This window comes from Podarcis bocagei (genome assembly GCF_964188305.1).
Source record: "Podarcis bocagei genome assembly, chromosome: 8".
Lineage (NCBI taxonomy): Eukaryota > Metazoa > Chordata > Lepidosauria > Squamata > Lacertidae > Podarcis > Podarcis bocagei.
In genome coordinates, this window is record NC_138133.1 from 26,192,679 (window position 1) to 26,262,851 (window position 70,173).

The 70,173-nt window shown below is 41.9% G+C and overlaps 5 protein-coding genes and 1 long non-coding RNA gene across 15 annotated transcripts in view; 3 read left to right on the forward strand and 3 right to left on the reverse strand.

The window, feature by feature from the left end:
- Window positions 1-879, reverse strand: part of LOC308593814 (uncharacterized protein) — a 10,065-nt gene extending 9,186 nt beyond the window's left edge. For both annotated transcript variants that reach the window (XM_081206549.1, XM_081206548.1), the window contains exon 1: window positions 617-879. The gene's annotated coding sequence lies outside the window, so the exon portion shown is untranslated. The remainder of the gene's footprint in view (window positions 1-616) is intronic.
- Window positions 880-2,249: 1,370 nt separating this feature from the next.
- Window positions 2,250-31,008, forward strand: PRP4K (pre-mRNA processing factor kinase PRP4K). Of its 4 annotated transcripts, none has more exons than XM_081206199.1 (18): window positions 2,250-2,629; window positions 7,548-8,741; window positions 9,555-9,725; window positions 10,333-10,485; window positions 13,045-13,126; window positions 14,232-14,442; window positions 16,053-16,126; window positions 16,761-16,851; window positions 18,393-18,540; window positions 19,849-19,986; window positions 21,625-21,778; window positions 23,321-23,435; window positions 24,266-24,417; window positions 25,191-25,277; window positions 26,385-28,375; window positions 29,155-29,200; window positions 30,121-30,419; window positions 30,601-31,008. In XM_081206199.1, exons 1-15 carry the CDS (start codon window positions 2,265-2,267, stop codon window positions 26,586-26,588), a joined length of 3,339 nt encoding a protein of 1,112 aa, XP_081062325.1. In that variant the 5' UTR covers window positions 2,250-2,264; the 3' UTR covers window positions 26,589-28,375; window positions 29,155-29,200; window positions 30,121-30,419; window positions 30,601-31,008. The 4 variants fall into 4 exon arrangements, with proteins under 4 accessions (XP_081062325.1, XP_081062323.1, XP_081062324.1 ...); XM_081206197.1 differs by having other exon boundaries at window positions 26,385-27,201; window positions 27,739-28,375; window positions 30,121-31,008; XM_081206198.1 differs by having other exon boundaries at window positions 26,385-26,610; window positions 27,067-28,375; window positions 30,121-31,008.
- Window positions 31,009-34,256: 3,248 nt separating this feature from the next.
- Window positions 34,257-47,958, reverse strand: FAM217A (family with sequence similarity 217 member A). Of its 3 annotated transcripts, XM_081205686.1 has the most exons (8): window positions 47,659-47,958; window positions 47,103-47,370; window positions 43,292-43,388; window positions 40,419-40,500; window positions 40,311-40,336; window positions 37,833-37,901; window positions 37,635-37,714; window positions 34,257-35,807 (listed from the first exon to the last, which is right to left on the reverse strand). In XM_081205686.1, exons 1-8 carry the CDS (start codon window positions 47,726-47,728, stop codon window positions 34,628-34,630), a joined length of 1,872 nt encoding a protein of 623 aa, XP_081061812.1. In that variant the 5' UTR covers window positions 47,729-47,958; the 3' UTR covers window positions 34,257-34,627. The 3 variants fall into 3 exon arrangements, with proteins under 3 accessions (XP_081061812.1, XP_081061814.1, XP_081061813.1); XM_081205688.1 differs by lacking the exons at window positions 47,103-47,370; window positions 47,659-47,958 and adding an exon at window positions 45,861-47,074; XM_081205687.1 differs by lacking the exons at window positions 40,311-40,336; window positions 40,419-40,500 and having other exon boundaries at window positions 47,659-47,957.
- A 7,165-nt stretch (window positions 47,959-55,123) lies between these two features.
- Window positions 55,124-68,078, forward strand: LOC308593859 (testis expressed protein 56-like). Its single transcript, XM_081206627.1, has 3 exons — window positions 55,124-55,475; window positions 63,471-63,654; window positions 67,786-68,078. Exons 1-3 carry the CDS (start codon window positions 55,211-55,213, stop codon window positions 68,075-68,077), a joined length of 741 nt encoding a protein of 246 aa, XP_081062753.1. The 5' UTR covers window positions 55,124-55,210; the 3' UTR covers window position 68,078.
- Window positions 68,079-68,211: 133 nt separating this feature from the next.
- The window catches only part of LOC308593798 (enoyl-CoA delta isomerase 2-like), a gene marked incomplete at its 3' end in the record, with an annotated part of 35,739 nt that continues 33,777 nt past the window's right edge, over window positions 68,212-70,173 (reverse strand). For all 4 annotated transcript variants that reach the window (XM_081206502.1, XM_081206501.1, XM_081206500.1 and 1 more), the window contains exon 10: window positions 68,212-68,364. In XM_081206502.1, the coding sequence (XP_081062628.1) occupies window positions 68,212-68,364 (153 nt within the window). The remainder of the gene's footprint in view (window positions 68,365-70,173) is intronic.
- LOC308594081 overlaps window positions 68,357-70,173 on the forward strand; it is a 2,209-nt gene continuing 392 nt past the window's right edge. The window contains exons 1-2 of the long non-coding RNA XR_014011300.1: window positions 68,357-68,412; window positions 69,209-70,173. The exon at window positions 69,209-70,173 is cut by the window's right edge and continues 392 nt beyond it. This is a non-coding gene — a long non-coding RNA (uncharacterized lncRNA). The remainder of the gene's footprint in view (window positions 68,413-69,208) is intronic.

Genomic DNA, 70,173 nt, shown 5'->3' on the forward strand with positions numbered 1-70,173 from the left:
ACTAGATGGGCCTTTGGTCTGAGCAAAGCTCTTCCTGTATTAACTGCGTTTTCCTGCAATTTATTGCTTGAAAAATGAGTGTTTCCTGTAACGGAAGCGCTAACTTCGGGAAAGACATTAAGCTCTATATAGCACTGATCTTAAGTGAATGCTCACAAACAAACCCAGCAAAACCACAGCATCTTTAACTCCAAACATCAAGTTAACACAAACCTGCACAGAGAGGGATACAGGGATCTCGTACTATTTAGGCCAACCATTTTTTTGCAACGCTTCTTAAAAGCGGTTGGAAAATGCAGAGCACATCGAAGATGCTGCACTCATTTAACGTAATACGGGTCGAATCCCCTCTAGATTCAAGTGCACGGTACTGGGGGAGCAAATCATAGAGTGAAATAAAGCGAGGTAAATATGCACCGACTCCTCTTTACTAGGGGGCAGAAGCAACGATTTATAAACCGAAGAGGGAAGTATGCGCAAAGTACGAGGTTTAACGCGCGCGCAAAAGGGAATATACTGTATTACGGAGCGGCTGTGCTTTTGTCTTCCAGGAAGGAGCCCAGCAAATCCCCTCCTCCGGTTTTCATGCTCAGGGTCGGCCATCAAAGAAATCTACCTTTGTTACCCATGGGTAAAAGTTTTGCGCAGATCCATCAGCGAGAACTTCGGGTTCTTGCGCCCCTGCGAAATCATCCGCCGCCACCACGCGACGGAAAACCTTGCGCACGCAAGCTTATGCGAGGGGAGACAAGCAGGACCTCCCCCTCTGCTCCCCTCCGCAGGGGAGCTAAACCAGGATGGCTTCCCTTGGTCCCGATCTGCTTCCGCTCCTCCAAGCCCTTCCCTGCTTCTCTCACCAACTTCCCAAGCCAAGGCTGCCTTGCAGATACCCAAGACCCCTCCTACCAAAGCGCTAAGGGAGCATGTGCAAATGGCCTCGGAGCAGGACTGCGGGATGGTTTCCTTCATCCCTGTTACACTTGAAAGCTACTACACCTTTCCACTTTTCTTTTTTTGCAATAGTTTTTATTGTAAAAAGTTATCACATTACCAAATACATAACCACATGTAGGGATTTCTTTGTTCAACTGATGGAATATATACCGAAATGGCAAAACTGTCCGGAAAGCTCAGGAACCAAGAAGACAACAACTTCAAGAAAGAATGGGGGAGAAATTTACAATTTATTTAGGAGACCACTGTAAGCAGGTGAAAACATTAGCAGGATTTTAGTAACACTTGTAATGTAACGATTACAATAGATAACATGGAAAGATGTAAAATATGGATTAGGTAATAATAATATTCAGGTGTAAATGTTGACAATGGGACCCATGGTAGGAGGTCGAAGGATTCAAAGAAACGCCTTTCCATTTTTCGAGTCGGTGCTTTCATGGCTTGAGACCCGGGCACCCGAGAGATTTATTATCTCCACGCGCACCTAAAGATTTTATTCCGAGGGGTACCAAGTAGCAGCGCTTCCCCCTAGAGAATTGCCCAGGCACCTGCACCCTGATGCCGATTTGGCACCAGGCAATTTTTCCAGCTCTCTTAATCTGTTCTGGTTTAAACTCATTTTTATCAAGATTTTTCACACCGCTTTTAATGTTTTATTACATATCATAAATTCATTTTAATTCTTTGTTGCAGGGTGCCTTGAGAACACGCTTATAGGATGGCATATATATATTGGAAATAAGTGTGCATCTTGCAACGTTCAATGTTTCCTTGGTCCCGTGCGGGGTCTTCATCACATGAGATAACAGCATAGGATCGGGCCCTAATGACCGCATCCCCGCACTCTCTGTCCACTCAGAAGTAGTCGTCAACTCATCTGTACTCGGAGTAGATTTACTGAAGTTGATGGCTAACATTGAAATTCAGGGACCTATGCCACTCAGGCGCATTCATGTCAAAAAGAATCTACTCTGAGGATAAGTAAGCTAAATGCAACCGACTCTCAAGTAGCTGACTTAAGGAGAGCAGTCTTCGTTTGCACCACTGCCTTTTCTCCAGCATCCCTGGGAAGGCCTATATGCATCAACAAATCAAGGGTGTTCTACTCCGGCGCCCGGCGGCTGACTTTTTAGAGACGCTCCCTAAAAGCAGAACATTCCATTCTTCCTCTCCCATCCGCCCACGCTCAGACTCGAGAACCATAGAAACGGGAAAGAGTTACACCCCTCACTTTCTGTTCCCATTTGGACGCCGCCATATGCGGGGCTTTCCAGCGGAACTGGAACCCGCTTCGCCCTCCGATCTCTATGGTAACGACGCGCTTGGCCGCTTCGCGCATAAGCTACTGGCAAATGGGAACCGGAAGTATGGAGCTACATCTCCCGCGAGCAAAACTCCCTGCTCCTCACAAGCTGCTGGAAGTTACGTTTACCAACTTCCGGTCTCGGGACTACACCTCATTTCCGGTTTCTGCCGAAGCGACCAGCGAGGTGTGCGGGGTTTGTTTTTTTATTATTACTATTTCGGCTCGGCTTACGCTGCCGGCACGCATGCGCGACGTCTCAATCGCTTCAGCTTGCGGCGGCGGCGGCGGCGGCGGTGGAAGTCGAGGAGTTCGGAAGTTCAAAATGGCCGCGGCGACGATAGTGGAGTCGGGGCTGCGGGGGCGCGGGTAAGAAGATGAAGAAGAGCCATAAGATATAGATATCTAATATTAAATCACGCGGTTTAGTTCCGGTAGCTGTGAGGGAGAAAGTCGGGCGGGCGAGGGAAGGAGTGAGGGACAACGCGTTGTTGAGCCGTTATAACGGTCGCGAGGAGGCCCTGGCCGGGGCCTGGCCTCTGAGGCCGGAGCGGGACGAGCTTCTTCGGAGCCCGCCCTTCACCTCGAGCGGGGAAGCACGAAGCCGGCTTTTCCCTCGCCGCCACCCGGCCCTTTCCCAGCGCCTGCTCGGGCCCCGAAGGCCTACCTTTGGGTCTCGCTAGAGTTGCCGCCCCCACCCGGAAGGGAGTCCCAGCGCCGGGCCCTCAAGGCTCAGCCGCCGCGCGAGCTTTCCTTCCCTGGGGGAGGAACCCCCGAAAGGTTTGCTGGAAATTAAACGCCGTTAAGCCTCTCCTGCGGCGGGGGACAGGGCGGTTGGCAAGTAGCCTCTCGCATTACGCTTTCTTTGTTTAAAAAGAAAGAACGTGCGCAAAGGCGAGAGCAGCACCAATTTTTTTTTTAAGGTAGTTTTCGGGATTTTTTTCTTTTCTCCGCACAAGTTAACTTGCGAGATTATGGGAGGGGGAGAGAGAGATTCCTGCTCATGCAGGAATTGAGAGTTAACTCTGTTCCATTTTGGACTTATCGACGTGGCTGGGGAAATGTCTGACGAGCCTGGGCAAAGTTGCTAGCCCTAGTGGGATTGTTGTTGTTGGATTGATTGATTGATTGATTGAATTTGTATACCGCCCTCCATCCAAAGATATCAGGGTGGTTGCTCATAGACATGCTGCGCTGTTTTTCCTTTGCCATCAGTGCTGCTAAGTATTTCACTAACAGATTTCTTTGGTATTTTAATTTCCACATCACTGACTTTGTTTCTCCGGTGTGCTTCATCTCAAATAGAGGTCTACCCATTTCTTCCGATGCAATCTGAGTGATACGATTGCTTATAAATAAAGTTGTGGCATAGTCTAAATGCCATATGGGTCTATCACACATGCACACTTGGCTTTTTTGTGTCTTAGTAACTCCTTACAGGCAAATAAGTGCTAGTGTTTAACTTATAAACCACATGACGTTTACATTGTATTTGTTAAAGCTGCTCCCACTCCAGTGACATTTCTGGATTAACAGCTGTTACAATGCTTGTAGTCTAAAGCTATGGTCAGGAGCCAAGCCAGTTAAAATCAAAAGACTGGCATAAAAATGAATTATTTAAATTATTTTAAAGACGTATTTGTATTTCTGTAATAAAGAACCTTGCATCCCATATTTCATGAGGATGGAATTGCCAGAGTTATGAAAGATTACAATGTATTGTCCTGTTTATGTAAGTTTAGGGACATAACAGTATAGATAGTCACATACCAAAGTACAAACTAAAGTATGAACTTTGGTGGGATATCGGCTTGATCATGCATTTTTTACATAGGTGTGCATGTAGAAATCAGCCTTTACCAAAGCTCTGCCACCTAACTTTTATGTAGTCTAGCATTTCTCAGATGTCTTTGGGGGAAATCTGATGGGCATTTTGTGCTCATCAATTTCAGAGTAAATGTAATCAAACTTGCAGGGACTAATTGATTAGTGAACATGAATAGGATCAGTATGCAAGAAATTTGGGCAATAAGCTCATGTTGTGAGCTGTTGAAAGCACAATTTCTGGCTGTTCACCAGAATACACCTTTTTTTTTTTTTTACAGCTATGGTATCCATGGGTTATTAGATTAGTAACTTCCTTTTTATGAGGCAATCCCTAAACAAATCATACACAATAAACTTGTAAAACTCAATTTCCAATCGAGGGTGACTTGCTGGTTAGTTATTAGCTGTAAACATTTTGTGGTTGGATGACCCATGTAGAATTTGAAATACTGTAGTTCCACTTATTAAGCTAACATGGCAATCCAGATCTGTGCATTTAGATGGGATGGTGTCTGCTGACTTCCAGCAGGAAAGTCAGGGTGTGCCCACCCAAACAGTGGACTGGTGGAGAGTACTGTCAGTGGCACCCAGCAGCCCACTTCCTACCTCCAGCAAATGGGACCGGCACAGGATCTGCTGGATCCAGTGTGGACACTGATGCCATCGCATGATAGCAACAGGCTCAATCTGGGCCTCTTTGCTGTGTCAGCTTGGCAGCTAATGCAGTAAAGGGGCATGTTACCCTCTCCCCACTGTTTCTGCTTCAGCCAGAACAAGCACTGGGGCTCCTAATCAGTGCAATTTTTGCTAGTTTTCACTACAACTTTCATGCGTCAGAGGTTGCTTCACGCTGCAGATAATTTGGTAAAAAGCAACACCAGTTACAGGATGAAACACAAATTCTTTGAGAAGGTTTTAATAAAACTTGTTTTTCTTGCTAGAACTTGTTTTCTTTTTCTTCATTGTTTTTGCAATTGATAAAGCATATGGACAAGGTCAGATTGCCCATTTATGTCAGCAGTCCATGGGAGGGGGACTCTTTAGTCACTGTCTACAACTTCAGTTAGGTTGAGGGCATAAATATACCGTATTGAAAGGTACAGTAGTGAAGATGGTGATGTATTAAACTACCTTTATGCCACAGTACTGTGCTGGCTTTCCTCCCAGTTGTCTAAAAATCACTGAAGTAATAGAAGTCGCTAGACTGTTTTCCAAAGTGATCGACACACAGTTATTTCCTACATCTTAAAATAAGAAAAATAACAAGGGGAAGACAATACTCTAATTTTCATTTTGTTTAAATACACTTATTGGCCATAAGGCACATAATAATTGCACAATCCATAAGTTCACACAGATATTTTCATCTTTTGTTCCTCGTGAATGGTAGGTAGGCAACAGATTCCTGGATCTATGCTTGGTATCATGCTCAGGGATATTACATTCATGACAGTGTGTTTTACTCACAGTTCTGGCTTTATATTTTGGAGACAATGGATTATATCCAACTAGTCATACTCAGAGTAGACCCACTGAAGTCAGCGGACTTAAGATACTCAAATTAGTTATGACTGGCGTTGGCGATAACCCCACATATATCTCATTTTGTGTTGTGTTCTAAGCAGAGTCAATATGCTAATTTGATCTGTAAAATTCTGAAGCAATTTAGTCTGATACCTAGTTCAAAGGCCTTTTTGGATCAATGGCCACATTTCAAATTTTGAGAGAGTGCTGTGGGTGCAGGTCACAAAATGGTTGCCATAGAGGGCATAGCATAATGCAACATGGCTGCTGGGAGGGCATGGCACAACACAAAATTGGAGAACAGTTATTGCAGCTCCCCCACCCCAAGAACTTCACTCCTACCATGGGAAATCAGCTATGTCCTGCTGGTCTTGATTGTGGAGATACAGCTGTTAAAAGGCACAATAATCCTGCTTTCACCCATTCCAACTCTAAATCAAAGCCTAGGTTGTCATCCTGTACCCGCTTATCTGGGAGTAAGCCCCATTAGAAACAAAGAGACGTAGTTTTGAATAGACTTTTAGCATTGTACAGTCAGTTAACATTACAGGGGAATCTTAGTGCCTAGTCTTTATCCTCTGAACACAAGAAGACATGTCTCCCCCTATTTTGCAAATTTTTAACATTTGCCTTTGGAAGGGAGGGAGAATTCTGTAACATACACCCATGCTTATACAGTAGTATTTGCAGGAAATAACTCCCAGATCTAATACAAACCTACCACAGGCAAGATGCATCCTGGTTGTGAGGCAGAAAGGAAGGGTGAATGACATCTTCCAGGGACAAGAAAAAAATAAAGCTGGAAAATGCATGGAAGGGGAGGGGAAAGCAGGTGCTCTTTAGGACCCCAGGGATTCCTGTAGCCTGGTGTCCAAACAACTACTTAGCAATCATAGGCATACCTCTAATTTTACTTACTGGCTAAAAACACTTAACAGGTAGGAGCAGCTAGGCTAGCTCATTTCACAGAAATTGCCTATAAGGGTACCTGTGCATTTTTCTTCCTAACTTTCTTCCTGGGAGGGCTAGAGAGGGCTTGCTTTTTAAAAAATGAAATTGAGTCTGGGGCCCATGCCTGGTGTGCCAATGAAGGCCGTCATGGGCACTGGGTTGGCGAACCATGGTATAATATTTATACATTGGTATTTGAGCACCTTATATATGAACAGTATGTCTGAATTTTAGTGATGCTTGTTATTTAATTATATTTAGTTCTTATATTCTTAATTTCATCTAAATTCTAATTTTAATCCTTCGTTGTTCAATTGAACATGTTTTGTGCTTGGTCCCTTATGCTCTATTTGTTTGAATAAAAATATTATCTTGATTGGTTCATCATAAGTTAGCTTAACAGGAACCATAGAAGAATAGCTATAATAAATGTTTTCAAGTTATTTAAAAAAATGTCCTTTCTTTAGCAAGGATGATGAACATGGTTGTTTAAACTAATTGTGCCCCAAAGTAAATCTGAAAATAAATGGGGCAATAATGGATCAATGTATAAAAATATACTTTGACTGACATCTTAAGTGTTGTTGATCTAATTCACAAGTAGAAGTAAAAAAAGAACCTGCCAGGGAGTGATTTTGCCATCTTATTTTTCTGCACTAGTGTATTTGCGCTGTGTTGTGATTGGATAATTACAATTTACTTGTAGGGGGGATCCTGGGTGGTTACAGGTACAGACATGCTTCTGATATATTTTGCTTGAATGCAGGTTAAGACTTCTCTAAACAGTTATGGGGCCTAGCTGCCCCCCTAAATTCTCCCCCTCCAAAGACTTTCCTAAGGATTGGGAGACTGTCCTATGTGGGGTAAGCTGTGTCACAGGACTGAGGGGAAAAGGAAAGATCTCAGAAAATTTGGTCAGATCTCTGGCTGCAAACCATAATATTTCATTTGATCTCTGATTTATTCTATTTAAATATATTTACAGAATTGATGATGCTGATATTTCTGAGAGAAGTGCAAATGAAGAAAATGGGGATATTTCAGAAGGAGAGCAACCACAAATTAAACACAGCCGGCATAAAAAAAAGAAGCACAAACACCGAGGTAAACATAAGAAACATAAACATTCTTCAGAAGAAGATAAGGACAAAAAACATAAACATAGGCACAAACATAAGAAACATAAACGAAAGGAGATTACTGATGCCTCTGATAGAGAAGATGGTCCAGCAAAAAGAACTAAAATTGATTTCTTAGCTCCTTTAGAAGACTTAGAGAAACAAAGAGCATTGCTTAAAGCTGAACTTGAAAATGAGCTAATGGAAGGAAAAGTTCAGTCTGGGATGGGATTAATATTGCAAGGTTATGAGTCAGGTTCTGAAGAGGAGGGAGAAATCAATGACAAGGTGAGAAATGGGACTAGATCTGCAACTAAGTCATCAAACGTTAAAGGGAAACCAGAAATTGTAGACAATAAAACAAGTTCAAAGAAACGGAGTAAGAGCAGATCAAAAGAACGGACTCGGCACAGATCTGATAAAAAGAAAAGCAAGTCAGGAGTTGATGGAATAAAAGAGAAAGCAACAAGAAGTAAATCAAAAGAGAGGAGAAAATCAAAAAGCCCATCTAAAAAAATAAAGTCTCAAGACCAAGTAGGAAAGTCAAAGTCTCCAACTCTTAGAAGGCGCTCTCAGGAGAAAAATAGGAAGTCAAAGTCTCCAGAAGATAAGACTAAAGCAGAAGATAAGATGAAGTCTAGAGATCATAAAAAATCTCCAGCTGTTAATGAAAGTAAAAACAGAGATCGTGGCAAAAAATCAAAATCTCCAGTAGAACAAAGAAGCAAATCCAAAGATAGACGATCAAGGTCTAAAGATCGAAAATCCAGGAGATTGGAGGCTGAAAAAGAGAAGAAGCCCACCAAATCTCCTTCTAAAGATGCATCATCAGGGAAAGAAAACAGGTCTCCTGGTAGAAGACCTGGCCGCAGCCCTAAAGGAAGAAGTTTGTCTCCGAAACCACGAGATAAGCCAAGACGCAGCAGATCACCTCTCCTTAATGATCGCAGATCTAAGCAGAGTAAATCGCCCTCTCGAAATCTGTCTCCTAGGAGAGCAAAGAGTAGATCTGTAGAAAGAAAAAGAAGAGAATCGGAAAGGAGGCGTTTTTCTTCTCCAAGGTAATTTTAATGAAGAAAATTAAGAATCAAGTGGTTTTAATTTTTTTAAATGTGCCCACCTGTCCATCCCCTAACACAATAGAGGTGCTGAACTGGTGAAACCGAGATGCCAATTTGCAAAGGAAGAAATGGGAGAACACTATAAGTGAGCTCCCGATTCTTCCTTTCCAGCTGTGGCAAATAAACTTGAATGACCTGGTGCCATATGATGTCACATAACTGACAAGTAGGTGGTTCTGCCCACCAGTCAAAGTGGTCCATGGAGGGTGGGCCAATTCTGGGTCTACTCAGTCAGCTGGATCCAGTTTCGCCTGGTATGTGTTATAGAAATTTGTGGAAGACCTTTGATTTATTTAACAAAATATCAAAAATAATAGCATAGTAACTTTTGAGGTTTTAAGTGTTTAATAATAAAACAGTACGCTGAGCTAGACTTGTCAGTCGCCACTGATAATGTTTCTTGGGAAGTGGAAACATCAAAGCAGAGAACACTTTGTAACTTGGAAGCTACAAATAACTAGCATAGGTATGTTTTGAAAGGCAGACTGTTGCAGACAATAAAAGCATCACATGAGGATTTGGTGTGAATATGAAACTTGATTTGCTAACATTTCAGCAGTTTTGCTATAGTATGTCTATATATGCTTTAATTATAGGGGACATTTTATGTCATTCTTGCTTATATATATATCTATTCAGTTCAGTCTATGAAATGCTATAAAGACAACTTTACAGTAAGTTTAAAAATGGTTTTTTAAAGGGAATCAGCCCTATTTTTGTATATATTTTTACAATATTTCTTCTAACCTCAAGAACACGAACTAGGGATGATATCCTCTCTAGACGTGAGCGATCAAAAGATGTCAGCCCACCTAGGTGGTCCCCATCCAGAAGAAGATCCAGGTCTCCTATTCGACGAAGATCTCGCTCAGTTCTTCGACGTAGCCGGTCCCCAAGAAGGAGGAGTAGATCTCCTCGGAGAAGGTATATATTCTACTATACTGTAAAAATAAGTAGAAATTAATCTTGTACATTAACCAAGAATGGTTCTTTTTTTAAAAAAACGCCCTACCACCACCATTATGGGTTGTAATCAACAAAGTTGTTCCGTTTGCACAAGGACTTCTGCCTTCTCAATGGTACTTCCTCTGTTTGGGAGAGGTAAGGGAACCCCCAGAACATATTTGAGTGGGGGCTCAAGGGAAGAGGAAGTCTGATTGCAAAGGCAGAAGTCCTTGCACTAATGGGGCAACTCTGTAGGACACAGCCCTATACATTTTGCCAATTCCCTAACACTCCTATGCTTCATCTAGGAGCATGCTACTCAAGTTGTGGCCACCCTGCTCCCTCTGCTGACCAGAGAGGAAACCAGTGCTGGCCTAACTTTGAATTCCAAACCAACATGCATGGTTTATTAATATCTAAACATGAGAGGAAGTGAAGAAAAAACCTTGCCTCATCCGAAGTAATTTTTGTTGTTGTTGCTTTTGAATGGAACAGATTTGAACCTTAAAATGCTTCAAGCAAGTATATAAATATAAGAGATACTTTGTCACATTGATTCTTTTTTCTTTTAATTCCACATTTTCAGGGATAGGGGTCGACGGAGTCGATCTCGTCTTAGGAGGAGATCTAGGTCACGGGGTGGCCATAGGCGGAGGAGTAGGAGCAAAATAGAAGACAAATTTAAAGGAAGCCTTTCTGAAGGGATGAAGGTTGAGCAAGAATCCTCATCAGATGAAAAGTAAGAACTGAATTTTCATGTTTCGTATTGTGATCTTCTACCAAATTTGTCTGTGTGTAGATAGATGAAATGTCTTCTTTTTCTTAAATCAGAAGTATTTTCAACATGGAGGGCAATCTTGAATATTAATAGTGAGTTCAATGCTGTAGCTAGCTGATCCTCTACCTAATGTACCACATTCTTCTTGTTATTTTAACTTATTGGCTAAATGCTGACCCATAGCTGGTGAACGTGTTACTACTCTTCTGTCATTCTGTTCAGTTTGATAGGGCTCCAGTGTCAGATGTTAGGATACCTTGGGAATGATTGCCAGTTGATTAATATTTGATCTCATATTGACTGAGGCTCTGCTACAGGAACCTTTAGTTATAAGCAATCAGTTTTGTAGGTTATATCCAACAGTGCTACCCAGTTGATAATAAGGCCCATTTTCAGCAACTTCTCTCCCCATAGTTCCTTACAGTCTCCCTAAATCTGCACTAGAGCATTTTAGAGTGTTGCTGGGGGGGTTGCAGTGGTGATGGGAAATGAGCCAAAAAAATGGTTTCCCTCCCTGTTCTGCTGATGGAGGCCTTGCCAAGTCACACTGTTGGATAGGATCCAATACAAATATGTATTCCTAGTCTCAACCATATAGTTTGTATTTGTTTTTGGCCAGACGATACTTGGGCACAGTGAAGTAAAAATGCACATACTTAATCTCCACGAAAATGAAGACTTAAAAAGAAGTATATGTGAATATATGCCTGTCATTATACTTACTTGCCGTCCATAATTATAATAAAGGCAAATACCGTATTTTTCGCACCATAAGACGCACCGGCCCATAAGACGCACCTAGATTTTTGGGGGGGAAATAAAGGGAAAAAATTTTATTTCCCCCCCAGGTGCGCTGCGCTACACCAGGAGCTTGGGGCGTGCGGAGCTCAGCGCGCCCCAAGCTTCTGCGTGCCGGCAAGGTCTCCGCTAGCGTGGGAGAGCTGGGCGCCTCTCCCAGGGCTAGCGGACCCCTGCGCTAATCCAGAAGCTTGGGGCAGGCTGAGGTCAGCGCACCCCAAGCTTCTGCGTGCCGGCAAGCAGTCCGCTAGCCCTGGGAGAGCCGCGGGGCTCTCCCAGGGCTAGCGGATCGCTGCGCTATACCAGGAGCTTGGGGCGTGCTGAGCTCAGCGCGCCCCAAGCTTCTGCGTGCGCGCAAGCAGTCCGCTAGTCTTGGGAGAGCCGCGGGGCTCTCCCAGGGCTAGCGGATCGCTGCGCTATACCAGGAGCTTGGGGCGTGCTGAGCTCAGCGCGCCCCAAGCTTCTAGGTGCGCGCAAGCAGTCCGCTGCCGCCCCAAGCCTCGCGCACCCGGCAGGAGGTCCCACCGGGTGCGCGAGGCTTGGGGCGGCAGCGGACTGCTTGCCCGCACCTAGAAGCAGCGCGCCCCAAGCTTCTAGGTGCGCGCAAGCAGTCCGCTGCCGCCCCAAGCCTCGCGCACCCGGCAGGAGGTCCCTGCGGGTGCGCGAGGCTTGGGGCGGCAGCGGACTGCTTGCCCGCACCTAGAAGCTTGGGGCGTGCTGAGCTCAGCGCGCCCCAAGCTTCTAGGTGCGCGCAAGCAGTCTGCTAGCCTTGGGAGAGCCGCGGGGCTCTCCCAGGGCTAGCGGATCGCTGCGCTACACCAGGAGCTTGGGGCGTGCTGAGCTCAGCGCGCCCCAAGCTTCTAGGTGCGCGCAAGCAGTCCGCTGCCGCCCCAAGCCTCGCGCACCCGGTGGGACCTCCTGCCAGGTGTGCGAGTCTTGCAGACACTCGCCCGAAGCAGGGGGAGCCCTCCCGAGGGCTCCCCGTGCTTCGGGCGACAGGCTGCCGCCCCAAGCCTCGCGCACCCGGTGGGACCTCCTGCCGGGTGCGCGAGGCTTGCAGACACTCCCCGCACGCGCTCTTCCGGCTGGGGAGGTAACACGGGGCTGTAGAGGTTCCTGCCATAGCCGCGTGTCACCTCTCCAGTCGGGAGAGGGTCGCGGGGCTATGGCGTCTTCGCTCCATAGGACGCACACACATTTCCCCTTCATTTTTGAAGGGGGAAAAGTGCGTCCTATAGAGCGAAAAATACGGTAGATTGGTTAATCTGTGGCTCATATATGAAAAGGGACTGGTACAATGTTTATGCAATAATCTCAATAGTCAAAATTTCCCCAAATGTATTTACTTACATTTATTCTAGGACTGTTAATACCAATCAATAGCACCAAATGCAGTCAAGTACACGACAAGGAGAACATAAATACAACAAAGAGCAATGTTGGTCAAGTTAAAAATACAACCATTAACCATAATAACTCCTCCATAGTGTATTAAATTAGTTTGAATGAATTACAACAACTAGTATCTAATACTTATAAAGCTTATAAATAATGGTCAATTATAATAAAACTTTGGGTTTTTTCCTGTCAGTCTGTAATGTAAAGTTGTTTAAATTAACATTTTAGGATCCAAGTCATTGAGTATTGCTTTCAGGGTATTTGAGTATAAATTCTTGCATCAATAAGTGGACTGAAGGATATGTCAATCATCATTTTTAATAGCCTTGAAGACTTTGATGTTGAAGAAGAAGATGAGGAAGCTTTGATAGAGCAGAGAAGGTTACAGAGGCAAGCAATTGTTCAGGTATGTGATAGTGCTGTACTACCACCCCTGCAAACCAGACTGTAATTTTGTGAAAGCTGATCGTCCATACTGTTTCCATAGAGTGTGGTCAGGCATTCAAGTAGCCATAGTTACAAGGACTATCCATTCAGCTTTCTGTTATAATTAGCTGCCACAAATTCCCTCATGTCTAGGTACTGCAAAGGGGAAAGAGTGCATTGAACAAAGAGGGCACACAATAAATGCCAAGTCATCACATTCTGCAGCATGCTAAGAGGCATGCTCTAACTGGTGTATGTGGTAGCACCCTAGTAACCTTGGGCAAACACCCACAGACATATCTATTATGTTTCCTTTGGCTTAGAAATGAAGATTTGGATCCAGTGTTGCCTTAATAGGTCTGTCTGCCCAAGAAAGCCTTTCCTGCTCTCTTCAAAGACCTTTAGGAAAAAATCTGATATCAAATAATAATAGAACTCTGGAGTTGGAAGGGACCACGGGGGTCATCTAGTCCAACCCCATGCAATGCAGGAATCTTTTGCCAAACATGAGACTTGAACTCATTACCCTGAGATTAAGAGTCTGATGCTCTACCAACTGCGCTATCCATAATGCAGTAGAGGTCTGCAATAAAATGAGTATGTGGGAAAGGCCTCTCAAGTGAACAACTGCTTCCACGGTGCTGGAATAAAGCAAAAATATTTCTTTGGTTTGAAAAGGTAAAGGGACCCCTGATCATTAGGTCCAGTCGTGGCCGACTGGGATTGCGGCGCTCATCTTGCTTTACTGGCCATGAGAGCCGGCGTACACCTTCCGGGTCATGTGGCCAGCATGACTAAGCCGCTTCTGGCGAACCAGAGCAGCGCACGGAAACGCCATTTACCCTCCCACCGGAGCGGTACCTATTTATCTATTTGCACTTTGACGTGCTTTCGCACTGCTAGGTTGGCAGGAGCAGGGACTGAGCAACAGGAGCTCACCCCGTTGCGGGGATTTGAACTGCTGACCTTCTGATCGACAAGTCCTAGGCTCTGTGGTTTAACCCACAGCGCCACCTGCATTTATATCCCCACAAAATGTACATCATTTTTTAGTGGCTTAAGTAATGGAAGATTTCTTTTTACAGAAATACAAGTACCTAACTGAAGATAGCAACATGTCTATGCCATCTGAACCAAGCAGTCCTCAGAGCAGCAGTCGCAGCCGCTCAAACTCACCTGATGACATTCTAGAGCGGGTAGCTGCTGATGTTAAAGAGTATGAACGGGAAAATGTGGACACTTTTGAAGCCTCAGTGAAGGCTAAGCACAACCTCATGGCTGTTGAGCAAAATAATGGTAAGAATCAAATTCCTGTGAAATGTGTTCTGAAAGATGATCTGCAACAACTAAAATCAAAAGTGAGATACATTTGACATGGCAGCCATGATTAAGAGCCTGTCTCCTTAATTTTAGAATATGAAATATTGTACAAGTTTTCTCACTTGCATAAAGCTAAGTTAAATTATGCCTGGGGTCGCTTCAGGACTTGGTATGCTGAGTCACCAGAAAACAAGGGCATGCCTCTCACTTTATCAGGCTGACTGAACACACAGTCAAAATTCAAAAAGCATTTTTGTGCAGTTTTCAGCACAATGTAATATGGCTTTCTTACACATACCCAGATCCCAATAAAATATAAGTGGTTGGACCCAGACTTAGACATGCTTAGAGTAAAAGTTGCGGGCGACTCGGGTTGCGGCGCTCATCTTGCTCTTTAGGCCGAGGGAGCTGGTGTTTGTCCACAGACAGCTTCTGGGTCATGTGGCCAGCATGACCAAGCCGCTTCTGGCGAACCAGAGCAGCGCACGGAAACGCCGTTTACCATCCCGCCAGAGTGGTACCTATTTATCTACTTGCACTTTGACGTGCTTTCAAACTGCTAGGTGGGCAGGAACAACGGGAGCTCACCCCGTCGCAGGGATTCGAACCACTGACCTTCTGATCAGCAAGCCCAAGAGGCTCAGTGGCTTAGACCACAGCGCCACCCATCAAAATTGATAGGACTTTAGTTAGAAGTCATGAAACTGGATCGAACGCAGGGGTTTTGAGATTGCACAATTGTGGGTGGGATTACTGTGTCTAGATTACTGACTGGAACAGGGGGAAAGAACCCTATCTTGTCAATGTTGGTGGCTTGGCAACTAGATACTTTAAGGGACCACCTTCTTCTGCACCCCCCCCCCCGGTGTATTATGATCTGCTTTAGGTCCTTCTCTAGGTCCTGCTGTCATCAGAGATGAGGCAGGTGGTGATCAGAGACAGGACTTCCTTGTGGTGACACCCTAACTTTGGAAATCTGAAGGTTTATCTGCTACTAAGTTTAAGCTATCTTTGTATTACCCAGGTGAAAACCTTATTCCAGATCTTTAGATGCATAGAGTTTTACTCTGCTTTTTGCTTGCACTTTAAGTTGTGTATTTGGGATTGTTTTAATTTAAGGCGGTTGATGATGAACCAAATGAGGTGGGTAGTATCTCTCTTCACGTGACAGGCAGGAGAGCAAAGAACTCTGGGAGGCAGGCACAGTCCCCTCAATTTTATAGACAGCTCCCTGTTTACACAGGGGTTACTTTCCGAGGCACCGCACACATTGGTGAAATCATGTATAATTGAAACCTATTGAAAAAGCCTGTAAATCCCCTCCCCCACCCCTCTTCTGCCATTTTAGTGACATTTCAGTGACATCTTTACAATGTTTCCAGGTCACTTCTGGGTTCTGCACGTATATACAGCCGCACACACATTGAACACACATAAACGAAGGGCTGCCTGTATTTTAATTGTGTTGCACGTTGCTCTTCAGTCCAGAAGATTCTGAAAGCAGGATATTAATGGAATGATCTGTAGAAATGTTAAAGCTATCTTGTATTCTTTCTCATTGATTCATGAATGTGAATTATTTTAAGGTTCGTCTCAGAAGAAAATTACAGCTCCTGACATGTTCACAGAATCAGATGATATGTTTGCTGCATATTTTGATGTAGGTAATTTTTGTATAAATGCTTTTTATAAGTGCTGCTCTGTTTTGGTAAAGAACATATATAAAAACTTCTAAAAGACCACTAGATTAATTCCCAGTTGTTTTATCCAATGATGTCTGTGAGTGAGCAGAATGGACTTCCATCTCCACAACAGAAGTTCATCTTCCTTTCCTCCCTGCTGCAGCCCACTATGTACCTAGAGGTTAATACCCCCAAAGCAGATTTAAGAGGAGGGAGAGGAAGGGAACTCCCATTGTGTGAATAAAGGACTCCTCATTCAGTGTTTGGTTTTGCCCTGAATCATTTAAACCATTAACTCTAGAAAGTGATTATTTGACCATTTTCATTGTTGCAGTTGCATTAGGGATAATACCAGAATTACTCAGCAGAATTCAAATAGCCCAAATAGTAAGATAAACACTCATCAACTTTAATGAGAGATGCCTAGCATTGATGTTTTGTATGTTCTTTGAGGTACAAAGTGTCTTTGCCCTTTGATATTGGGCCTTCTAAAGACTTTTCGTGAGCTGCCTATGTAATTGGGCAACCAGTAAATAGATAAATTAAAACAGTTCTTGTAGTTTCATAGGCGAATATGAAGGAAAAAGCTAAATGAGATTTACTTTATTTCAGAGTGCACGCCTTAGGGCTGCTGGCATTGGAAAAGACTTCAAAGAAAACCCCAATCTCAGGGATAACTGGACAGATGCAGAGGGGTATTATCGTAAGTATGATTGGTACATCTCATATATATTATCAACTGAGCACAACTGCAGATTAAAGGAATCCTGTTTAAAGCCAGCAGAATGGCATTTTAATGTTGCAGGGCTATCTCCCACATTTAGAACATCAAAGAAAATGTGTGAGTGAATATATATATATATATATATATATACACACACACACACACACACCACAACTCTAGCTTACATTTTCCCAGTTTTTCTCTGGAAGCAACCATCAACATTCACCATTCAATGGAAACCAGAATAATGGCTTGGAAAATAAGTTCCAGCTTTATTTGGACTCAGAATGCAAACACTTCACTGAATCTCCTTCAAGAATATTGCATACACAACTACAAAATATCCACAGGAAAATGGGTTCTCTTTTAGTTTTCTCATGTGGGAAAACAAGTTAATATTGTTCAAAATCCCTGAAAATAAATGTCTTGGTACTTGATTTGGGTGAGGCATAGAGAACTTGAGAAGTTGAAACTAATTGGCCAGAAAGCTGACTTTGCTCTGGTGCCAATAGGCACCCTAGCTTGGTTTTCACCAGTCACCCTGTTTGCATTGCTTGGGGGGGGGGGGGAGGACACATTTGTGTAAAAAGTGTGAACCTTCCAGCTCTTCCCTGCTGTGACAAGGAATTGCTGGCAGTGGTTCACACAGAAGATGGAGACCATTCACACGCTTACTTTTACATATTTAAAATGCTGTTTGGGTATTTTGCACAAATGTCCTTTAAAGACGATTGAACTGAAAACCCACAAACCTCAGCATCCTGTTCTCACATTGACTGGCCAGATGGCTAATGGGAAAACCCACAAGCAGAATTTTAGTGCAACAGCGTTCTCCCCACTTGTGATTTCCTGCAGCTGGTATGCAGTAGCACATTGCCCTTAGACAACTGAATTCGAACAGGCATGTTATAATTTGCAAATTTGCCTGTACATAGTATCTTCCATTGTTCTCCTTTAAAGAATTACCTTGCTAAATCCTCATGTTCTTTAAACTCTCATAGTACTTCAGGGATTCTGTGTTGACTGCTCATTGAAAATATCAAAATGGGGTGCATGGTTCTTTGGATCATAAATTGTAACGTGGGTATTTTGGGAGGAAATACTTTGTATCCTTCCTCTTTTCCCAAACATGGCATCATTAAACTGAGTGGAAAGAAGTCAGGGAGTAGCATTATGTATTCATAGAAAACCTATTTAGGTGTTACTCTGGTTCTAACTGACTTGAGATCAGGAGTGAGTCTAGGGCTCCACCATCCCTTCACTGTAGAAGGTAAGAAGCAAGCTAGTTGTCAACATGTTTTGTCTTATCCAGTTGGGAGGATTTCTCATTCAAACACAATATTTGCATTTCTATCCAGAACAAAGACAGAGGAATTATGTTAAAGCAGGCAGTGACCCTTAATAGAAATTGCTATTATGACTACACCCTATATGCATTTCTGTACAGGTATATCCTCCTTGATAGATTGACAGATTGGCACTGAAAATGCATTTAACAACATCTTTTTTCTTTTCCTTAGGTGTTAACATAGGTGAAGTTCTAGATAAACGCTACAATGTATATGGGTACACTGGCCAAGGAGTTTTCAGTAATGTGGTGAGGGCCAGAGATATGGCAAGAGCAAACCAAGAAGTGGCTGTCAAAATCATTAGGAACAATGAGCTTATGTAAGTAAAAAAATAATTACATCTCAAGATAAAATGAACTAAAACAGTAGTGGCCCTACAAGTTTTGCAGAGATGCATGAACAGCGATTGAAGATTTGCACAATATTCAGGAAGACTGTTATGTAGCATGTTTTGTAAATATATAGAATCCTGTTATTTGTAAACTACTAATTTGTAGCTGCTGGTTTCAGTAGTTGAGCGACTAACTGTAAAGAGTTGGTGTTCATCTGCTGGAAGACAGTTTATTGATCTAGTGAAGCCTTCTGTCCACAGAACAGAAATGGAGGTGAGACTTGACAGTCTCCCTCCACTCCTTTCTCCAGCCCCCATGCCACCTCCTTTGTTCTTTGAAAACTACTCCAACCCTCTGGAGCAGATTTGAAGAGACATTTAAGCTGTCCCAGTGAATTAACCATAACATTTTGATGTCTGTAAAATTCAAGTGCTATGTATTTCCCCACCATATCTGTACGTTTGTATGATACTTGAAGAAGCCTCATGGGGACTTCCTAATTCTGAAAGAGTTGGGTAGATGAACAAACAGACCCTAGGAAGGCAGAAATGATGCCAGACTCTGATGCATACCAGGGCAATTGTGCTTCCAATTTTCTGTTACGTACTCACTTTCTGGGCTATCAACAAGTTCCACCCTATCCCTTTTTAGGTCTGTGTTCTTCAACATTGGGTCCCCAGATGTTGGACTACAACTCCCATCATCCTTGGCCATTGCATAAGGTGGCTTGGGGGGTGGGTGTTGTAGTCCAACAACATCTGGGGACCTAGATTGAAGAACAATATTCTAGGGCAGGCACAGGCAACCTCGGCCCTCCAAATGTTTTTTGGCCTACAACTCCCATAATCCCTAGCTAACAGGACCACTGGTCAGGAATGATGGGAACTGTAGTCCCAAAACATCTGAAGGGCCGAGTTTGCTTCTGCCTGTTCTAGGGATTATAATAGCCCATATTACCTCCTCCTTCCCCAAAGTTCCCATAACAGGATGTTCTCTATCTTCTTGCCTAATCTTTGCAAGCTTCAGTCTTGCATGTATTCAGTCACAGTTGCAAACCAGAAGTTTCTCATATCAGATAAGGTCCTTCTGCTCTCATCCTTATGGCTGCCTTGTCTGCCTAGTCTCCAGAGAGCATTATATGTCTTCTGGTAGTGGCAACCCCTAAGTTCAGATTACATTGATCCTTGTAATATTGTTACTGTTGCTTCTTTATATATTTCTTTATATCATTTAAACCTCTGCATTTTAAATGGTGTCTGTGTGATGTATATTATAATAAATGGATTTAATTTCAGGCAAAAAACTGGTTTAAAAGAATTGGAATTCTTGAAAAAACTCAATGATGCAGATCCTGATGACAAGTTCCATTGCCTGCGATTGTTCCGGCATTTTTATCACAAGCAGCACCTTTGTTTAGTATTTGAACCACTCAGGTAAGGTTTAAAATAATTCTGTTTAGACTGTTTATCTTATTGCCCTGTTCATCTTCTTAAACTAAACCTTATATGAAAATTTCAGAAGTAGTTCTTCCTCAGCATATAACAGGATATTCTGGAATAGGATATTTGAAAAAGAAATATGCAGAATGACCTGACACGTCAAGTTGCAATTCGTCCCATCAGAGACGGTGACTATTAAAGCAGAATAGTGTCGAGGAGGAGGTTCCAAAACTATAGAATTATCCTGGCATTAAAATTAGAAAGCCACAGAACAATATTTATGTCACCCCAGCTTCTTCTGGGGAGGAAAAAACTTAAACACGTAGCAGAGTTCCCAAAAATAGACCAGAGGCAATTGTACTTTATCCAGCAGAGCTTGACTTGCTATTGAAGGCAAATGAGCATAATGGTCACAAATCCAATTCATTCAGGATTGGCACAGTCCATAAAAATCCAGCTGCAGCGCTTACAAGAAAATTTACAAGTATTTATAATAAGACTAAATCTTAACACTATAGCATACAGAAACAGAACAAAGAGACAGAAAGAGAAAGTGAGTAACCCAGGCTCCTCCTGGCCTGACTGTAATAGTCAGCATGAGAACCAGTTTAAACTTACTGTATTCAGCTTCCCAGAAGGTATAACCCAAACAACAGAAACCTTTCACACAGAGAACCTTCTTGAAATAAGAAGCAGAACAGGAAAGATCTCTACACATCAGATCAATACTTCCTGTACTAAGAAATGCAAACTGACAATTCAGTCATTAAAACATAAGCTAAAAAATTGTTTATACACACATGGGTTATTTTTAATTCCATGTGTACATGGAATTGGGAGATTTAAAAGTAGGGGTAGTGTTTTCTGATAGAAGACGTTAACAATCTTTTAATTCTGTAGCCAAAACAGAAGCATTCTTTTCATGTAGGGTGGGTCATTTCTGTCCTGGAAATCAAGGGTCTGTCCTGTTACTTCATGTGTGTGTTAGAAAATCAATCTCTGAAGGTACTAAGAAATAGCTCTATTCAGTTATAAATACAAATAAGTTTTCTCAGAGTTATTTGTAACTAAATCATTGCATGCCTGGAACAACTTCAACGAGTGCAATGGAGCATCCCCCCTCTCCCCTTCCCTTCCTCACAACCCCCAAATCAGCTCTGAAGAGTTGGGGATCCCTCCAGAGCAGATCTGGGGGTGTGCAAGGGAGAGGAAGGAGAAGTGAGAAGTTCCACTGCACACGTTTCAGTTGTTCCATGTGCACAATGATTTATATAGATGCAACTCGCCATCTGCCACCTGATGTTCAGCTAATAGATTTTCAGACAAATGCTGTTGCTAAGTACAGTACACCCTTTTCGGTGGTCCATTGCAAGTAATTTATGGGCTGAAATGGTGGGGTATAAAAAAGATTTATATTGTTATCTGTGATACATTTATATGATACAGTGTTATAAAAATAGTTTTACAAATAATAAATAAAGTTAATGTTGTTTAAACAATTTTATTACAGATTGACTTCTATAAACTTCCTGTACATTGAATTACTATGTATTTCTATTTTTAATGTGTTTGACATTATGTTTCTTCCACCTACTACTATCCCCATCTGTTGTGTGTCTCTTTTCAATTTAGTATGAACTTACGAGAGGTGCTGAAGAAGTATGGAAAAGATGTTGGCCTCCATATAAAGGCAGTGCGATCATATAGTCAGCAGCTGTTCCTAGCATTAAAACTTCTTAAAAGATGCAACATCTTGCATGCTGATATCAAACCAGACAATATTTTAGTAAGTAATATTTTGTTACAACCCTGCAGATAGTTTTGGGAAAAGAAAATACAATACCCTGTTTACACTGTGTCAATTTCTATGAGATTTAATTCATATTCTCTCTCTCTCTCTCTCTCTCTCATGGATTTTATGCTGAAAAATATCAGTGACTGGTTGATTTCTCCCCAACTGCCTGATCATGGCTACCTCCTCTGGTGTCCCACAAGTCTTCCCCCAAAGGGAAGAAGCAATTTCTATGAATCAGATCCAACCCAATTTAGTATAGTAATATAACAAATAAGAGCAAATTTAATCAAGCTTGCATTCCAAACTAAAGATGTGTCGTAGCTTAGGACTGGTATTTATGGCGAACCACCCCTGTGGAGTGACCCTCCCTAGGTCAACTGTAACATATAGAGCTCTCTCACCGTATGGATTGCTCCTATTATACAGAGAGATTCCTTGCTGGTGCCGCAACCACTCTCTCAAACAGCCGTCACATTACTTGTAGAGTGGCTGGGGAAACCCGGCCAAATGGGCGGGATATAAATAATAATATTATTGTTATTATTATTGTAGGAGCAGTCTACTTGTCATTTTAAGTTTCAGTAGTTTACTGGCAACGTTTGAATTCTAATATTCGGTCATTACTAATTGTAATACGCTAGCTAGCATTTTAATGTATAATTTGGAATTATTCTCATAACCTACTTGTGCACCTACATGATAAATTAGCATTCCACAGAAAATGCATCACTGGCATAACTGCCTTTGTATCAGTAGGCACACTTAACTCCAACCCCCTGACAGTTCCAGCAGGTTTTGGGTTTTTTTGCATAAAAAGGAACAGTTTAGTCATGTATACAGTTACAAGGATGCATGGAATAAGGACAGTAACCCACTCTGTGCAAACATTGTACCAAACAGTTTTTGAAAATATTTGGGTATGGGCTGCTGGGAAGTTAGCTATATAGAATCTTTATTGGAATGGGTTGCTGTTGACAACCACAAAACATAGATTGGATGCTGGGCAAAATAATTCAAGTGCAAACTTTGTCTGTGAGGTGAAATACAAATTCATTTCACATGTTTCTTCTTCATGACGATCAGGTGAAAAAATTCCAATTTTTCTCAACAGATGCCAGTATTAACTGCCGAGTAAATTCCTTTTAAAATATGGCATCTCTAGAAGTTACACATTCTTTCAGACAGTTTTTTTTTTACATATATGTTTTTTAAAAGATGCCAAGAACAAAATAAAGCTTCTGGATCAGACTGTGGGGCTGTTTAGTCATGGCATCCTATTGCTTACAGCGGCCCCATCAGATGCTTCCAGGAAGCCCATAGCAGAGCATGAAGTCACAGCACTTTCCATTGGTTCCCAACACACAGCGTTCAGATTCACCTTGCTTTTGAACTCTATCCTGCTTTTAAACAAAATCAGTATTAATATGTGCTAAATACATATGCTGAACTTCTTTAAGGTTGGCGGTTAGTTTGCACAATCAGTGTCATTTGCTACTTTCTTCATTAAGTACAATTCTTGTTGCTTTTTTTAAGGTGAACGAATCTAAAACTATTCTAAAACTTTGTGATTTCGGGTCGGCTTCACATGTTGCGGATAATGACATCACACCGTATCTTGTCAGCCGATTTTATCGTGCTCCTGAAATTAGTAAGTTAATCTACTCTTGAGATATTCTTGCTTACATTCGAATTCTGCAGTTAATGTTGATTTTAACTTGCACATTTATGAAGAAGGACTGCAAAAATTGAATTTTATACATGGCAAAATTTCTTGATGCGGTCTTACATTTTTATAGTTATCAATCAACCAACTAGCATGGGTGTGGCAGGCTAGTGTGAAAAGGAGAACAAACTCCATCTAAAGTTTGCTTGGCTTTTGGTTTATCAAGTTCTCCCTTACTGGGTCCCCTCCTCCCTCCTTCACCAATGTCTTTTGCCACTCCTCCTTTTTCAAGGTTCCCTAGTTGCTGCTTCTCCATTTTCCTTTCACTTGGTTGATATTATCTCCCCATCTCCTTGCCTAAGCCACTTCGTTCTTTGTTCCTTCCACACTCTTGCCTCTGACATTCTCTTCCCTCTGCATAACAGATGATCAGATTGGGAACGGAAGCTTCTGTAGTATATTGTACTGTATTATCTACTTCTACACCATAAAATATCTGTTCTACAAACTTTTTCACCCAATCTCTTTTCACCTCCCATCTGACACTCTTGATCTGAAAGAAATTAAGGCTGGTGTGGAGCATCACTGATGGATGGATGAATTTTGAAGTTTAGAAAAGGATATGATGGCAATGATGTTTTAATAGTATACCCATTTTTACGAGCCGAGTGGCACGGGAGAAATATCATAGATACTGCAACTCATTTATTCTGTTCTTTTTGTGGCTGGCTGATCCTAGAAAAGTGAGTGACCTTTACTTGAGTGTGCCATTTTGTACGATTAATGGTTTTAATTTTACAACTGTTCTCCTTCAGTTATAGGCAAAATCTATGACTACGGTATAGATATGTGGTCTGTAGGCTGTACATTATATGAACTTTACACAGGAAAAATATTGTTTCCTGGGAAAACCAACAATCATATGTTGAAACTTGCTATGGACCTCAAAGGAAAGATGCCAAACAAGGTAAAGAAATAAATTGCTTGTAAAGATGAATAACACTGTAGAATTTTCCCTGATCTTGTAGGAATCTTGTAACATCCAAACTTGTTCACCCTGTCCCTAAACTATGGTTTACAGCCTGCGGATATTCTTTCTGAAAGGGGCCAATATGCTATTAAAACTTAATTCTAGTGGAACTTCCCAGTAACTAGAGTCTGTGGGTTTAAACTCACCATTGCATGAGAGGACTCCTGCTTGCAGAACAGCTTTTCACCTTTCTTTCCTCCCCGCTGCAGCTCCCTTTATGCTACCCTCTAGAGAAGACTTTGAGGATATGCAGAGGGCTGCAGGTGGGAAGAGAGGAAGATGTAGTCTTCTTGTGTGAGCACAAATGCATTCCACTCACACGCTGATAGCATGGGATACAACAGTCTATCGTTGATGCAAATGAAAAAGACATCTCATTTTTTATTGTAGATTTTTCTCTCTTTCTGCAGTGATCTGAAGAAATAGAACGTAATGACCCTTGATGTTTTCTGGAAGTAACGTGAGGCTTTTGATGTAGGCTTGTCTTAGTTTTCTGGAGTTAAATGTGTAGAGGCCTAATTTAAGATGCTACCTTTTTATCAGTTGAAGATTTCATATGCCCTAAACTTCTGAGATCTGCGTAAAATAAAGTGCACTTTATTTTTCAGTTTGCCTACATAGTTGAAATAAGCCTTTCTCTTTGAGATTATTGCTTTCCTGATTTATACTTGTGGACTTTTTAATACTTTCCATTTGCTATCTATTTTCAGATGATCCGAAAAGGAGTCTTCAAAGATCAACACTTCGATCAAAATCTCAACTTTATGTACATAGAGGTAGATAAAGTAACAGAAAGGGTAAGTCTGAACTACACTAAGTAAAATGTGATGTTCTGTTTGGAAATTTCTCATGCCTTTTTTAAAGGTTTAAATTAGAATTTGGTGAATATGGTTCTTATATAAATTTTGCAACTTTTTGTATGAAGGGCTTGTTTTAAAACTCATTGACATACACCAAGCTTGGGAGAGATCAGTAACCATATACAGCATATTCTTCAAACTGGCAGCAAACGTATTAGCATAGAGAATCCCACATGAACAAATACATGAAGATTTTATACAATAGCAGCTGAATTGGTTCAGTGGAATACCCAAACTATTCACTAATTGCAGATTTGCAGTGAAGGTTGAAATACTTTCATCCTTCTTTAGTTTTGAGAAAACAGTCCACGCAGTACAGAATACACAGAAAGCTCCTATTTGGAGGGTACATTCTCTTTATTTCCCCAAGGTGAACCCCAATTTTCTAGTCTAAAAGATCTACCTTGTTAAGGTAAGATAGGGGACAACTGTCATGATTGCAGTGTACATTAATGTTAAATTGTGAACTGTTGAGTCTGTGCACTGAGTAGCTCTGCTTTCAGCCTCAGTTCTGCAGCGTTGATTTGGCACGAGAGGGGCTTAAGTTAGTGGTGGTTGAGGAAGGTGGGGAGTAGGGAAAGAGAAGCTCAAGTAAGTGCAGCAAATGATGGATGCTCACCCATTTACAGTGCTGTTCACAGGCATAGCTAAGAGGTGTGGCTCTCCTCACCTTGGCTGTGATCACACGGAATAGTGATTGGGTGCTGTGAAGGACTTCAGAGAAGAGATTTTCACAGCACAGCAATAATCAGCTTTTAGCTGGTTGGGAGGGCGGCTAAACTAGGGCACATGCAAAGATGTTTACTTAGAATCCGATTAAAGTTACTAGTCTTTTCTCCATTTCCATGAAAATGCTAGCACTTTTCACCTAGCATGATCCAGCCTTCTGCAGTCCATGAAATAAGAAACTCCATTTAGCTGTTGAATGTAATATGCCCCATTTAAAATAACAAAGTACCGCCATAAATTGGAATGTCCATATACTATTTCTATGGCTTTATTGCTGCCTCAGATATTAAGTGCTGGATGCCCTTATCTTTGTAGGAAAAAGTAACTGTCATGAGCACCATTAATCCAACAAAGGACCTGCTGGCAGATTTAATTGGGTGCCAACGCCTCCCTGAAGATCAGCGCAAAAAGGTTCACCAGCTGAAAGACTTGTTGGACCAGATCCTCATGTTAGACCCAGCTAAACGGATTAGTATCAACCAGGCTCTACAGCATGCCTTCATCCAGGAGAAAATTTAAATCCAGCGAAGATGTTCAAAGGGTTTGACTAGTTAATATACAAAGACTGATGCAATTTCACAGCAATTTATAAATGTACATATAGCATATAAATAATTACCCTGCAAAGTTGAGGAAGAATGATATATTTGAATTAACACCAAGGCGGATATTTCTTTTAGAAATGTTAGAGTAACTCTGTTTGTCTCTCACGTGAAGATTTTTTCACTGTAGAACTGTTTTATTGCCAAGACTGCACAGAAATACAATGCTAGCGTATATGGCTGCAGTTCCCAAACACGTATATATATAATATATATATATATATAAAAACACACACACATATGCTCCCTCTCTCTCACCCTAACTAAATGCAACAAAGCATCTCTTAAAATATCAGTAAGACTGGGTGGTTGATTTTGGTTTTTAGCAGATTTGGCTTCATTTTGGTCTCTGAAAAATGGCCAGCATAAATGCTGTTTATATTGCATTTTCCTAGGTGTGTGCGTGCAGGCCACAGCAGCATGCCCTTGGTGTAGTCAGTGCCGAAGGGGGTCTATTCCTTCTGGAGCCTGCCCGCAGGGATGGTCTCCTCTTTTAAAGCAGGTTGCGTACAACTTTCAGTACACTGAAGGTAAGCTAAACCATCAACATCACTGACGTTTAAGATGTTAATTGTACTGGAGCAACTGGCAAATGAGGGTCAATAGCTTTGTAGCGGAATTCCCTGCATGTTTTTATATAAATGATCTTGTTTTTTTGTTTTCTGGCATTACAACTGTGGCATAATTCCAACTTCTGTTTGATCATCACATTCAGAGAAAAAAAAATTGGGGAGTGTGCACTTGATGGAGAGAGCGCCTTCAGTGTACTGTTTATTACTTTCACTTTTAAAAAATCAACTTGCTATATATATAGACTTTATACATTTTGTTAAATGCAGTTAGTTCACTATGGCACAGAGCCAATACTTAGAGAAGTTTTCATTTCCTAACGACAAATGCGGAGCTCCAATTCCAAAAGTCCTTATTTCATGGCCAGATAGAGAACACCATAATAAAGATTTTTTAGCTACTTGTATGTCATTTGAAAGTGTACTGCTTTATGCTAAAGGTGTTTTTCATTTGTTCATTGTTTTCATTATTTGTGATCATGTTGTCTTTCAATACAGGCATAAACCTTCCACTCTTGAACAAAGCAGCTGCTTTTTAAAAGCGGTAATTGCTTCTTTACCTTTTATTTCTTTTGTAAATGAAGCTTTCTTTAAGAAATGTGACTTTAAAGTGTTGTCTCTTGCATAAAACAGTTGACATTCACTTATTGTAAAGTGAAGATTGTTCTGCTGCATGTAAAGTGGACCATGCAGATTTCTGTATGTTTTCAGTATGCATCATTAGATAATAAAGTCTTTTGTGAACAAGGCATTGGTAGCCATTTTTAAAAGATTTTGTCTCCAGTGTTGCCGACTCAGGTAATCGCATCAGAGGAATCTTTCGTTTTTGATAGTCCGTTAATTAAAGCAGTTAATAAAAGATGTGGCCCATTGAAAGAGAGATTAGATTCTTAATTATCCACATTTCAGTTTAGATACTACCCCCTGCACCCTACAGATACTATCTACTTTCATTGTAAATTTATTCCTGTAGGTTGTTGGATTCGAATCAGGTTTTAACTAATGTTTGTGCTGTTTTTCTTACTTTTCCTTTTTGATGGTGCTGAGAGAGACAAGGAAAGCAAGTCACAGGCCACTCAACGCCTACTCCAGGGGGTCTGGTTTGCTGAGACACCAACTTCACCTTCCTAACAAGGTTATTTCTGACAGCATGTGTAGATAAACATTTAGCAACAACTTAAACAATAGCTCCTTGTTCAACATGAAGGTACCAAACTCAGTGGATTAACGTTTACCAATCCGATTCTTGCATTAAAAAACCGATCCACGTATTATCTTATTTGTATGTATTTCATGTATGTTGCACAGGTGTACAAAAACACCCCAAATCATGAAATTCTGTAAATAGGATTTTTGAAAATCCATTTAGGCAGATAATTGCATCCAGTTGTGCGCATTTAGTACAATCAGTCACGCTGCTTGCCTAAGGGGTGATCTATCCCCCCCTACCCATTTTAAAATAGCACACTGCAAAGGAGGCAAGTGATGTTAACCTGCCTGTCTTGACCCTCTACCCTTTTTCTTCTCCGGTTAAAGTTACTTTAAAAATAGCAAATCTGTTTCTCTGTCAGCTTACTTAAAATACTTCTTGTTTGTGCAGGAGACAGAATGCAGCTTTCACTCTCACTGAAATGAAGAAGTAGATTACTTGATAGTTATTTGCACGGAGCAGTGTGGCGCACACTGCTTTGGAGACACCGCCAGGCTATCTTGCACGCCAGGTGGCATTCTGACCCAGATTGTCGTAAAATTCTATTGCCTCCACCATTGTTCCTTGCCCCCCGTTTACAAGTAATGAAAAGAGTTGGTCATGTCAACTCCTGTAGCAGCTACCACCAACCTTATGGCAACAGGATTTGTAAACAGTTCCTAAGAAAAACAAAGTTGCTTGTTTACTTGTTCTTTGTGTTATAGGTGCCGCTCAAATGAAGATGATGGAAACCAGAAGACATGAACAAAGGTTTCTGTTCTATAAAAGATATGAAAAACATTCATTTAGTTATGTCTAGTTTTTTTTCTCCCTGTTCACAGCACTGAGATATATATAGACTTCATTTACACTTTTGCCATTCTGGCAGTTCTTAGCATAGTACCGTTGTGGTGTTTTTATGTAAAACGTGTCTGTTTCATCTTTTGGGTGATGTGATTTTGTTGTGATAAACTTGAGGTAGGCATGGTTAAATAAACATAATAATACTGTAGGCAAGAGTCAAGCACATTTGATGGTAAATTTTATTTATTACATTTTTATTCCACCCTTCCTGCCAAAGGAGCCCTAGTGATAAGCTCACGGACATACTATTTAAATTTTTGCAAGCAGGTATCAGCATACTGCAACATTCATTTATCCCAGGGCATGCATTATATATTCTTTGGCTGCAAAATATCAATCTTACTTTGGATGTCTCAAAGTGTTAAGAAGAGTCAGACCTTTTGCAGAGGATGGCTGTGTGGGTGTATACCTGAAGAGCCAGCAGAGATTCTGGAGGTGTAGACCAGTTTTTTTATAACTCAGTTCACATTGTAGTGGGAGATCATAGGACTTAGCTTTGCTTCTCTCAGCAATTCAATTTAGACTTTTAAGTGGAGTGGCTTTCTGACGGATACTAGACCAAACTTAAAAAACAAACAGACTGAAAAATGAGGATATACTTAAGCCACAGGTCAGTCAAGTAAGAATTAAATATACTGCTTTTTACAGTATATTTACTGTATCCGTTGCATCAGTTTGGAAATGTATTTTAAGAATATCTTCTAGTTCTATTTATCCTTGTGCTGCAGTGTAGGTTGCTATGACACACAAGGTTATTTTGAAATGACTTTGATATATCTGATACTGATTTCTGCCTTTGCTAATCATGTGTTTCCCTTCCTGTGTAGGGTAAGTGGCAGAAAATTTCTGAGAAAAATTTGCATGGAATGAAGTTTGCTCAGGAGGCAGATCAGACTATGAAAATACAGAAGGCTGATATCTTTGTGAGATTGACAAACAGTAATGAACTTGTGCATCAGAAAGTGAAGCAGTGGTTTAAGATAACACTTTTTACCATTCATTTTTGACGTTTGATGAATAACGAGCTTATTAAAGTTTTTGTGTGTTTGCTTATGCCGAGTTCTATGGAATATTAAATAACAATGCAATGACGCATTCCTAAGATGTGCTTCTAACCATGTAGTCAGTATGATCTACCTATTGTATTAGTCTGGTGGTTCAAAGAATGAACACCAGATGATTGATTTGCCCAAAACCGCACTACATTCACCATACAACTGGAGTGAGTTGTTAACACAAGCAAGGAGTAAGCTTTGTCACTAGCCACAACACTGAGTTAACAGGAAGACTCTGCAAGTTTATCTAAGACAGGTGGGGAACCTGTGGTCTTCCAGATTTGGACTCTCAACTCCCATAAGCGCCAACCAGCATGTTGAGTGGTCAGGATGATGGGAGTTATAGTGCCAGCAACATCTGAAGGGCCACAGGTTCCCCAAGCCCAATCTAAGAAAGCTCCATGATGCCTGGGCATTGTCAGATTTTTAGATGCATTCATTTTAGTTCAGATTGTGGATAAGCACACCTTGATCTCTGTGATAATGTGTTTTATCACAAACTAACATTGATGAACATGGTTAACCTAGAAGTTATTCTTTCACTTCTGCTTTTCTTTATTGTAACTGTCAATATTTTGCTGCCATTAAGTAATTCCTTCTTGTGAATGCATTTGACACATTAATTTGAAATTACTAATAAAATGAAAACTATATAAGCTACAGCTCTGAGGGTTGTTTTCTTTACAATCAGTGTTAAAATTTACGGGCTTTTATCCAGTATTGTGTAAGAACACACAGATGCATATTTTCCTTCCCATTTCCCCTCTATATCCCCCAAAGGCTTTCCTGGAGGTCAGGGGTGGGGTGGGGGCTCAAAACCAGGAAGAGGAATCTTGTGCCAGTATGCTATTTTATTTCCTCCCCCCTTTCTATTGCACCTTCATTCAACAGTCCACAATGTTCAGTAGATGCTACCTGACATTATGGCAAGCTTTGTGGCGGGTACAGGAAAATAGATAGATAGATAGATAGATAGATAGATAGATAGATAGATAGATAGATAGATAGATAGATAGATAGGCAGGCAGATAGATAGGCAGATAGATAGGCAGATAGATAGGCAGATAGATAGGCAGGCGGGGGGGGGTGGAAGAGAAATATGCATTGGGTGATCATGCCTCATGGTCGCACAATAGATACAACCCAGTCAGTTTACATAAAAGGAGAGCACACGTTACTGTTTAGAAGTGTTTAGAGAAAATGCTGTCTTGAGAACACAACAGTATTGCAAGTTTATCTAAATATACAAAAAAATGTAAACCTCTTCACAGACTGAATAGAAAATGGTTCAGAACTCCCACATTTTCTCCCTAGACCTACTTGTGTATGTGCCAATTGATGATAACACTTAATGCATCTGATAATGGTCTCTCTAGTCCTCGGAAGCCTGTATCACAATAAATCTGTTAAGTTTTTAAAGTGCTAAAAGTCTCTCTTGTATTTGAGTGAACATCACACTTCAATTGAAACATACTATGTAGAGTATGAAATAATAACTGCTTTCAAGTTTTTTTCAAACTCGTGTAGTCAGTATTATCTTATTTTTAGAGCAACAGCAGCATATGATTGCTTTTGTTTTCTGCTTGCTTGTGATTGACTCTCCTAAAAGATGAATGAAATAAACATGCTTTGTATTCAGTATTTATATTTCTCTAACGTGATTATGCTTTGCTAAATAAATATCATCCACTACTTGAAGCATACTATGCTGTTTCTTCTCATTTTTAAGCTAAAGTAAGGGTTCCCTTTCTTTAATCTTACTCATCTGGTTTGAATTCATTTACTTGGAAAAGAGTGGATTTGCATGTTCCATTTTAACATGCTTCCCCATGCCCAAATACAAAACCAGAGAATGTCTCGGTTTTAAATGCAACTGCAAGTAATCAGACTGAAAGTTAAATATTTCATTATTTTATACTTGATAAAAATGTGGTTGAATAACTTGCAATTCAAATATAGCATCACTTTCTTTTACACCAGGAGTGGTGGAGCCTGTGGCTTTTTATATTTTGGACTTCAGCTGCCTGAAGTCCAAAATCAGCTCCTGCCAGCACACTCAATGGTCAGGAACAATGGGAAGTTGTAATCCAACAACCGTGGGAGAGCTACAGGTTTCCCTGGCTGTAGGTTGCAGTATGTATACTTTTACTAATGAAAGTATTAGCAACCTTTCAGGTTGCATGGGGGTAGTTGGTAGAGGACAGGAGACTGGTTTTAGTCTAGCCTCTCTGAATCTGGCTTGCTTGGTCCAGGAAATTATTTTTGTACGAAAGAGCTTTCAGTCACTATAAGCCCAAGCTGCAGCCTGAAGTGGTACAACTGAGGGACAAGTTTACATCTCACTGGCCACTGAAGAAATGAACCTATGCCTTTTTCATCATAGTGGGACATGGGAGCCTAAAATGAGATCCCACCGCCACTCCTTATATCAAGGACATTGGGAGTCTGTGCTCAGCAGAAAGTTCCATGTAAGTAGGAGCACATCATATACTCCACTCATTTCAATTACGGTAATGAAACATGCCCCAGGAAATCTTCAGGTAGATTAGATTTTAACAGCTTTCATTTTGAAGCTTTTTTTTAAAGCACTGTTCTGTAATTCAAAGCAAGTGATAAAAGGTGCCAAGGGTCTTTTTGTGGCCTTCAGTACTGAGCAACTTTGATTTCTCCAAAATGTACTTTCAGTAATGCAAATTGACCATAGATGTTTGTTGCTTAACACTGGTATAGCTCTGCACTTAAGAGTCTTATATCAAGACTATAAGCCTCATCCATCCTGTATTCTAAACTGAGCCCTTGGTACTGAGACCCTTGTTGGTAGACAGCATAGGCTATTGCATGAAAGGATATCCACAGCCAAATATTTGAGCAATCACCTGGTGGTGGTCAATGGAAGTGCCTGCCATGTGTGGTTTGCAGCAGAAATCAACCCTCAAGAGCAGCTTTTGAGGGAAGGGGGGCTGTAGTGGGGGTGGGGGAGAAATCTAGGAAACACCATTGCATGAGCAGAGTTCCACTTTTACCTTCTTTTGAACTCTAAATCTATTTTCCACCCAAAAAGTCACAACCTAGTCAACAATAATTCCATACTGTGTTTCGGCCTATATTTCTGTCACCACAACCACCTTTTGAAAGTCGGAATTTAAAAAGCAGTTTAAACAATTTATAACGCAGTGGATTTACCTAGAATAATCTATACGCGGAGCATGCCTACCACAGTAGAGAAGCATCTCTGGCAGAGGAACTGCCGTGTCCAAAGCCTGTTGACTTAACACCAGTCAAGGCAAAAGCTTCCCCTATCCTAAACAGTGCTCCTCTCCCCACCCCCTTCAATTTCCCTCTCACTGGAATAATTTTCCTCCTAGTTTGGAAGTATTTCAAGGTAACTTGGGAGCCTGCAGATCCAAGGCCTCCCTCAATCTGCACCAGCACACCCCTTTTGTTCTCCCTTGTGTTGTAGACACATTGACAGCAGAGGGGGGTTCTGTGGTCAAAATCAATGGGTCTCCAGTGATAGATCTCCCACTCTGGATCTCCCTCTGCAGGCAAAGGGGAAGAGCTGCTCTGATCTATCATCAACTAGGAGCCTACAGGACTACCTGTTAAATGGCTAAATTATACTGTTGCAAAAAAATAATCTGCAGTGGTTTCCTTTCCATTCTGGCAAATTTCCAAATACGAATTTATTACAAGTACACACAAAAAATCCAGACCAGATATCTAGGTCTTTTAATCTAGTATGATATTATGTCTCCAACCAGTAAACCAGATGGCGTTAAGATGACTTCAGATGGCTATAACCAAATTATGTTGATTTCCCCTTAGTATCTGATCAGAAGTATAATTGCCTCTGAGCATGGAGGTTATGGTTTTAGCTTATCAATATAAAACTAGAGTAATCCTCTGAAGCCAATTATCAATGCATGTTTAATTCCTCATTTATCTTTTACACTTTAGAATCACACCAATAGCACAAAGACTGCACTTTATTTGCCTATTCAATTTAAACTTTTTTATATATAAAAACCATCTTAACATTAATTTTTTTAAAAGATAAAGAATACTATGATTACAATTATTACTATATGATAGAAAGGTAGGAATCCTTTTTTGCTATCGGTTTTTTTTAAAATCTTACATGAAAATGTTCTCCCGGAAAAAATAAAATCTGATATTTTCATATAACACAGATTAAAAACTGGATACAGCTTTCCAAATCACCACTACTCATTCCTTTTGCTCGAATACTAATGAATGCCTGATGACTTAGTTCAAGAGATCATTGCTGGTCAGCAGGCGAGCATTTTTCTTTTGAAATAACAGGTATGGATTTTAGTTTACTCGTTAACGCTCCATTTTTTCTACAAGGTTTTCGTTTTGTCCTTGGCTGCTTCCATTTTGAACTTTCGCTGTCAGGTAAGGAGTAAGCTACAGCTGCACTGGGTAAAAGCAACTTTGCTGAAGTTGTTTTGACAGCGGATCGAATTTTTGGTGAGCTTGCAGAGCAGGACAGAGCTCTCCGTGCGGGTACATTTCTTGAGTCTAAGATTACTGGAGCTTTGGCGCACTTGTTGCACCTGCTGCACGATGCTCGGCAGGGCTTTGTGGACGGACGTGCAGGGGACGATGCTCCAGAATTCCACTTACTATGACAGCGCTGGCAAGTGCATTTTGGCATGTCCACTTCTTGCATGCAGCAGCCAAAATGGTGAAGATCTCCATCAAAACCTGCCTGAGGACATGAACTATCGGATTGCTTCAGTTGCTTAAACTGGTGTGCATCTTTTGAAAAACTGGTGCGGTTGTTAACCGCCATAGTGGGAGAAACAGTCTCTCTTGTCCTTTCTTTTAATATCGTCAAGTGTTGTAACTTCTCCATTTCCACCAGACGAGAAATTAGCTTGCAAAGTGATTCTTCGAGAGGTGGATTAAAGGATGATTTCCATTCATCAAATTTTGATGCGGACATTTTTTGTAAATCCCAGGTATTGTAAGGCGGGGGAAGAAAATCAGGGTATGAAAATGTATCACTCTCAAATGAAGAGGAAACGTCTTCCTTGACTTCTATAGGATCCGGTTTTAGGTTAACATTCACGTTTCTTAAATATTTCAGCAACTCTTTATTTCTTTTCTCATTTTCAGATATCTCTTTTTCTATTGAAGGCTTGTCCTCTACACTGCCATTTCCTCTTTTCAAACTCGATCTGATTACAGAAAGCATGTCATCACTACTACCATCTGTAGCAGGATAAGCAGCAGAAGCAATGGCTTCGTTTTTTAAAAAATCCCCATCTCCATTTCTGTTGCAGTTCTCCAAAGCTGCTTTCTGGGTTTCAAGATAAGAAACTGTGTGGCATCTCTTTATAAAAGACTGTACCAGAGGATTATTAGTGGGGATGAAGTTTATAGGAACATCACTGGAGCTAGACGGCATTTCCCCCAAACGTCTATGGAAGTCTCTGAGGGGGAAAAGAGAGAATATGGAATGGTATCACATTACCCCTCTAGTGGACAATTTATAGAGCCAATAGCATCACTCATCCTGGATAGAGAAATAAATATATTTGAAGCCAAAGTGGCTTGATATGAACCCTGAAGCAGGCCTTTAATGTTTTCAGCAAATTAACACTCAAAAGCAGACAGACCAAAAGAAGGCTCTAGACCAGGGGTCTGCAACCCGCGGCTCCGGAGCCGCATGTGGCTCTTTTACACCTTTGCTGTGGCTCCGGGGCGGATACTAGCAAGTGGAGGAGGCGCATTGTGCGCCCCGACACTCCCCACTGTGGTGGGCGCTGTACTGGCTGTGACGTCGCACGGGGGCGGTGCGTGCGTTAGTCACGCACCGTCCCGACGTCACCTTCCCGCCCGCCCGCCCGCTACATTGTAAGGGGCATGTACGCTGGTCACTGCATTGAAAGGGGGCATGTACGCTGGTCACTGTTTTGAAGGGGAGTGAAGAACACACACACACACACAAAGGTAACTTGTTAATTTAACGTTTATTTCTATGAGGAGGAGTAATTCTGAGGGGTCAAATGAAGAAATAATAAAAAAGTGACAAAAAAGTTATTTTTATAATGACGAGTTTTGCGGCTCCCAGTTTTTTCCCCCCTTCGGAAACGGGTCCAAGTGGCTCTTTTTGTCTTAAAGGTTGCAGACCCCTGCTCTAGACAAACAATAAGGTACTTCAAGCAGCCCATAACTGTTCTATGGAGTTCATTGCAAATGGAAGCCGTAGAAGCTACTAGCATAGGATACTTTAAAAAGAGATGAGATAAATCCACAGATGATTACCACAGGGGAAATGAAGCCAAATTTTAACTTTTAAGCACCATTTGGGAACAAATTAGGTTTTAGTGCTCCCATTGTTTTTCCCCCAAATAATTTTTATTGGTTTTCATGTAAATACAAGCATAACCTATAACCAAAGTAGCTTGTCCAGTGGAACATTAATATTTCATATGTGGTACGCAGTACACAAGCAATATGCTCCCATTGTCTTTTTCAAAAGACGGTGGTGGAGGTGTTCAATTTGGATCAGGACTCTGTGAGGTAGAGGGAGTGTCCAACCCTCTGCCTCCATTCTGCAGGAAGGCCCCCCATAATAAGCATATGGTATTGCAGCTGATACCTATTTTCAAACTTACTGAACGTGTGGTCTTTTTCTATGCTAAAGGAAGAGGGAAGTTTTGGAACTCACAATGGCATTTTAAAGGTCTGACAGCCTGTATTTCCATGCTCCGCTTTGCTGCATGTTTGGTGATTTTAAATCTCTTCTTGGTGTTCTCTCACCCCAGAGTTCTTGCCCCAAAACTAGATTCTGGCATCCAGGTAATTCTCCTTTTATACCTATTTTTTCCTTGAACCAACAAATACTTTACTATCCTACAGATAGTAACTCAAGTCCTTTATATATGGGAAACACAGCCAGATGGGCAGGGTATTATTATTATTATTATTATTATTATTATTATTATTATTATGCAAATCAGAGACATTGGTTCTGCTTTTTATGCAATTATTTAAGGTTTTTTAAAGAAACAAGTCACACATTCCAGGAAAGGAAAGCAGGAAAAACATTTTCTTCATGCACAGAACAGCAGCATCAAGACACCATACAACAGGAGACAAATCAAAGTAACGAAGAATTGCAACACAGGAGTGCTGGCGCACAGACACCCTAAAGCTGTTGACAATTCCTTCTGATAAATGAAGAAGTGGCTATCTGCTTACGTTGGCCTGTTCTGTTCAGTTTTGTTTAAAAAGCTAAGAATACGTTTCTGTACCTGCTCACTGCCTTGTTGCCTTGATTATGTATATAGCTCCAGGAATGATATGGTGCTTGTCTGCAGCTATTTGGGCTGAGCTGAAATAAGCAGAACATTTAAAAACAAAATGCTGTTGGTATGCAATTCAGAACAAACACTGGAAATTCAAAAGTAAGTAAACTGGATTGTTAAAAATTTTTGGCAAACGAATACTACCTGGCATGTCCTAGTATTTTTGGACAAGCTAAGAGCTGCCAGCTGTTCCATTGCAGCATTATAATGGTCCTGTAAAAGAGCAGATCCACTTCAATATTTGTAAGGCAGAACATCATTTCTAAAGAATCATGCTTCGTGTTTTAATCCTAAAACCAAACTCAGACCCGGGACACGGGTGGCGCTGTGGGTTAAACCACAGAACCTAGGACTTGCCGATCAGAAGGTCGGCGGTTCGAATCCCCACAACAGGGTGAGCTCCCGTTGCTCTTTCCCTGTTCCTGCCAACCTAGCAGTTCGAAAGCACGTCAAAGTGCAAGTAGATAAATAGGTACCGTTCCGGCGGGAAGGTAAACGGTGTTTCCGTGCGCTGCTCTGCTTTGCCAGAAGTGGCTTAGTCATGCTGGCCACATGACCCGGAAGCTGTATGCCTACTCCCTTGGCCAATACAGCGAGATGAGCGCTGCAACCCCAGAGTCGGTCAAGACTGGACCTAATGGTCAGGGATCCCTTTACCTTTACCTAACCTCAGACCCACCTGTTGGACTGTAGAAATCCTAAAGAGGTTTACTGAAGGATTTGTGTGTGATTCTAGAACTGAATAAGACAAGCTGGCTTGGTAGACTTGAGGCACATACAGCCAGAAAGGATCCATGTATGAGCAGCAAAGAGGAAGCACAGGTTTCAAGCTATGTTGCTACTGTATATTGCAATGTCCATCTAGTCTTTTACCACTATTTATGCTACAAATTCAGTTAATCTGAAATATTTTCAACCACCTGAGGCCTTGGATAGACCCTGAAAGAGTCTGAGCCAAATGATCACTTCTAAAATGGAAGCAAAATAAAGCTTAATAGGGAGTGCAAAGATGACAGCATTTAGTTGTCCAGGTGTCTCAAAGAAGCAGAGCTAATAACTATCAACACTTGCACCAACAGGGGTTTGTTTTGTTTTTAAATGACTGTTAGCAGCATATATGTTTGAATGTTTGCTTTAATTGATTATCTGTGCATACTGAATTTATACAGCTGCCCATCAATAAATATTTTCTGGGTAGCTTCCAAAGAAACAAGCAAAATAATGGTAATAATACAATATACCATTATTAAAATCAACAAGAATCAATAAAAGATGGGGAAATAATTGCAAGAGAGAAGGTATGAAACAGTCTAGATTTAAAACACAATTAAAAGGCTCAGATGAATATAAAATAATCAAAACTAGCAATAAAAATATGATAGAAACGCAGTCATGGTTGACTTGCTGAATCATCCTTAGCAACCAGTGGCTGCAGTTATTTCATCTTTATACACTACAGCAGAATTCTTCATTCTTGGGTTCCTACACGTTGTTGGATTACAGCTCCCATCAAACCTAAGCAATTTAGCTAATAGTCAGGTATAATGGGAATTGTAATCCAGCATCTGTGGACCCAAGCTTGAAGAAGGGTGCACTATACAATTGTATTTCTTATGAACATCATGAGACAGTCACTGCAACAGCGCAATCTACCAGTGAAAAATCCTGAGATCGTAACTGCACTGCATTCAAAAAGCTGCCGTATGTATTGTGGTTCTTGCTATATTAAAAGTGCAGCAATGCAAAACTGGAAAAACAAGGGACAAAGTCGTGTGGGGTTTGGCACAACCGCCATTGCTGAAATCGCTAGTTGGCTTTTGTTGCCTGTGTGAACAGCTCCAATCCCGCATTTGCAGTGTGAAGCAGACGAATGGGCTAGAAGTCCATTGTGGCTGTGTTGCTGAGTGTGCTGAAACAACATCATGGGAGAGGTGTCTCCAGCTTCCACATCTCCTGCCTTTGGAAGCCTTGGAAGAACATGCTGCAGGAGATGGACTGTGAAAAATGTTATGGTGGAATGTCTGGTACAAAGGTGAAACTGTCAAGCTCCCTTGTTATTTTTGCTATGGTCAGGAAGTGAAATGTTGTTAATGGAGTGCTACTGCATGAAAATGTTGGGGTTTTTTTGCTGTTATATCTGCTTGCCTTTTAAAATTATTTTATTATGAAATTATTCTCTGTGATTGTTGATTTCTGAGATGTTTACCTGTTTTGTTTGTTGAAAGCTGCTTCAAGCATGATTTTTTTTTAATGGCAGCATCAAAAAAATGATGATGATGATGATCAACATCCCTGCCATGTTCTCCAAATGGAAGCAGCCTTAGATAAACACGTGAAGTGCAGTATTACTGTATTACTGCCAAGGTATTCACACAACTTCACTAACGATGCAATCCTATTTACAATGTCAAGTAGAAAGTCCCACAATAAATATGCATTGATTGAGCTGTATGGCAGACAGCTAAAACCTCAATTCTGTTTGTGAAGGAATTGGGAAAATCCTTCAAGGACTCACACCTGAATAATGCATACGAAACTTCCTTTGAAATAAGAATCATGACAAGAAAGCATAGGCTTCTTTAAAAATTATTCTTAAAGGATTGATGTTTATTTTGTTCTTACCTTATAAAACGCACCTGTAAGAACACCTGTAAAAGACCAAGAGTTGAGTTTTGCTTACAGAGGTTGTTTTATAATTTCTCAGCTTATAGAATATTTGCACTTGCTCACCTTCTCTAGCAATCTTCTCTTCTGATGAATGAAATTTCTTTTCAGCAGAAAAATCAGATTCCAAATTACAGAAGTGTGGTTTCTGTAATGACATTTATCTTATGTTTCACTAACTGCACATATGAAGAAAGTGAAATATATGTTGCATATGAATCTGTGGGTGCAAGGCATCCGGAATTCTAGATAGTGCTAGAATTTAATTAAGGTTGGGATGTTAGAACCGGGGAAATAGCCAGACTCATGTGTATTTAAGGTAGACCCAAGTGTGTATTAGGGTGTAGTTTAAGAGGTGGGGTGGACCCACTGATAAGCCTGTAATTAGCATACGTCAGACAGATGTCTTAAATTGAGACCCCACCTGAATCCTAGGAAATTGACATGAGTTAGGTCATAATTAAGTCAGTCAAGCTTCCTTGAGATGATAGCCCGGGAGTGGGGGGAACAAACAATTATGAAGTATCAAAGGGGCTAAGTATGAAAAGCACATATTGGCTTCCTCCCTACCTCAGGAGATAAAAGCCAAGGGTTTAGAGCAGTGGTTTAGAGTTTAGAATGGCGGTGAGGAGTTAAGCAGTGGGCTGGACAGAGAGTAAAAAATAAAAAGGAGGACATTGATGTCTGTTTTGAATCTAATGCTATGACTATGGCAGAAGTTATTGGATTATAATGCTGGAGATCTCTCCATGGTAGACTTAAGTTGCATATATGTGTAAATAAACCATGTATCATAAAGACACTACAGTCTCCGCTACACCTCATTTTCCCAAGGAAACACAGACCCTGGTGAGTAAAGTATGCCTGGAATCTTGCACCGCTCATGGAGATTAAGGTGATCTGTAACTCTATCACATTTTAAGCTTATGTTTTAAACAGAGTGGGAACTGGTCGAGAATTGTAGTTAGGCTAAAACAATATAAATCCTTACATCCAAACAACAGTAATAAACATTTGTTACTGTATCTGTTGTTAAAGTGAAATCGTATACAGGTTTACACTGATGGAAGCCCCAATAAGGCTTATTTTTATGCAGGCTAGCAGAACAGGCAAACAAAATCCTGCTCCTTCTGCTTAAGATATGCAAGGATGAACCTAACTGGGTTTTATTACCCAGTAAACTCCAACAAAAAAACACAATGCTATAAGAATTCTAAGGTCCCAAATATAAAATAAACATTCATAAATGTACAAGGCAAACACATACATAAGCATATAAGCCAAGTGTCTGAAATAGTACAGGAGAGCAGTCCTGAAACCACTTTGACTCTCCCAAATTGACCTCAAATATTTCTCTGCAGGGAGGAAGGAAATGGCAAAGCGATCCAAAAGCCGTTCAAAACAATGCAACCATAAACATTGGGAGGAGTGTTACAACAATACACTGTACAGGCAGCCCCGTTTTACATGGGCATTACGTTCCGAGGCACCACGCGCGTTGGTGAAATTGTGTATAAATGAAGCCCATTGAAAAAGCCTGCAAACACCCCATTCCGCCCTTTTAGTGGCGTTTCAGTGGTGTCTTTATGACATTTCCGGGTCACTTCCGGGTTTGGCGCAATGCACATATACACGGTCAAGCACATTTTGAACGCACATATACGAGGGGCTGTCTGTATATCGTATGTTTTCACAAAGCTCATGATCTAAAGGGCTAAGTGTGAGGTTCCGTAAGCGCACTGGGATTTTCAATTTTTATGCCCTCCAAACCCAATTCTTACAGCCAAAACACCAAGCTGGAAAAGGAAAGCTGATTTTGTCACTCCCCCACTGAGATCAGAATGGAGGTCAAGACTGACCGCAAGGTTTCCACTCGGGGGATTCAGAGAATTATAAGGGGTGTGTGTGTGCAGGCTTCTAGAACTTCTTTTCTGGGTGACATCATTTGGATAAAATTGGTATTGCGGGGGCTTGTGGATTTCATTCCACCACCACTATAATTTGTCCACTGCATAAAACTGTCTACGCAGGAAATGTTACAGGGAAAGGAAAATACCCACTCTCATGCTCAAGAGGCTAGCCTTACATATGCTCAAGAGGCTAGCCTTATAATACACATGTCTAGCTTTGCATCTGTGCTTATCTCTGTAAGCTGGGTGTTCCATGAAGGACTGGTATGGAATGAGATATCTTGCATGTTGCCACCAGGAAGCGTAGCTGCACAGCACCACACACCTTCTCCACATTTAGAAGACTCAAAGTAAGAATGTTGTAATATTCACCCCACTCCCTCCTTCCCCACACCATCTAATAATTCTTTACAAAAGAACAAATATGATGTCAAAGCCAGCATATATTCCACTCCAAGAGGTGAGGATGGGGAGCTCTGAGAGCTTCCCACATGTCTGCAGCCACTTTGAACCAATAAGCAAATACAGTTCATGAAAATTCTAATTATTCTTACAAATGAAAAAAAAAGGTTAGTCAGCCTTTCTAATTATCAGTTCTGCATCTTTGAGACACCTGAGACTTGTAATTTGGGCCTCGTTTATTTGGCTCTTGGTTTGGTTTGACTGTTTAGAACCCTTTTTACCATCAGTGCAAGATTTATTTATTTTTTAAGTTAAGTCTCAAGCTGCCATTCTGAGTTTTTGACCAAGCACAGAAATACTTACAGGACAGGATTTTGTTAGTTACTTCCCATTTTTTGTTAACTTGTGCATATCCTTGGAACCTATCCAAAGACAGGCTTTTGTTGTTTTTATTCCACATTTGTATGGCTTTTCCTTGTAACTGAACTGAACTACTCACCTTAAATATAGGGATAAGAATGTATTTTATTATTAATGTGACAAATTCATACCTACTTGGTCACAAGACTGGATGTGCAGAAGAAACATAGTTTTAAAGCTGTCTCTGTGACTAAAAGTTTGGTGTACCTGGCGATAGAAGGTGCTGTTCCCATAAATGCCAGGTATAAAGTCTTCTTTTCCCACTAAGCTAGCAGACTTGTTGTTCTTGCTTCCCCTGACCAACCTAGATGCAGATTAGGAATGAAACAAAAAGATAAAGAAATCAAGATGGGCTAGGCAGGAAAGAGGATCTCCCTAATGACAAAGCATGGTGACAAAAGGCACAACCAAGTCATATTCTGTGCTAGGGTTAGGATTGCCAAAGTCAAAATAAAAAAGATCACCATGGTGTTACAGTGTCATGGAAAGAAGAAACATCCATGCTTGTGGTATAGTTGTGAACTGTCAACCAGGAAACAAGCTAATATTCATCTGGGTAGGCTTATGGGTATAAGAAAACTGGGAATGGCAGAAGGATATACTACAAAGGAGCAGTCGGTGACAGCAGATGACAGAGTAAGGAGGGGTGAAAGGTCATATAGGATCCTGCCCCCCCCCCCACGCTCTTAGAGTAAGGTTTGTTCCAACTCCAGCTAACACAGTAACAGGTGAAAGTCATTACTGCTTTTCTTTTTTAACAAATCAAAGTGCTGTGATTCAGGACAGCAGAGGAGAGAGTCCTTCTCCATAAGATTACATTGTGTTGTTGTTGTTTTTAAAAAAGTTTGAAAAATAGGAGCATTCCTTTGGGGAGAGGGCAAGGTCAGGCTCACAGTGTTTCCTAATAAAAAAGTAAAACATGGGTGAGCAGTGACTCTCATGGGGCACCGTGAATGCACACATTAAGGAACTGAAATTAATAAAGCAATAAAGTAAAATAAAAATTAGCATTTATTTAACAAAGCCAAAGCATATTGACAGAGCAGGATGACTTTTGCTGTGACTCCTAGCAGTTTCATAGGCACTATCCAATAGGTGACACATGCACAATGACATTCCCATTGTCTGAGGGAGTAGAAAAAACAATATTCTTTTATTTGGAAAGAGGTGCTTTAATCTTATGACATCAACACAAATAAGGTTGTCTAGAAGGACCTAGATCCGGAGTGATTTGATAAGAAGAACAGAAGGAAAGAGACATGAAGTGTACAATAGGAATAAAAATCAGAAGAAGCAGATATGTTAGGCAAAATCAGGAAAAGAGATGCTGTATATGAGCGGTGGGAAAGGGGACTGAGGCTGTGTACTCATTACTGGCTTAAAGTGCAGCTAAATTGTTTTTTCCTCAATTCAGATTAAAGCTGGTTTGAGAGGGAATGTATCAGAATGCTGTACTTCACAAGAAACAATAGGATATGTATGTTGGCTAACACTTGTGCGTACACCACTTCCCAATACTGCATTGGGAGCACACTGGTTGCAGAATAAACTGGGGTGTATACATTGCCTTAATCAGGAAAAGAAGAAGTGTGAAGCCCTAGAGTGCCGGGGAAACAACAGGGGCTCATTAATTTGCAGGTATTACTTAGGCTGGGAAAAGAATGAAAGGGGAAATGAGAAACAAAGAAGTGCTAAACAGCAATGCACATCGCCATTCGTAATGCTTTGGCTGCACCTTGCTATTTGTTACCCATGCAGCCATGTTTATAACAAGGTGGAAAGTGGAAGGAAGGCAATTTTGCATCAGACATGCACCCTAATCAATGCACTTTTCTTTCCTTTATTTCCATCACTTGATCCCTTTGCAACAAATGTATGTTCCTCACGTCTCCTGTCACATTTATACACATGGGAGACAGGATTAGCCACAGTTCCCACCGTGGGCGAGAACAAAATGAAAACCAAGCGAGCTGGGGAATGCCAAACTGGTTTTAACCCTCACTTGAGGGGGGGAGAAACGTCCAGAGATGGGGTTTTTTGAACCCCATTCCAATATGGAGGGGAAATGCAGACCTTTTCCAAGTGTCCCTGTTTTCCAGGCCCAGTCCCAGATTTACAGAAGCCATCCCCATTTCTGATTTGAGCTGGGAATGTCCCACTTTTCCTTTGGATGTCCCTATTTTCATTGGAGAAATATTGGAGGGACATCCCTATTTTCACTGGAGAAACGTTGGAGGGTATGATGCCCCTATTTTCATTGGAGAAATGTTGGAGGGAATGTCTCTATTTTCATTGGAGAAATGCTGGAGGGTATGGAATAGGATGTCCCCATTTTCATTGGAGAAATGCTGGAGGGTATGGAATAGGACTTCCCAATTTCCATTGTAGAAATGCTGGAGGGTATGGAATAGGATGTCCCTATTTTCATTGAAGAAATATTAGAGGGTATGGAATAGGACGTCCCTGTTTTCATTGGAGAAATATTAGAGGGTATGGAAAAGGACGTCCCTATTTTCATTGGAGAAATGCTGGAGGGGACATTTCTATTTTCATGGGGAAAATATTGGAGGATATAAAAATGGAGCTGAGAAAAACAGGCTCCCTTACCCTCCTGCAGGACCTACTGGCTGAGGGAGAAGGAGAGGAGAGCAAGAAAGGCGAGTGTTTTAAGCGCGAACTTGAGGCCGCAGCATCTCCCCTTGGGGAGGCAAGTGGCGCGCCGCTTCCTTGGCGTCGGGGCCTCCCCGTCCCCACTATCCTTTTGGTCCCCCCATACCCAGGCAAGCCCCCGAAACTCCCGCTCGTCTCCGAGGCAGCAGCAGCAGGAGAAGAAGAAGAAGCGGGCTCTCCCCCACCAGCCTCCATAGGGTGGTGCATGGCCTCGAAGCCAGGCAAGGCCTTCGCGCTCCTCCTTCGGGCCCCGGCGCGCGTTACAGGAAAGCAGTCGCCATGGGAACGGGCCGGGGGGGGGTCCTTCCTCCTCAGGCGCGAGCCGGCGCCTTGCTGGCCCTATTCCCGGCAGCGGCCAACCTCATGCCGCCTCATATCCAGCATTGTATTTTTTTTGGGGGGGTCTCCTTCAGCCCCCCGAATTATCTTCTCCTGCCCCTCCCTCTCTGCACCGGCCCCTTTTGCATTTCGGGCATCTCGGCGTCGCCGCCCTTCGCGTTTGTTTGGACTGCAGTTTCTGCAAACCCAACTGCCGGTATGCAAGGACGTCCAGAAGAACCAGACTGCATTCCCTGCCTCTCCGCCTATTCGCCTCTCTTTCCCTCGCTTCCTGTGTGCGCGCAGGCCGCAGTTATTTGCAAAGGGAAATGGTCGCCTCCTTCAGCCTAAATTGTCAGAGGAAAGCATCTTTCCCCTGGGGGGGCGGGGGCGGAAAAATCTACATCGGGTAAGACGGGATGGTTGCATTCGTGTTGTGTTTTTTTAAAGCAGCTTTTGCCCGCCTTCTGTTTTACATGAGCAGTTTCTTGCATGCATGCAGAAGAGGGCACGCGCTTGAGTCGCCAAGAAGTTAGGACCGAGCGACTTGGCGGCTGCAAACCCGCACTCGGATCCCATGCAAAACTTTGATAGCGGTCTAGCAAATGCAAATGCAGTTGATGCAAATGCAGATGAGGCTGAGGTGCATGGAAAGAGGTGGTGTGCGTGTTTGATGCAAATACAGTTGAGGCCCAGGTGCATGGAAGGAGATTAACGCTTTCTCTTGACCCCGAGGGATAAATAGCAGCAGATTGTGGGGAGGCGTTAACAGAACTAAGTGATACTGAGGTCAGTAGGGGCTTACCTCCAGGTTAGTTTACGTAGGATTGGAGTCAGAAAGAAAACTGGAAGAGCTAATCAAAAGATTTAATGCAGCAGGCTCAGCTTAGCCTTATGCATGGCCAAAACAAGTGTTGTTGCTGTTTTGTTTCCTTTGTTCAATTCAGGAAATAATGCCACAGAAACTCTCTACCATATTTTAATTCTAAAGACCCACACATTAAAGCCTTTTCAGTATATGGAAACTTACATGATAGTATTACCAGAACAGTACAGATCCTCTTCAATATGAGCTTTACTGTATTGTTTTCTCCGAGAATAAAAACCTGGGTTAAAAACATGTGGCGCAGGTAGTCCACATTCTATGTTTCTTCTTTGCACACAGCTGAAAACCTTTTCATTGGAGTTCCACTTAATTTTATTACAAGCGGAGTTGCCACTTTGTGAAGGGAATGCAACGTTTGTTTTTGGTAGATAAAGCGTTTGTTGCTTTAATGTCATAGCTAGAACAGCAGTGACTAGGAAAACAGCATTCAAAAACAAATTTATATTTTGAAGTCAGTTTAGCTAGTTATCCTTATGTTTAGCTATAGGAAATGCTGTCATTAAAAACCCTACGCTATGCACGCTCATTTCATACCACATTGTGGCTCATATTTGTAGCGAAGTGTAAAAACGTTCACTTAAAAACAATTCTTTTCTCATAGCTTAGAAATGAGAAGAAACCAAAGCCGAGACTGTGGAAACATGATAAAACTGAGCATTGCTAGAAAAGCTACTTTGCTGTCAAAGTTCAGTGAACTCACGGTTTTGATCTAGGTACTTCTCTATTAGCCCTCTGACAGAGCTTAGCGTTTCGGAATTTTCATGTGTCATCAATTGCAGGGCATTGTGACTCGCACTCAAGCTACATCTTGTGCCGCGTTCTGTGATTCTTTCCTTTCCCCAAACCCATTTCCGTCCAACCCATTTCCCCTCGCAAATTAAAAAAGCAGGCCAAGGAGGGTGATCTGAACTGGAAGATAACCATGAGGGTCACATGGGCAGCATGATTATGTCACAATATCATCACATATCAGATTTGGCTCTATGAAGATGTCATGAAACCAATTCAGAGTGAGAAGAATGCTTTCTGTTCTCATCCTGGATGGCTGAACACACTTGCTCCCATCTTCAGCTGCTTCTGCACTAAATGACGGGATGGAACAACTTTTTGCATTCCCGCTTTAGGCTAAACTGGACATGTGTCCATTTTGGGGGTCTAACACGGCCTGTGGCAGTTTATGTATTGGTGTCAAAAATCCCAAAAAAAGCTCAACAACTTTGGGGTAAAATCATAAAAAGGTCGACCCTCACGAATGTTCACTTCATCAAATCTGGCCCTCTTTGAAAAAAGTTTGGGCACCCCTGGTAAATGTTGCCCAGTATTCCACCAAGCAAAGGCTTGTTTGTATGTTTCAGCATCTCCAGGGCTTAAGGGAACTAAAGCATCTTACAGATGTAATATTAGAGCCTCTGTCTGTGTTCTTTGATAATTCTTGTAGAAAAGGTGAGGTCCCTGTGGCCTGGAAGCAAGCAAATGTCCCCATCTTCAAAAGGGCGGGGAGAAGACTCGGGTAACTATCAGCAAGTCAGCTTGACATTGATACCAGGAAAGGTCCTAGAACAGGTAATTAAACAGTTTGTAAGCACTTACAAAATGATTCTGTGATTACCAAGACCCAGCACTGGTTTTTCAAAAACAGGTCATGCCAGGTGATGCCATTTCTTTTTTTTTGATAGAGTTACAAGCTTGCTGGACCAGGGGATACTAGGAATGTAGTGTATATTGATTTCAGTAAGGCTTTTGACAAAGTCCCCCATGATATTATTGCAGAAATAATTGTAAAATGTGGGCTGGATGAGGTTACTCTTAGGTGGATTTGTGCGTGGTTGACTGACCAAACCCAAAGAGTGTTTACGAATGGTTCTTCATCATCCTGGGAAACGGCGACAAGTGGAATGCAACAGGGTTCTGTCCTGGGCCCGTTTTTGTTCGACATCTTTATAAACAACTTGGATGAAGGCATTGAGGGGATGCCCATCAGATTTGCAGATGATACCAGAAATTTGCAAAAATTAAGTTTCACTCCGTAAAATGAGACGCCCTACCAAACCAACCGCTTCAAGTTACAAGCAAGGAGATTCCAACTAAACATCAGGAAAAACTTTCGGAATGTAAGATCTGTTTGACAGTGAAACGGACTCCTATGAGAGGTGGCAGACTCCCCTTCCTTGGAGGTTTTCAAGCAGAGGTTGGAAGGCTATGTGTCATGGTTGCTTTAGGGTTGAACTAGATGACCCCCAGGTCCCTTTCAGCTCTACAATTCTATTTTCTTTAATGAATAGAACCTCCCCACAATGACTTCAATATATAAATGAGGCACCATAGATAATACACTGGACTGAGAGCTTTCACACCTCGCATTAGTTCAGGTCACAGTGATCTTCAATGGAGTCGGTTTTCACATTCACCTGCCTGTTACCTAGTGCTTAATAACCAAGTGGTACAGATGATTTCACCATGGTAATGGTCCTAAGTGGCTATATTCCTGAAAATGATTGTGTTCTACATTGCTTTATGGTATCCCTGAATGAATAGAACATGGTTGGGTATTAATTACAGCAGGCCTCTTTCATATTGGGCTGTTAACATTTTTACTGATCCTACTTCTGCATCTTTAAAAAAAGTAGGTGAAGCTCATCACTTCCCATCTTTGTGCCTGGAAAAGCGTTGCCTATTAAACTTTTATGTGCCAGTCTGCAGTTAAATGCACAGGAGCAGAGCCAGTAAAAAGCTGCCAAGTTTAGTTTCTTAAGATCAGAAAAACAAACTTATCCAAGAGATGTACATGCTGTATAACCAGTAATATATTTTTAGTGTGATCTAGCATTTCCCCAATCCCCAGTCCCCTTCAATACCCCAGTTAGGCAAAAAACATACATATACAATGTAGGATTGATTTCAGTATTCCCTGTACTCATAAAGCCCATTTATTTCTCTTGCAGCAACTTCTCATAAACTGATGTCAGGATTAGGCTTAAATATATTTATGCAATGGGAGTTACTTGCAAGCAGCTGTGCTATAATCAGTTCTTTGGATGTGAAACAGCATCTACATGTCTCAAAATTATAATAATCCCTAGATTGTTAAAAACTACTTTGTACTTGGATTTTTGAGCTACTTCTACACACAAAAAAGAAGATTGGATGACCTGGAATTGTTCCAAGTAATAAAGGTAATGATTTAAAATGATAGGGTGTTTTATGAACTGTTAATGGATTTGACCCAAGATATTATACTTTCTGTTACTATTATAGCGATCAGTCCTAATATTACTCATGAAATAAAAGTTACACATGAAAGCCCCATTTTCACATACTTAAAGCTTTGCTCTACTTTATTTTTCCACTGGGGCTGTCCTTCACAAGTAATAATCCAAAAAGGATTATGATTTTCCCATTGAAGAAAACCATTGTCTTATACTAGCTTATAAAAGGAAGGAAAAGGAATGTTTGCCCCAGTTTTCAAATTATCTATGTCCTGCAAGTTTTCTATTTTAAATAAGGAAGTGACACAGGCATCATGTATTATCACCTATTGCTCTGTTTCACTCCATTTCCAACTTTCTCACAGAAAAAGACGTGCCACATCAAACAGACCTTCCCATGAGTGCATTGGACAGAAGTCTGGCCATTTATTGGCACACCTTCATCTCCATTATCAGATTTCTTTGCGTATAAGTAATCTGCTGGATTTGTGCTATCGCATAGCCACGTCCATTTAGCTAGACCTACTTCTACTTATTTCATATAATACTGAAGCTAAACTTGGTCAGTTCCGCAGAGCAGGTTCTATCTGAGCTTAAGGTTTCTCCCCAGCTTTCTTTGAGAGGAACGCATATTCACACGGCTTCCAAGATTGCAGTTCAAGACAAGGAAGTGTGTATGTATGAATGAGAAACAAATGAAGGCAAGTATTTCTTTCGTTTGTTAATCACCCAACACAGGAGAGTTTCTAGATAAGTTTACAACTAACTAACTGACTCCTGTGAAATTCCGTGTTGGAACAACCTCCCCCAAGCACCATCTTCCATAGGTGACCATTCAAGCAGGAACAGAAGTACTGAAAAGCAGTGCCTCCAACTCACCCTCCCAAAATGTGATAGCTGGCGGCATTAAAAGCTGCTGAGTGATTAAGGAGAATCAACAGAGAAACAGCATTCCCCCCCCCCCCAATGTACAGAGCATCCAAAGCTATTTCTGTGTCCAATCAGTGCCTCAACCCCAAATGTAATGGATCCAGTATATCAGTTTCATCCATTAGTGCCTGGGTCACCAGCTACTCAAGGCTATTGCCCATGAAGGAGATATTTGCTACTACTAATTGTTAAGACCTTCTGGGTTAGGGGTAGGTTTCTTTGGGAGTGTTGTTACCACCTCTTGTAAAAGAATTAACCACTAACCAGCAGTCCCTCCTTCCCTGCCAGCTCTTATGAGCCAAAAGGGACTTGGGTCCTTTTCTTCTTCTTTGGCGATCACTCATAGCTGAGTAAGATTGTTTGCCATAAACACAGTTTTGACAGTGAGTCCATAAGTGACTGTGGAGGCCAATTCTGGATCCACACATCCTTCCACAGTGGGGACATAGGTTTCCAGATGAGAGTTGATCATGGTGAGGGTTTGCCAAATGTGCCTTCCTCTTAGCATGTTTCTCCCTTTCATCCTGAGTTCAAGCGTCTTCAAATCTTTGTTCTCCAGTTGGAGCGCTCACAGGCCAGTGTTTCCCAGTTGTCTGTGTTTATACTACATTTTTAAAGATTTGCCTTGAGAGAGTCTTTAAACCTCTTTTGTTGACCACCAGCATTACACTTTTCATTTTTAAGTTCGAAATAGAGTAGTTGCTTTGGAAGACAATATCAGGTATCTGAACACATGACCAGTCCAACGAAGCTGATGTTGAAGAATCATTACTTTGACACTGGTGGTTGCACAGACCTGACTAGACACCTTGTCCACATCCTTCAACTGCATCAGCTGAAACCCATTCAACAAAACTGGACAAGACTGCACTCCAGAAACCCAATTTGATTTGTTAAGTTACAGTCATAAGACCAACTGAAAGGGTCTAAAGTGCTAGGTGCCTAGTTGGTACACACCACTTTTAAATACTTTGGAGTATATGTTACTAGGAACACTAACAAATAGTTTATAACCAACTATGGCCAAGTGTGGGCAAATGGTTTGAAAGACCTGTCATGTTGGAACTGCTTGATTTTCTTCTCCCTGTCTGATAGAATTGCCCTGACAAAAATGATAGTTGCGCCTAAGCAAACCTAACCTTTTTAAGGTTCTTCTCACAGAAATTCCTACCACTGTTTCAAATTCTGGCAAGCTAGACTGGAAACTTTTGTATTTTCCTATAGAAGGTCATAGACCTCCAAGGTTCTAAGGTATAGAAAACTGAAGGATGGAGATTGGGGAATTCTCTTATTGAAATTATTCTATGAAGCTTACCAACTTTGGCATCTGCTATCCTGTATTAATCACTCAAGAGACAGACAATGGGTACAGACAGAGCATTCTTTATTGCAACAATCCAACCCACAACGGAGTCAATTAATCAAAAAAGAAATTGACAGTAGTTTAAAAGTGCGGGACAATATACCGAAAACAATTTTGAAGGCCAGGAAGCATAGAAAGGAAACCTTAATGTTGAGTAACCTCCCTGTTATTCCTGATATATGAACATCACAATTCTATTCAAAGGACATACCGTAACAATAAAAGAAAACCATTTGGACAAGCCTCAAGACTTTTATATAAATGCTAAACCAATTCCCAGGGATGCTGACTGGACTGATGTGGTAGCAAAAGTCAGCAAATTTATCTGACAAAAGCATATTCTTCAACAAGGCACTAGGGATTTCACACCATTTGAAAACGTATGTCTCAATCTAGGTGAACAAGAGAAGGGGTTAATATCTACTTTGCACAGTCTGTTAGATAAACTGGACACAGGATTTTAAAATACCTTTAAACGGTTGTGGGAATTAGATTGGAAGCCAGCTGGGTATCTCAGATGAATGTTCAGTTCCTATGTGGGGTAAATTGCCTTACAAAACCACTTTGGCTAAAAAATGCTTTTGATAATAATACAAAAATGGTACCTAACACTGGTGAAAATTGCAAGAATGGGTAAGTCTCACCTAGGGAAGATGCAGGATTTAATAGCTCATAAACACATATGTAAGGGACTCGGGTGGCGCTGTGGGTTAAACCACAGAGCCTAGGACTTGCCGATCAGAAGGTTGGCGGTTCAAATCCCTGTGACGGGGTGAGCTCCCGTTGCTCGATCCCTGCTTCTGCCAACCTAGCAATTTGAAAGCACGTCAAGGTACAAGTAGATAAATAGGTACCACTCCAGCGGGAAGGTAAACGGTGTTTCCGTGCGCTGCTCTGGTTCGCCAGAAGTGGCTTAGTCATGCTGGCCACATGACCCGGAAGCTGTACGCTGGCTGCCTCGGCCAATAAAGCGAGATGAGCGCCACAAACCCAGAGTCAGCCACGACTGGACCTAATGATCATGGGTCCCTTTACCTTTTAACACGTATGGAGTGGGATTGCAATAGGGTGGCAAGATTTTGGACAGAAGTGTTTCAGGACGTTGCTAAAATTCTGGGAAAGCCTGCAAACGCCCGCCTGCCCACCCCTCCAGAAACAGCTTTGCTAAGTATATTTGATGGAGATAATCAATATTTATTGTATGAACACTTAACTGGCTATTTACTAACAGCATCGGGGATAGTGGATGCTAGAGGTTGGAAGAATGCCATGAGTCCATTTCAGTGGAGATAATCCCTTCTCAAACTAGCTTATTTATTTCATGCCTTTCATATTAGGTGAATTGTGGTGATGGGTGGCTATGTTTTGGTTGGGCTTATTGTGAATTCTTGTCTTTCTGTTCATATATGTAAATTTTAATAATAATTTCAAAAAGCATGAGGGGGAAAAAACACCAGGATAGTGAAAGACAAAAGTGAAACGAAATGAAATATGGCAAGAACATTGGTCCAGAAAACATGACAGAAGAAAGGTCACATTTAAAGTGTTTGACCAAAGCTTTCCCAACACAGCCATACTTCTAGAACAGGAGTAGCGCATCTATTGCCAGATGCACACCATACATTTAAAGCATATTCACTGCACATTTAAACCGCATGACTCCCCACCCGAAATCCTGGGAACCGTAGTTTCTCCATTTCGGAACTACAATTCCCAGCGCCCTTAACAAATTATAGTTCTCAGGATTCTTTGGGATGTGCTTTAAATGTGTGTTGAATGTTAAGGCGTGGTTCTGCCACCGCTTAGAGGTTTCCTTATAACCAAGCATTATATAAATTTTGTTTAAGAACAACAACAACTGTTCTGTCTAGCTAAAGCAAAATTTGGCTGACATTGATTATGGGGTTGGGGGAATGGTAGCTGGTTTTGACCTATAAATCCTTAAACAGCTCAGGACCGCAATACCTCAAGGAGCGCCTCTTTCCATAGGAACCTGCCCAGTCCCTGAGATCATCTTCTGAGGCCCTCCTCGAGAGGCCCGGAGGGTGGCAACACGAGAACGGGCCTTCTCTGCAGTGGCTCCCCTTCTGTAGAATGCTCTCCCCAGGGAAGTTTGCCTGGCACCTTCATTATACACCTTTAGGCGCCAGGCAAAAACGTTCCTTTTTAACCAGGCCTTTCTTTAATTTGATTGACATCCTATGCCCTTTTAAAATGTGAGGGGTTTTTTTTGAGGGGGGGGAGTGTTATAGGGTTGTTGTTGTTTTTATTTTGATTATGTATTTTGTGGTTATATACCGTATTTTTCCATCTATAAGATGCCCCCAAGAAAACACCCCTCAGCACTACCCGTGTATAAGACAAGCCCCAATTTTAAACCTAATTTTTTGGTTAAAAAAAACCCTAGTCTTATACATGGGAAAATACGGTAGTTTTTATTTTATTCTGTGAACCGCCCTGAGACCTGCGGGTATAAGACGGTATATAAATTTAATAATAATAATAATAATAATAATAATAATAATAATAATAATAGCTACATTGAGCATGTTCCTACAATATAGTTTCTTCCACCCAACACCTCCCCAACCTTCTGTTTGTGATGTCACATTGCTCTTGTGATGTCTGGAATTCATAGCAAGGGCTGGGAAAAGCCTCTGGCACAGAAAGAGAAACAAACATGTTTGCTGTGCTCCACTGGGTGGTAGCTACATTCCTAACAAACCTTTTTGAACAGGAAAAGAGGAATAAATATGCCTGTGAAGACCTCTCCTCCGAACTTGCCGCCACTCCCCACGAACCAGAAAGTAAGCAAGAGAATCTTCAGTTCAGGCACCAGGTGGGTGACAAGATCGAAGCTGAACTTGCCACCACTGGTCATTTATCAGAAATTAAGCAGCTGCGATAAGGAGGAAGACATATGTCAGGTGTTCCAAAAGCTTTCCTCACTTTGTGGCAATTTGCAAGACCCTCTGAGAGAGCTGCTTCTTCGGTGTGCTTATGAAGACCAGGAAAGAAGTACGTGCAGACTATATTTTGCTTCACTGGAAATAAGAGTTGCTGGTCCTAATGTCTGCACGCCAGGCTGTTTTTAAGGGAAAAGGTTAAGGGGTGGTTTTAAAGAAGAGGAATAGGAAAATATTTACTGAAATGAAAACTTGGAGATATATACTGTAACTGTCACTATTACTAAAATGGGAACAGAGATTGACAGTGTTTAAAGCTTATCAGAGCTTTAGATTTAGGGGAGCTAGTCTCAAACGTTTGTTGGAGGAGATCTAGGGGTATTTTTGGGGGGTTATTGGTCCTGTCTTCACTCTTTTTAAGATGGAGGACCACTGTAGCCACCCCCAACGACACGTTTTCAAGATGGAGGGTGAGGGAACAGCTGCAGTCGCCTGTGGTTCCTGTGCAATGTTTGCCATCTTGCCAAAGGTTGCAGGCAGTTTTACCTGCAGCAATTGTATGTTGATTGCCCTCTTAGAAGACAAAGTCCAGCAACTGGAGGAACGTGTAGCTACGCTCCAAAGAATTAGAGAGCTGGAGCTCTTCTTGGAAGCAACAGAGAACACCGTCTCCACCAAGGAGGAGACAGGGGACACCCCTGAGAAGGAGGCTAGTTCACCAACACAGGTGCCAGATATATGGAGAAACGTGACTCAAAGAAGTAGGAGGCCCAGGGTTCGCTCTGATTGTTTAGAAATACACAATCGCTTTGAATTCCTCTCCCCTAGCATGGAAGACGAAGAACAGACTCCATTTGAGGATATCTCCCTCATTACAGTCGATCAGGTATATGAAGACGAGCAGCAAAGTCAGTCCTCAGGGAATGTGCAGGCGACCTTGGAACGGACAGCTCATGGAAGAACCCCGACCAAACCTAAGAGGAGGCGTGTAGTGGTGATAGGGGATTCCCTACTGAGGGGAACAGAAGCAGTGATCTGTGGGCCTGACAAGATGTCTCGGGAGGTGTGCTGTCTCCCCGGGGCTAAGATCCAAGATGTAACTGAACGACTGCAAGGAATTATAAAACCCACTGACAAATACCCCTTCCTCTTAGTTCATGTGGGAACCAATAACACTGCAAGCAATAGCCTCCAGAAGATCAAAAGAGACTACGAGGCTCTGGGCAGGAAATTGAAGCAATTAAATGCACAAATTGTCATCTCATCTGTCCTCCCAGTTGAACGCCGTGGCACAGGAAGAGAGGAAAAAATAGTGGAAGTGAACAGCTGGCTTCGGTTTGGATTCTTAGATCACGGACTGCAGTTTCTTGAAGATGGACTTCTGGCAAGCGATAGGCTGCACCTCACAACGGTTGGGAGGAATGTTTTTGCCAAAAATCTCAGAAACCTCATCAGGAGGGCTTTAAACTGACTAATATGGGAGAGGGAGACAGTGCTCCTGAAGGTAGGAGTCTATCAATTGATGAAGATGATCATCCAAATGTCATAGACCAAATGGAGCAAACAGCACGCAGACCTAGTGGTGGGAGGAAAAAATCCTTAAATAAGAGACACGGGGGAATGATTAATGGACTTCAATGTCTGTACACTAATGCGCAAAGCATGGGAAATAAACATGAGCTTGCGCTCTTGGTACAGCAAACTAAATATGACATAATAGGCATCACTGAAACCTGGTGGGATAAGTCCCACGATTGGAATGTAATAATGGAGGGATACAATCTATTTCAGAGAAACAGACCAGACAAGAAAGGAGGAGGAGTGGCGTTATATGTCAGGGATGTGTATACCTGTGAAGAGATCCAAGATTTAGAACCTCAAAGCCAAAGTGAGAGCATTTGGGTCAAAATTAAGGGAGAGAAGAATAACAGAGAACTCATTGTGGGAGTTTAGTATAGATCCCCAAGCCAAACGGAGGACATAGATGATACCCTCCTGGAACAGGTGGCCAAGCATGCAAAAGGAAGGGAGATAGTAGTAATGGGGGACTTCAATTACCCGGATATTTGTTGGATGTCAAACTCAGCCATGAGCATAAGGTCAAACAGATTCCTCACTGGCCTTGCAGACAACTTCATTGTCCAGAAAGTGGGAGAAGCAACAAGAGGAACAGCCATTTTAGATCTGGTCCTAACCAATGTTGATGACCTGGTTAGTGGGGTAGAAGTGGAAGGACCATTAGGCGCGAGTGATCATGCTCTTCTGAAGTTTACTATACAGCGGAAAGGAGCAGCCAAGCATACTAGGACTCAGTTTCTTGACTTTAAGAAAGCCGACTTCATAAAACTTAGGGAAGTGCTGGGTGAGATCCCATGGACAGTAATACTAAAAGGAAAGGGAGTTCATGATGGCTGGGAGTTTGTTAAGAGGGAGATAGTAAAAGCACAACTTCAGGCAATACCAATGAGATGGAAACATGGAAGGTGCCTAAAGAAGCCAGGGTGGCTATCTAAAGAACTTTTAACTGAGTTAAGATTTAAAAAGGATGTGTACAAAAAATGGAAAATGGGAGAAACCACCAAAGAGGAATTCAAACAAATAGCCAGCACATGTAGACACAAAGTCAGAAAAGCTAAAGCACAGAATGAACTCAGGCTTGCTAGAGAGGTTAAAAGCAACAAAAAAGGCTTTTATGGGTATGTCCGTAGCAAAAGGAAGAACAAAGAAACAGTGGGGTCACTCAGAGGCGAAGATGGTGAAATGCAAACAGGGGACACAGAGAGGGCTGAACTCCTCAATGCCTTCTTTGCCTCAGTCTTCTCCGATAAAGAAAACAATGTCTGACCGGAAGAATTTGGAGCAAATGATTCAGCAGAGGAAACACAGCCCAGAATAACTAAGGAGATAGTACATACAAGAATACTTGGCTAGTTTAGATGTATTCAAGTATCCAGGGCCAGATGAACTGCATCCAAGAGTATTAAAAGAACTGGCAGATGTGATCTCAGAACCACTGGCAGTCACCTTTGAGAATTCCTGGAGAACAGGCGAAGTCCCAGCAGACTGGATAGGGCAAATGTTGTCCCTATTTTCAAAAAGGGGGAAAGAGAGGACCCAAATAATTATCGCCCAGTCAGTCTGACATCAATACCAGGGAAGATTCTGGAGCAGATCATTAAGCAAACAGTCTGTGAGCACCTAGAAAGGAATGCTGTGATCACCAATAGTCAGCATGGATTTCTGAAAAATAAGTCATGTCAGACTAACCTGATCTCGTTTTTTGACAGAATTACAAGCCTGGTAAATGAAGGGAACGCAGTGGATGTAGCCTACCTTGATTTCAGCAAGGCATTCGACAAGGTGCCCCATGATATTCTTGTAAAGAAGCTGGTAAAATGCGGTCTTGACTATGCTACCACTCAGTGGATTTGTAACTGGCTGACTGACCGAACCCAAAGGGTGCTCATCAATGGTTCCTCTTCATCCTGGAGAAGAGTGACTAGTGGGGTGCCACAGGGTTCTGTCTTGGGCCCGGTCTTATTCAACATCTTTATCAACGACTTGGATGATGGACTCAAGGGCATCCTGATCAAATTTGCAGATGACACCATACTGGGAGAGGTGGCTAACACCCCAGAGGACAGGATCACACTTCAAAACGACCTTGACAGATTAGAGAACTGGGCCAAAACAAACAAGATGAATTTTAACAGGGAGAAATGTAAAGTATTGCACTTGGGCAAAAAAAATGAGAGGCACAAATACAAGATGGGTGACACCTGGCTTGAGAGCAGTACATGTGAAAAGGATCTAGGAGTCTTGGTTGACCACAAACTTGACATGAGCCAACAGTGTGACGCGGCAGCTAAAAAAGCCAATGCAATTCTGGGCTGCATCAATAGGAGTATAGCATCTAGATCAAGGGAAGTAATAGTGCCACTGTATTCTGCTCTGGTCAGACCTCACCTGGAGTACTGTGTCCAGTTCTTGGCACCACAGTTCAAGAAGGACACTGACAAACTGGAACGTGTCCAGAGGAGGGCAACCAAAATGGTCAAAGGCCTGGAAACGATGCCTTATGAGGAACGGCTAAGGGAGCTGGGCATGTTTAGCCTGGAGAAGAGGAGGTTAAGGGCTGATATGATAGCCATGTTCAAATATATAAAAGGATGTCATATAGAGGAGGGAGAAAGGTTGTTTTCTGCTGCTCCAGAGAAGCGGACACGGAGCAATGGATCCAAACTACAAGAAAGAAGATTCCACCTAAACATTAGGAAGAACTTCCTGACAGTAAGAGCTGTTCGACAGTGGAATTTGCTGCCAAGGAGTGTGGTGGAGTCTCCTTCTTTGGAGGTCTTTAAGGAGAGGCTTGACAACCATATGTCAGGAGTGCTCTGATGGTGTTTCCTGCTTGGCAGGGGGTTGGACTCGATGGCCCTTGTGGTCTCTTCCAACTCTATGATTCTATGATTCTATGAAATAGCCTTTGGACAGGAAAGGTACAGCTGTGCTGGTAGGAAGCTTAGAACTAAACAATATTTATTACCTAAATACGAGACCTTTAGGCTGAAGGGGATGCATGCCACAGGCAAATATTATTAAACCACATTTCCACATATTAATATAGCAATTATGTGGCTGGTTCAGAAAATGAATGCCTAGAGTCACAATTTCTTAGCAGCTACAGCCTGAAACGGTGTGTCTGCTCTTTCACAAGGCAGAGGATAATGAAGGCCAGAAATGGCTTTAATAGTACTTTGCAGAAGATTAAAGAAGTGTCTGAAGTGGGATAAAGAAAGGATTGTATTTCAATAAAATTAATCTTCCCTAGATAAAGAAAACTTCAACACTGTCCATCTGGAAAAAATCAATTCATTATTTTGGGAGACAGGCATGTTTAATTTGCTGGAGACTTTATGAGGTAAAATACAGAAGGGTGGGGGGCGGGATGAAAAGAGATTGAAAACGAAATCTCGCATATTCCTGGACAGAAAAACAAATAACAAGAAGCATTCAAGCTGTGCAGCTTTGATTTAAACAATGTTCATGGTAGCTTGCCATGATAATTCCTTCCCCATTATGATATTTGTTAAGTTAAAAGATATATTGCCTTCCCATCCCTCCCCAATATAAAATATGCACCACCTCCAAAAGTACTATCACATCATTATAAGCATTTTGCTACCCTAAGACAATGGTCTTGTCTATTTTTGCTTCTAATCCTATATACACTTCCCTGGGAGTAAGTGCCACTGAAATCAATAAGGCTTATTTTTGGGTAAATTTCCATAAGATTCAACTGTAAGTCATTTTACCCAGTAACAGTGCTAGATGCTTCTTTCACATTTATAATAGGTGCTCCTTAAAATTTAAAACAGTTTAAAAACACAAAACCATACAATTTAATGACAACTTACAATGAAACAGAATTTTACTGCAAAGCAGTGAGCCTGCATAAACCTACTGCCACAGTTCAGTGCAGTTGTGCAATGAAAGTCAAAAGAACCCCATGAATGAGGTGGAAAACAGTTTCATTTGAATTCATCTGCTTTGTGGGCCATAAGGAAGGATCAAATGCAGGCTATCAACTATAGCATCCAAGTCAGTACAGATCCAATCAATTTTGCAAGCATAGTGCTGAGCAAATTGTTCGCGGTGGGCAGTTGAGTAGTCTAAATCAGGCTTCCTCAACCTCAGCCCTCCAGATGTTTTGAGACTGCAATTCCCATCATCCCTGACCACTGCTCCTGCTAGCTAGGGATCATGGGAGTTGTAGGCCAAAAACATCTGAAGGGCTGAGGTTGAGGAAGCCTGGTCTAAATTCTCCTAATCTGGGCCAGAGTGTAAAAGACCTCTGACCACTTGAAACAGCTCTGCTGGACAGCTCCTTGCTGATGCAATGGAGGCAGAGAAAAAGAAGAAGAGTTTGGATTTGATATCCCGCCTTATCACTATCCAAAGGAGTCTCAAAGCGGCTAACATTCTCCTTTCCCTTCCTCCCTCACAACAAATACTCTGTGAGGTGAGTGGGACTGAGAGACTTCAGAGAAGTGTGACTAGCCCAAGGTCACCCAGCAGCTGCATGTGGAGGAGCGGAGATGCGAACCGAACCCGGTTCCCCAGGTTACGAGTCTATCTCTCTTAACCACTACACCACACTGGCTTTCACGCCCTACACTGCCATGGAATGGGTATTCAAAGAGACTCTGGCCTGTATTCGGCCGGACTCCTTCTAAGTTTTCCATCAACATCACTTTAGTTGCTGTCTCATGTGTTTCATTGTCATCAGTTCCCCACAGAACCAGGAAGTGTGGTTTGGCTCCACTTCATGAGAGGGGATGCTCAGGAGAAATGGTGTCCATAGCCACAGTAAGGCATAGCCTAACTTGGCCCTCCAGATGTTTTAGAACTACAATTCCCATCATCTCTGACCACTGGTCCTGTTAGCTAGGGATGATGGGAGTTGTAGTCCCAAAACATCTGAAGGGCCGAGTTTGGCCATGCCTGGCCAGTCTTTCTCCATTCCAGAGATCCACTAGGGCTTCAACAGAATCACCTGCCGAGGCAACAGGAAACTCCCCATGAGCAATCAGGAAGCCATCTGGATCCCTCAGCCTCCTGGAGTGGATCATCTTAATCGGTCCCCCACCACTGCAGAGGCTCCACCAGGTAGTGTGATCTGACCATGACAAAAGAACTATAGAAAGTTCCTCCACTCGTAAGACCACCACTATCCAAGCCAGTGAGGAAAACCAAGTCCAGAGTGTGCCCTACAGCATGGGTAGGGCCAAAAATTACTTGGGACAGACCCATGGTTGTCATGGCTGACATGAAATCCTGAGCCACTCCTGACAAGGGAGCCCAGCGTGAATGTTAAAGTCCACCAGCACAGACTTGTGGATAACTGGGGGGGGGGGGGTGCCAAGAGCTTGGTGCTCCTGAAGAAATATCTGATTATGGGACGGTTGGCTAGTGAACTGTTGCGGCTAATGACAAATATGGTTATGCCCGAGTATTTTGGGAGCTAGCCCTATATCTAGTCTGATCTGTAGGAAGGCAAGGATGTATGGGAGACCTTCTTCTGCTTGCACTATCGCTGGAAGGCCGCCTCTGTCGTTTGATAACTCTTGTATGGGGACAATCTATGGGAGGCCAAAATGATTAAAATGAACTTCTGCAAAAAGGTACTTCTATGCAATGTCTGCATCCACTGCTGCCAGTCAGGAGATGGATGGAAGATGAGCTGCTGGACCAGAAGACCAGTTGCTTGGGCAACCTCCATGGGAATTGCGCTAAGGCAACCTCCATGAGGAATTGTGCTAAGGCTTCTGAGTTTGTAAAACCAAAGGAAGAGGAGGAAGACTCATGCTCATTGGGTCTGCACTCAAAACAGCTTCTTATAAATTGGTGGCATTGGGGTGTGTGTGGAGATGTACAGAACTCTCTGGGACACCACACCAATATATGTGTCCATACCCTCCAACATTTCTCTGATGAAAATAGGGATGTCCTATTCATCATCAACAACAACAATAATAAATTTATTGATAACCTGCCCATCTGACCGGGTTGCCCCAGCAGCTCATAATAAAACATTAAAAAAGAACTTCCTTATACAGGGCTGTCTTCAGATGTGTTCTAAAGGTTGTATAGTTATCTCCTTGGCTCGGGTCGCATAACTCCATACCCTCCAACATTTCTCTGATGAAAATACGGACGTCCTAAGGACAAGCAGGACATTCCGGGATCAATTAGAAACCGGTACGGCTTCTATAAATCTGGGTCTCTCCCTGGAAACTAGGGTCATTTGGATGGTCTGTCTGTCCTCCTTCTCCACTTCCTGATTCTGGAACCATGAGAAGAGCCTTGGCACCCTTTTGTTGCTGCATGTGGCAAAAAGATCAACCTCTGGTGTCTCCCAACACCATGTGATCTGCTGGAAGGTCTGGGGGTTTAGAGACCATTCTCCCTGATCAGATGAAGTTAGTTGCTGTTAAAGGTACAGCAGCAGGAGCAGCAAAATAAAATAAAAATGCAACAAACCCCATTTTAATACTGTATACTTAAAGCAATAATCAATTCTTGTTTTCCGCCCCTCCCTCTTCAGGTTACAAGGTCTCCTATTTTGACACGTTCAAAACAGCTAGCGACCTACTGCAAGGGGCATACTGTTCACCAGAGCCAGATCACATGCCCCTAACAAAAAGATTTATTTCCAACAAGATTGCCAAGGAACATAAAGCCTTTGGAGTGTACAGACACGATGCTCCTCTGGCAACCATAACTGCAAGGTAGGATATTATACAAAAGTGTTTCTTTTTTCTTTTTGAATGCATCTATTGTATAACTTCTTTTTTGTTTAGGGATACTTGTATCCTCTACTTTCTTTTTGTGGGGGAAATGTTCCCCACCCCAAATCTCTAATAATATAGGTGCACACTCAGTTTCTAGCTAGAAAGCCCATCACATTGCATAAACACAAAGGTTACCCTGCCACCAGATATCCTGATGTGGAGGCTGCAATGGAAAGGTGACTGTATCCCCACTGCCTGCTTCCCCCTTGGAACAGAAAAATGAAGTTATTCCAGGATGATTTTGCTATATGGCCACAGTTCATTCTTGTTTTGCTTCTTCTCCAGTGAACAAAGGCTATGTCGATACAGGGTTTATAAACACATAACATCTATCAGCACACCAAGAGGTGTTTATGGCTTTAACTGTCTGGAAGACATATGCAACAAGGCAATTAAAATGGAGTGCTCCGATTTTTTAATGGTTGGGACATAAAGACGAGGAATTTCTGCAAGCATTTGCATGTCAGTAGGATCGCACCTGAAAATGAACACTGTTGCACTATTGCAATCGAGAGCACAAACCCTTTAAAAAAGAGACGACACTGCTGATCAGCTATTTAGCAAGGAAAGAGTAAGGGAGTCAAATCTAGCCCCATTCCCTTCTTGACCAGCTTCTCTATCTGCAGCTTGTTCGCCAGCTAGAAATAAGTAAGAAAAATAAGCTAGGGTTTGTGGTGGATGGTGCCACAATCATAAACTAGGGTTTGTGGCAAATGGCGTCACATGCTTCAGTGCCACCCCTGAAGGATAGTGGTTGCCCTGATCTGTTTTTCCCTTGACTTGTTGCCTCCGGCATATGTATCACTGAGGGCAAGGGGAGTTGGATTCCCACTGCTTTATGGTGGTCGCCCTGGGAGGAGGAACAGCCAGCGGAATTCCAAATCTCTTGCAGGACCACTTCAGCCTCTCTCTCCTGCTCTCCCAGGCAATTTAACAATTAGTAAAGGGTAAAGGGACCCCTGACCATTAGGTCCAGTCACGGATGACTCTGGGGTTGCGGCGCTCATCTGCTTTAATGGCCAAGGGAGCCGATGTACAGCTTCCGGGTCATGTGGCCAGCATGACTAAGCCACTTCTGGCGAACCAGAGCAGTGCACGGAAACGCCGTTTACCTTCCTGCCAAAGCAGTACCTATTTATCTATTTGCACTTTGACGTGCTTTTGAACTGCTAGGTTGACAGGAGCAGGGACCGAGCAACATGAGCTCACCCCGTCACGGGGATTCGAACTGCCGACCTTCTGATCGGCAAGCCCTAGGCTCTGTGGTTTAACCCACAGCGTCACCCACATCCCTTTAACAACTAGTAGCATTGTCCAAAAAAGAGAGGGCTACCAGACCTTGAGTGTGTCCCAAAACCAATGTGACCCATAAATCCAATTGAGCAGCTTATTCCAAGGAGCACATGCAATAGGGAAAGGAGGAGAAATTGCATGCATGCAGATCAAAAGGTATTGGACTAGGCAAAACTTGAACAGAGCACACCTAACTCTCAATAGTCGCCTCGGGCGCTGGCAGCTTCTGGCATCATTGCCAGTTGAGGGGCTCAAGAGGGACAACTGTTACAGGGACCCTATTGATATTTAAGGCATCTTGTGCCCAGGTGGCTTTGAGTGACAGGTTGCTAAATCCAGCCAATCCGAGGATGGCCACGTATTTCAGAGAAGGGATTGTAACACCTTTGGGAAATTGAGAGATGGAGTTGTGGTCCAAGTGCAGCAACCTTTCCTTCTGTGTGTGCTTTGGGATGTTGGCAGGAACAACATGACCTTTCTGCCTGGGCATGATGAAGGATGAGAGACAATGGGCAATCTTAAAGCGACAGGAGGAGGCAAGAGTTGCAGCAAAAGTCTGTGTGCAGTTGCAGAAAATAATTTCTGTACTGAGTCCACAGGCAAAAAAATGTCAGAGAGATGTTGTTTCATTGATACCACTATCTGATTTGTTCATTTAAGAGAGTGACAGAGACAGAACCACTTATTTACTTTGCTTCTTTTCACATTACAAACCCGTTCATTTTTGTCCCATATTGGTCTTGTTACTGGTTCTGCTCCTACTAGCACCTTAAAAAAGTAAAGGTAAAGGGACCCCTGACCATTAGGTCCAGTCGTGACCGACTCTGAGGTTGCGGCGCTCATCTCGGTTTACTGGCCGAGGGAGCCAGCGTACAGCTTCCGGGTCATGTGGCCAGCATGACTAAGCCGCTTCTGGCGAACCAGAGCAGCGCACGGAAATGCCGTTTACCTTCCTGCCAGAGTGGTACCTATTTATCTACTTGCACTTTCGAACTGCTAGGTTGGCAGGAGCAGGGACCAAGCAACGGGAGCTCACCCCATTGTGGAGATTCGAACCGCCAACCTTCTGATCAGCAAGTCCTAGGCTCTGTGGTTTAACCCACAGCACCACCCACATCCCTTAAACTCACAGAAATTTGACAAAGCAGAGCAGTTATGAAAATATTTAGGAAAAGTTTCACCTGGTCTCTACACCAGAAAAAGCTTTACTTGTTCACTTATCTTTATTTGTATATCAAGCTGCTGTAAAAGGCACATGAACAGGGTCAGTAAAAACTTGGCAATCTGCCACAATAATCCTTTCTTACAGAAAAAAAATGTGTGTTACCCATTGTTTTCACACCACCTTTCAAAGAATCAGGGGCGAATGCTATTAGCATATTTTCCTCTGTTTCCTCCCAACCAAGAAATAAGGATCAGGAACTCAGCTTATTCTGGCTTGCTTCTAATATTTGGGTTATTTCTGTAGTAGATGCTCTTGTTCCTGAAGGGAACTTATTGTCTCTTATGTTCTTAAATGCTATAAATTGATTTGGCCCAGTCACAGGGTATGAAAAACTTATACCTTCAGCCACTGTCTGGCAGATAGTTAAAATTCCTTTTGTTAAAACTCTGAAAAGTATCTCTACCTGTGAAAATTTGAGACTCCAAAATATGAAAAGTTAAAACAAATGGCCAGGAAAAAATCAGGCCAAACTTCCTTATGCAATGTTCTCTCTGGAGCAGAACACCGTGTGCAATTTATACTTGTCAAAACACTGAAAGTTGTGGAACAAAATAATATCCCAACTACCACACTCTAGGGTATTTTTTTTCTCGTTACACAAAAAGAACAATTGGTCTCAACTGAAGTGTAGTTTTATGAGTGGGGCGCCATATTCAATGGAATGGCAAACAGCACATGTGGCTCTAAGTATCTGTTCTAAGCCAAGGGGTGGGGGGAAGCCTGCTATACTAAGAAATGTGGGTAAACTCCCATCAGCCCCAGGCAGAATGGCAAATGTCAGGGATGATTGGAGCTGTAGTCTCACAACATCTGGAGGACCACAGGTTCTCCCATCCCAGTTCTAAGCCAATCCAATTGTGCCTTCCGCTTGTATCAGGGCTTCCCAAACTTGGGTCGCCAGCTGTTTCTGGACTACAACTCCCATCATCCCTAGCTAACAGGACCAGTGGTCAGGGATGATGGGAACTGTTGTCCAAAAACTGCTGGAGAATCGCCGACCTGGATTATTCTCTGTTGTGTCGTATGCAGTATGGCAGGTCTGCGAGCAGAAAAATGGTTTTGCTTATCCCTATGCTAGGTTTCTCCCCCACCCAACTGCAAAGTAAAAGCCAATCTTCATCATCTTGGCCCTAATATCTGCTGAGCAAGTTACAACTCCTGCAATGTATACCAGGAGTGTTTACCGAATGAAACTCTTCACCTAAACCTTTTCCCTCTTCCTCTTCTCCTCCGTCTCTCCCCCCCACACACACACATTTCCCATTGGCTTTTATTGTTTAAAACAACCAAAGCATTCCTTTCCCAGCTTTACAGTGAGAGATGTTTCTATTTGTCCTGGAATTAAATTTAAAGACCAAAAATGGACACAAATGCCTGCCGCGGTTTGCAAAAGGACTGTATTAACCCACAACACTGAGCGAGTGTCATATAACATAGCAAAACACGCAGAACTGTTATAAGGTTCCAAAGTATTTGTAAGTAAATGTTTTAATTCAAATTTTCCGCTAACATGAATGCTACATTCTCCCCCCCCCCCCGCTTCGCAATAGATGGACACCAAATAGCATGTCAGCCCACTATGACAGACAATCAGTTATTCAAGAGCTTAAAAAGTTTGGGGACATTGAATCAGTGACCCCTTTTGGAAGACAAACAGTCATCGTCGTATTCCAAGAAATCCGCTCCGCATGCAAAGCAGTGAGCGCCTTCCCACCTGAGTGCCCAGAGGGAGGAATACGATGTTTCTGGCACCACAAATTCATGTCCAAATACAAAAGACGGAAATTCCCAAAAATGAGAAGCTTGACAACGTTAGGAGCGAAGGTGCCACCTGCACGTTAAACGGATTACGCTCGTCCCTGTTAAGGCACAACGTGGATATGTATTCAAAGGATTCGTTGAATGAAATTTAAGTCTTCTGGTAAGAGGAACAGAACTATTCTACAGACATTTCTTTCTGCACAGTTGGCAAGGGATCAGAGCTTGGACTTCTGAAAGAAGCTCATTATGGCGTTCATGCACTCATCGGACAGCCATCTTCCTTTGAGACATTCGCACTCTTGGGAGTTAACTTCATGGAGCTTCTCTTTTTCCATGCTTCGCATCAACTGCTTGGAGACTGCCAAACTCTGGAGAGAGAAATAAATAAATAAAAATTCCATCGTTAAATGTGGAATGTGCAATTCCAAGCGACAAAATCTCAAATCTGGCTGGTAATACAAATTTGGGGTTTGGGGGTTAGGATGGGTGCAGGGTACAATGGATTAGTGTGAAGGGGGCTCCTATATTTCTCTCTACCCAACAGCAGCAGCTTTGCCCTGAAAGAAGCTAGTGGATAAAAAGGGTTGATTGCTTCCCTCCCAGTGCCTCCAAGTTAAGGTCGGCAAACCTGTGTTAGGATCACATGTTTGCTGAGGTTCCAACCTAAGGCTTCAGGCATAATGTAGCAAAAAGGTTGCACGTGCAAATGTAAATAGTTTATTGAACATTTACAGATAAACCGTAAACAGATAAGAACATTAGCAGGATTATTGTAATAACCTGCTGTTCAATAAGAGTAAATATTTACATTAGATGAATAAATGAGCAAACGTAAATTAATCTGGATATGCAGAAGGTATTAAAAATAAATTTAAGGAACCGCAGAAAGAGGGGGAAGGACGTCAAGTTTTGAAATGTTAAAATGATTGTAAAATTAGTGAAATTGAAATGTATAAACCTGAAAAGTGTATCTGTGTGTGTGTGTATAAGTTTGTGCTTTAAGCAGATTATAGTGCAGCACGAAAAAACAGCACAGGAAATTCTCTTCTGTTTAAACAGGACCAAGACTATCACCACGAGTGACTTTGTTAGCATATACAAGATGAAAAGCAGGTAAGATTGATAATGCTGGTCTTGCCGTGCTTTTCTGCTTGTAATAATTTCCATTGAGTGGTCCTGCAAATTTTGCACAGTACAGAAAGCTCACCAGAGTTAAACTGCCGAACGGCATTTAGTGTCAATGGTATCCTCAGTAAGAAACCAATACCCTGAATCTACAAACAGATGGAAGAAGAACTTCATAGATGGTACTATTAGTTGGAGTCAAACAGATCTGTCAGATCTGATGGTTTCTGGATTGGTTGGAGACAGAGAAATATGCAAACCAGGATAATATCCAAAATCAGCGCTTACATCAATACTTGTTAAAACTGACTCTGCTATAAATGGGTCATTTTGAAGTTGCTGTTACTGTATATATTTTTCTTCTAGAACTCCCAAAGCAGAGAGAAAATAAAATGGCTTAAGGGAATTTTTTTAAAAAAGGAAAGTGGGAAATAAGACACGTTCAGGCTATTTTTTCCTGATCCGATTCTTTTATTCTGAGCACATAATCCCCAGATGAACGAAGCACATGCATTTCACACTGAAGTGCAATATTGTGTAATTCGTACTTTCACGTTTTGAGAGGATTTTAACCATATGAATTAGAAAACTAAATCAATAAGGCTATAAAAATTGCCCTCTGTGACAAGAGAAAGATGTTAATGACCACTAAAGTTTTTTAAGTGATGTGGCCAATCAATAGATCATAGAAAAGCAGGTGAAACTGACAGATGAAAGCCAGAGTTTAATAATTACTGTTGTATCTCCACTGCCTGACAGAAGGCCCACAAAAAAACTCACAAGGATTTGAAAAGGTCAAAGATAGACATGTGTTTGAAAGAACAGTCCCCATCCACCCTGCAAAAATTATCAATAAAAGGCCAAAAGAGAAAGAAAACAACAAACACAAAGCCAAACATTCCAGCCATGTGAATATTATTTTTTTACATCACTGTAAAACATTAGCAGGCCTTTAGAGATGTTTCAGGATTTTATGGGCAAGTTTTCTCAGAATATAGGTTTTTTTTGTCAAATTTTAAATATGCTTATTAATTATTATATTTTAATATTTA

What these genes read in the sequence shown, in the direction of transcription:
- FAM217A (XM_081205686.1), bottom strand. Translation starts at nt 47,728, where the DNA reads ATGACACATGAAAATTCCGAAACGCTAAGCTCTGTCAGAGGGCTAATA. An exon ending in GAAGTACCTAGATCAAAACC is followed by an intron (nt 47,371 to 47,658) that starts GTGAGTTCACTG and finishes CTGTTTTCCTAG; the next exon opens with TCACTGCTGTTCTAGCTATG. An exon ending in ACAGCACCTTCTATCGCCAG is followed by an intron (nt 40,501 to 43,291) that starts GTACACCAAACT and finishes ATGTCATTACAG; the next exon opens with AAACCACACTTCTGTAATTT.
- LOC308593859 (XM_081206627.1), top strand. Translation starts at nt 55,211, where the DNA reads ATGCCTGTGAAGACCTCTCCTCCGAACTTGCCGCCACTCCCCACGAAC. An exon ending in TTATGAAGACCAGGAAAGAA is followed by an intron (nt 55,476 to 63,470) that starts GTACGTGCAGAC and finishes CTCCCTCTTCAG; the next exon opens with GTTACAAGGTCTCCTATTTT. An exon ending in CTGGCAACCATAACTGCAAG is followed by an intron (nt 63,655 to 67,785) that starts GTAGGATATTAT and finishes GCTTCGCAATAG; the next exon opens with ATGGACACCAAATAGCATGT.
- PRP4K (XM_081206196.1), top strand. Translation starts at nt 2,265, where the DNA reads ATGGTAACGACGCGCTTGGCCGCTTCGCGCATAAGCTACTGGCAAATG. An exon ending in AGTAGATCTCCTCGGAGAAG is followed by an intron (nt 9,726 to 10,332) that starts GTATATATTCTA and finishes CCACATTTTCAG; the next exon opens with GGATAGGGGTCGACGGAGTC. An exon ending in AAGGAAAGATGCCAAACAAG is followed by an intron (nt 24,418 to 25,190) that starts GTAAAGAAATAA and finishes ATCTATTTTCAG; the next exon opens with ATGATCCGAAAAGGAGTCTT.